The sequence below is a fragment of the Arachis ipaensis genome, chromosome B4 (genome assembly GCF_059453495.1).
Source record: "Arachis ipaensis isolate K30076 ecotype BB chromosome B4, ASM5945349v1, whole genome shotgun sequence".
In the NCBI taxonomy this organism is placed as follows: domain Eukaryota; kingdom Viridiplantae; phylum Streptophyta; class Magnoliopsida; order Fabales; family Fabaceae; genus Arachis; species Arachis ipaensis.
Window position 1 is genome coordinate 138,158,316 of NC_142439.1, and position 71,773 is coordinate 138,230,088.

General features: G+C 32.4%; 6 protein-coding genes across 7 annotated transcripts in view; 3 read left to right on the forward strand and 3 right to left on the reverse strand.

The window, feature by feature from the left end:
* The window catches only part of LOC107635149 (cytidine/deoxycytidylate deaminase family protein), a 4,997-nt gene extending 840 nt beyond the window's left edge, over positions 1 to 4,157 (forward strand). For both annotated transcript variants that reach the window (XM_016338528.3, XM_088485674.1), the window contains 9 exons: positions 1 to 186; positions 539 to 673; positions 881 to 980; positions 1,134 to 1,259; positions 1,336 to 1,649; positions 2,314 to 2,433; positions 2,661 to 2,906; positions 2,982 to 3,107; positions 3,696 to 4,157. The exon at positions 1 to 186 is cut by the window's left edge. In XM_016338528.3, coding sequence (XP_016194014.1) covers positions 1 to 186; positions 539 to 673; positions 881 to 980; positions 1,134 to 1,259; positions 1,336 to 1,649; positions 2,314 to 2,433; positions 2,661 to 2,906; positions 2,982 to 3,107; positions 3,696 to 3,959 — 1,617 coding nt within the window. In that variant the 3' untranslated portion in view covers positions 3,960 to 4,157. The remainder of the gene's footprint in view (positions 187 to 538; positions 674 to 880; positions 981 to 1,133; positions 1,260 to 1,335; positions 1,650 to 2,313; positions 2,434 to 2,660; positions 2,907 to 2,981; positions 3,108 to 3,695) is intronic.
* Positions 4,158 to 24,089: 19,932 nt separating this feature from the next.
* On the forward strand, positions 24,090 to 25,598 carry LOC148569415 (uncharacterized). The gene is made up of 2 exons (XM_088485032.1): positions 24,090 to 24,922; positions 25,202 to 25,598. The coding sequence occupies exons 1-2, from the start codon at positions 24,090 to 24,092 to the stop codon at positions 25,596 to 25,598; spliced, it is 1,230 nt and encodes a 409-aa protein (XP_088341158.1).
* A 6,495-nt stretch (positions 25,599 to 32,093) lies between these two features.
* On the reverse strand, positions 32,094 to 32,780 carry LOC148569416 (uncharacterized). Its single transcript, XM_088485033.1, has one exon. It carries the CDS (start codon positions 32,778 to 32,780, stop codon positions 32,094 to 32,096), a length of 687 nt encoding a protein of 228 aa, XP_088341159.1.
* Positions 32,781 to 32,810: 30 nt separating this feature from the next.
* On the reverse strand, positions 32,811 to 33,805 carry LOC107637179 (uncharacterized). Its single transcript, XM_016340618.1, has 3 exons — positions 33,373 to 33,805; positions 33,026 to 33,293; positions 32,811 to 32,961 (listed from the first exon to the last, which is right to left on the reverse strand). Exons 1-3 carry the CDS (start codon positions 33,803 to 33,805, stop codon positions 32,811 to 32,813), a joined length of 852 nt encoding a protein of 283 aa, XP_016196104.1.
* Positions 33,806 to 46,885: 13,080 nt separating this feature from the next.
* On the forward strand, positions 46,886 to 50,780 carry LOC107635151 (Protein phosphatase 2C family protein). The gene is made up of 5 exons (XM_016338530.3): positions 46,886 to 48,034; positions 48,829 to 49,218; positions 49,325 to 49,442; positions 49,636 to 49,859; positions 49,934 to 50,780. The coding sequence occupies exons 1-5, from the start codon at positions 47,795 to 47,797 to the stop codon at positions 50,420 to 50,422; spliced, it is 1,461 nt and encodes a 486-aa protein (XP_016194016.1). The 5' UTR covers positions 46,886 to 47,794; the 3' UTR covers positions 50,423 to 50,780.
* A 683-nt stretch (positions 50,781 to 51,463) lies between these two features.
* Positions 51,464 to 60,334, reverse strand: LOC107635150 (serine carboxypeptidase-like 20). The gene is made up of 14 exons (XM_088485769.1): positions 59,952 to 60,334; positions 59,554 to 59,705; positions 57,993 to 58,069; positions 56,862 to 56,984; positions 56,407 to 56,509; positions 56,230 to 56,267; positions 55,336 to 55,437; positions 54,340 to 54,447; positions 53,954 to 54,223; positions 53,370 to 53,435; positions 52,899 to 53,020; positions 52,703 to 52,816; positions 52,554 to 52,599; positions 51,464 to 51,777 (listed from the first exon to the last, which is right to left on the reverse strand). Exons 1-14 carry the CDS (start codon positions 60,110 to 60,112, stop codon positions 51,694 to 51,696), a joined length of 1,566 nt encoding a protein of 521 aa, XP_088341895.1. The 5' UTR covers positions 60,113 to 60,334; the 3' UTR covers positions 51,464 to 51,693.
* Positions 60,335 to 71,773: the final 11,439 nt, after the last annotated feature.

The window sequence follows — 71,773 nt, forward strand, 5'->3', positions numbered from 1 at the left end:
TGTGTCATCACCACCCCGACTGGCGCAGTTGCTAGTGAGGCCTACCTATATGCTCAGGGCACCACTCCTGCCGAGGCACAAGCTGTGGCGGCTGCAGGGGAGCTTTGCCGCGGGGCCACTGCATACCTCAACATGGAACCTGGTGATTGCCATGGCGATCATGCAGCTGTTTCTGCTCTTGTTCAGGTTTGACTTTGTTTTCTTTTTGTTTCTCTAAATTTCTAGTCCACGAAGAAATAAATCTTTGGGTACATTGATCCTTGGAAAAACTTCAGCATAGTTTCTGAAAATTTAGAAAGGTCCTGTTAGTCTGTAAATATGACATTTTAAATCTTCAAATACTGTTAAATTTTTTCTCTGTATCAGGACGCACATGCCCAATATTGTATTTTTTTTTTCACGGATAAATTTGGTGACTTAGTCCTTACCAAAATTTATATCTCGTTTGTCACTGGTGTACAATGCTATTTGTTGTCTCTAGTTTGTGCTTGTTGATATTTGATATTTTATAAACGACCATGCCTGTGAAACCAACCAGGGAGGGGTCAAAAGGGTTGTCATTGGAATGAGGAATCCATTGCAGCATCTCAGGGGCAATGCTGTGCGTGCACTGAGGAGCCAAGGTTTGCAGGTTGATCTCCTTGGAGAGGACCTCACAAGCAAAGTTATGGAGGTGTGTGCAATTCACCTGTCACCATCATCATTACCTTCTTTGTATGTTAAATCTTTTTAGTTTCTGTTTGAATTTGAGGAAGAGAGAAAATCTGCATTATTGTTTTATTGAAATGAAATATTGGTTTTCTAGTGGAGATTTACAGGGTTGATTGATTTACTTTTTCTTCACATATTCGCATTGGCATGCTCTTTGTTTTATTTGCAGGATGCCCAAAAAGCTTGTATTCTTGTCAATGCTCCTTTAATTTGTAGAGCTGCTTCACGCGTTCCCTTTTCTGTTCTAAAGTATGCTATGACCCTTGACGGTGAGCTTTTATTCATTTTTCCTAATTAGTTTTTTTAATTTTGTTCTCAGTTTATACAACTTAACTAAGGGCCACCAATTCTGGCAGAATATAAAACTTCATGGTTACACACTACACTGTTTTGAACTGCTTATGTTTCTTTTGCTGCAATAGGGAAAATTGCCGCCAGCAGTGGCCATGCCTCATGGATAAGCAGTAAGCAATCTAGAAATCTGGTTTTTGAGCTACGGGGTAGAAGTGATGCTGTTATTGTGGGTGGAAACACAGTACGGAAGGACAGTGAGTATTACCTTTTCCACCCTACGAAACTAGGGATGTGAATTTTTGTGCCTTATATCTTTCAAAATGTAATCAGATCCAAGACTGACTGCCAGACATGGAGGTGGGCATATGCCTATTCGTATAGTAATGTCCCAGACCCTCAATCTTCCAGAGGAAGCAAACCTATGGGACATGTCTGAGGTTTCTACTATAGTGGTAACACAGAGAGGTGCAAGGAGGAGTTTACAAAAGCTGCTTGCATCTAAAGGAGTTGAAGTTGTTGAATTCGACATATTAAATCCACGAGATGTTATGGAGTATTTTCATGATCGAGGATATCTTTCAATATTTTGGGAATGTGGAGGAACATTAGCTGCAGCTGCTATTTCATCTGGTGTAATTCACAAGGTACTTGTTCTTCTCAGTTTTCATTTTTTTTCCCCCCTTTGTGTGGGTGAAAATGGAAGTACCGTTTATTATTAATATAGCCGTAAGCAAGATATTCTTGTAACCATCTTAATGCTTAGTAGTAGATTATAGACTGATTAAAAGCAACAGTCCTGTTATGGATAAACTTATGGATAATCACGACGCCCCTAGCCTTGTTAACTAAATCCTTTTCGATGTTTTGAACATCCACCAAAATATGCATCAATGATGCTCTATCTTTAGGCCACTTGAAACGGGTAGGTGGAAAAACCAAATGGAAGTTTTGCATGAGCCTAACATGATAATGAATTTTCTTGTCTTTATTTTAATTAACACAAGTAATTAAGTTCTATGGGAAATAAAATTTAACACAAGAATGAAAAGAATCTTCCTTTCATCTGTGACAATCCCTCTATAATCCTGGCCTAGTTGTTTTCATTTGTATTCTACATGTGGATGTTTTATTTAGGGGATGGGGTTCCATTTTCATTGGTGAAGTCACTAACACTACAAAACGCTTCATTTGTATGGGCAACTGTACTTCTTGGTGTCAAATTCAACTTGAGTTATTTTGGCTTAGTTGAATTTATCATTTTTTGAAGTTTTAACATTGTTGGGATTATGATCACATTATTTCCTGCAGGTCTATGCATTTGTTGCTCCTAAAATCATTGGTGGAAAGAATGCACCAACTCCTGTGGGTGAACTTGGGATGGTTGAGATGTCTCAAGCTTTGAATCTAATTGACGTTTGCTATGAGCAGGTTAGTAGGATCGGTTCACTTTTCCCTTAGAAGTATTTTGCTTCTTTTCTTCTTTTAAAAAGTAATAAAGTATCATCTGATCTAAGTGTTTAACATTGAATCCATCAAATGTTTCTACCATTGGATAATTAAAGTGAAGCAATTTCACAAAAAAAATGGCCTTGCTCTTGATATATAATGCCTTGCCATTCTTTAATGAGGTCATGTTATTTGAAACTGTAATCCAGGTTGGGCCTGACATGCTTATCAGTGGATTTCTTCAGCCCTTACCAGACATATTGCCTACTATTCCGTCACTCGATGAAACTTATGCTGTTGATCCTACTGTCTCACCATACGAGTCAAGCATCATATTTTTCTATAAAACATGGGATCCTTATGGTGCATTGTCAAATTTCTCTCCCCATCCCATTCAAATGCCTGATGAAAATGGTGATAATGTGACTTGGTTGAGTGTGGAGCATTACTACCAGGTACTTGCTTTTTTGTGTAGCCTCTATTCTATCTTTGCGGTCTTGAGTCACTTACAGATATAATTTGATGATTAGGCTCACAAGTTTATTGGTATGGATGATACTCTTGCAAGAGATAGCATTGAAAAGATTAAATCTGCAAAAAGTCCAGAAGAAGCTGCAAAAATAGGAAGGTCAATGCAAAGGAAGCGACCTGATCTGGTATCATCCTAAGCGATTCTCAGACTCTTCTGAAACACTCTGTTAATACATAGTTTTTTCATTTGCTGGCTCAGAGACAATTTGGCAACTGTTATTTTCCCTTGTGGCTTATATTCTTTACTAGCCATATATGATTCTATGAATGTAGTAACATACTGAAGATTGGATTTACAATGATAAATCAGTTTTTGTACAGTATGTAGCCATTACAATTTTTCCAACTCTAATATAGTAATTTTCTAGGTTTGTTGCTTTGATTATTCCCGGAAAGATGTTTTTTTACTAGGTTTATACATTTGTTTCTGCCATGACTTTGGTTGTATTTCAATTCATAATCCTTCTTTTGCAGTGGTCTTTTTTTAGTTATCAAAAGCATATAAGAAAGAAGCAAAAACTATTGGAGGTTTCTTATTATATGCAAATTGTAGTTGTTGTTGTTACTATAGTATATGCTGGTTTATGAATTCAAAAATGTGGCAAGTTATTTTATAACATACATCAGATTCAGCGACCCCTGTTATTATGTCTAAGCATGTGTTCCTTCTCCTATTTTTGTAAGAGGATTGAAAATTACGTTTGGGTATGCAGGTAAGGCCTGATTGGGACAACATAAAGATTGATGTCATGTACAGGGCACTGAAATGCAAATTCTCGACATACCCACACTTGAATACCATGCTTCTTTCAACCACCGGTTCTGTTCTTGTCGAGGCTTCGCCACATGATTTGTTTTGGGGTGGAGGTCGAGATGGAGAAGGCTTAAACTATCTTGGTCGCTTATTGATGAAGTTAAGATCAGAGTTTCTTGGCGAGTCGTCATCATCATGCGAGTCCCCTAGTATAGCCGTATAGCTATGTACAGAGCCGCGGGAAATATTATACCGGTAAGAAATTTGGATATTATGTATGAGATTTTAGGTTCATACCTTATTATTTCTGTTGTACAAAAAGAAAAGAGGGAGAGAGAATAATTATGTTGTTGTAAAAAAAAGAAAAAGAAACACTACATCTCCATCTTATTAATCTATTAATCAAACCTTTTTGGTTTGATTTCTTTCTCTGATATTTACCATTTTCATAATATTATCACTTTCTTTTTGGAGTTATGCATAACTTTATTTGATGGTTTGTGATGTTAACAACTTAAATATGGTTATGAGAATAATCTGCTTTGAGAAGAAATAATGGATTCATGTTTAATCAAAGAAAAATGCTACTTCAGGATATAGCTGATGATGTCAAAAGAGTTACGGTTAGAACATGATGTCTATGAGTGTTATTGAAACCTCTCAAACTTAACTTATGAACATAAATTGGAAGTTCGTACTAAACAAGTAAGAGGCTAATCATAAAGTTTTCTCTCAACAGAAATGAGACAGAATGATTACCTCATATGACCATTATTTAGAATTTGTTGAACATGAATAATATCACTTTAATCAGCTTCGTTTATTTATGAATGAAGTTCTTTTAATATTAGGTTTTTATTCAATTCTGAAACCTTAAACCTAAAAAAAAATAAACATCACTAAAAGTCTCAAAATAATATTAGGAGTAGGATATTTTTTTATTCAATTATTAAGATAAAATTAGAAGGATTGAACATGAATTGAAAAAAAATATATAATTCTTTATGTCTGATCTATCAGATTTGCTTCTTATATTGTTGTTAAAAGATTTCTATATAAATTAAAAATCAGTCAGTAAATAAGTTATTATATATTTGTGTATATTTATATATGTTGATTTACATATTTTTTTAATTAAATATGCCAAAGTAAAATAATCAAATTTGTTTACAAAAATATATTGAAAAAATTATAAAATATGAAATATATATTTCTATAAGTGGTGCTGATTGGTGACTTTTTTCCTTCGAACGTGACATGATTGTTTTTTCTTTTATAATAATATGTTAATGTTGCTACATGGTAGGAAAATAATGAGACGATCTGATCCAAAATAAGATAGAGTCCTAACATCCAAGGCAATGGAATGTGTCTGTGATTGATGTTGACTTTAAACACAGTTAGGGTTCTTTGCATTAAGTATCTGGCTCCTCAATAATAACAAACACTTCCCCAATTGTATGGAATCAAAGAAATATCAAGCAAGTGGCAACTTCCGAGTTTGATAACAAAGCCTGAAAAAGAAGCAAGCTATGTTAAGTAATAAAGTTAGAAAATGGCAAAATGCTATTAAAATGTTTTTTTCCCCCTTCAATTATTAATCTTTCAATGAGAACACGGGACTACTGTGAGACAAGAACCCTTTTACCTGATTCCTTTCTTCATTGAAACAAAAATTGCTTTTGGTTTTTATGCTTAGCTTCACATTTTACATGCATACATAGATCTTTCTTTAGGTTACCTACAACAAGTTGATCAAATAATAGATGCTTCTTTTAAATTTTGATTTTTGAGTCGAACCACAGATATTAAATAAAGGAAAAGAATTTAAAAAATGGTAATTACAGTTCTTCTATTTATTTAATCAGAATTTTTATCTTTAATTAGGTTTAAATAGGTATGACAAATAGTTTTACCGAAAATTTAGTTAAGTTCTTACGATTAAAAAATTTATACTTAATTTTTATATTTGATAAAAATTTATAATTAAATTCTTACAAATTTTTATTTTTTAAAATAATATAATAAGAGTTAATAGTCAAATTAGTCTCTAAAAAAAAGGCCTTTTTCAAATTCGTCCCTTAAAATTTTTTTCAATCAAATTGGTCTTTTAAATATTACAAATCATATATGTCCTTCAATTACTCTACTCATAAATTTCGTCAACGATTCATAATGTGAAATAGTAATTGATAGCATATATGACACATAACATGTTCAATTAGATATTTGATTAAATATGTTTACGAAAACCTATCAATTTAGTCACTAGGTCATATTAGGAATAGGATTTTTATAATCGAAAAAAATGACTAAATTAATAAATTTTCATAAACATATTTGGTCAATATCCAATTAAACATATCAGATACTATATATGTTATCAATTAACATTTTACGACATCAATTTTTGAAGAAAATTGTTAATGGAGCGACTCGAGGACAAATATGATTAATTCACAATCTTTGAATGACCAATTTGATTGAAAAAATCTTTCAGGGATGAATTTAAAGAATGTCTTATCTTTCAGGGACTAATTTAACTATTAACTCAATATAATAATTGATGAGTTTGGAAAACTCTAAATTAATATTTGTGATGACTAAACATTATCAAAATTAATTAATTGCAAAATTAATTGATCTGAATTTTTATTCAATATATTGATGTTATAATTTTGCTGCAGGTTTTAATAATGGGCCGAAAACAAATTTATTGTGCTAGCCCAAATTACTCTCAGCCATTGGTTTTGATAATATATGATGAATATGGCTAAGTTGATGTTACTTGGGCCCAAGTGATTCTTGATTGTTCCAAGCCCAAGTGTGTTACATGATTTTCATTTGCTTTGTGCATATTCCAAATTTCATCAGGAAAGCAAATGTTAATCATTTGGGCCAGCTTTAATTTCAATACTACAAGCCCAAGTCTTACAAAGTGATGAATGTTTTCAAGCTTGGTCCGAAAACAAAGAAAAATGAAAGCCAAGTGCTTCCAACGGAACCAAGTTTCAACCATGTGATGGATTTCAAAATCTATTACATTGTTAATTAATGCATGGGGAACATGAGAGAGAAAGTTCAGCTGAAATTGATTGATGGTTATTATGACTTACACGCCACTCTATACTAGGGAAGTAAAAGCAAGCTATTCTTATTCAATTTGATTAACCACTTTGCTTTGCTTTTCTTTCAGATTTCTTTTACTCTCTCTCATCATTCTCTTCTTCTTTCTTCGGTCCTTAACCAGAGAACCATGGAAGCTACACCAAGCTACTATCACCGAAAAGAAGGAGTTGCATGCATCAAGACCATCAAGCTAATGATGGCAAGAAAACATACTAAAATAAAAATGAGCTGTGGCTAAGATACTTACCAAATATGGTCAGATTTGGTAAGGTTATCTTGAGCTTTGCATGCTCAAAAAGGAAGAAGAAGATCTCGGCCAGCAAGGGAGATTCTTGAAGCATGGCTTGTCTTTGATTCTGCTCAACCACCACAGGGAGTAGCTAGAGTGGCGAAGTGATGGTTGAAGGCAGAGATTAAAGCAGATGAAGTCATTATCATCATGAAGCATCAAGGGCCAGAAATCCATCTTGGAGAGCAAGCCAAGGATGGAGAGCTCGGATTGATGAAGGGTGATGATCAAGAAAGGACTAGAGGTAATTGCATGTTGGTTAATGCATGGTTATCTCTTCTCTCTCTTTGTGGCCGAACCGGTTTTGTTGAAGGAGGAAGAAGTTGGTTCGGTTTTGGCTTCAATAAGTGGAGGCTCCCCTCTTCTATATTAAGGGTGGACAGCCACTGTTTGAAGCAAGGAGAAAATTTGAGAGTGCAAGGCACAGTGTTCTCAGAGCTACCTGAGCTAACAGTTTTCTCTTCTCCTTCAATGTATTCTGTTTTGTAATTTTCTGTTTAATTTTGTCATGTCTTGAGTCTCATGGTAAAAGGCAAACAGTGAGGTTTGTAATGAAAAAGCCATAGAGCGGAAAAAGGCAGAGAGTGCAAAATTAAAAGAAAAAGCCATAGATGTCTTAGAGTTCCTTTGTTCATCTATGTTGTGTTTTCATGATTCTGTGGGAATCCCCTTGTAAGTTGGGTTAGCACTTTACAAGTTGTAATCAGATTGATTATAGTGAAATTCCATCATGTTTGTGATGGAGACTGGATGTAGGCTGCACTGCACTTAGCAGCTGAACCAGGATATATCTGGGTGTAATCTTCAACTCTTCTCTCCTACATTTCTATTTCTACTGCACAGGAGCAAAAACTAATATTATCTCGTGCCAAGTGACGAGACAAAAAGAAAAGTCTCGTGGCTAGGGACGAGACAAAACAAAGTTGCTCGTGTCCAGTGACGAGCAAAAACAGAAAAGTCTCCTCTGAGTTCAGCAAGTGTTAGCAACGTAAAAAGGGGGCTAAGATTCAACCCCCCCTTCTCTTAGCCACTAAAACCATCAATTGGTATCAGAGCTTGGTCTCAAAGAGATCAAGCTTTGCAGCTTGGAGTAAAGATCCTCATGGCAGAAAACAGTGGCGCAAATGTGGTGTCTTATAATCTAACTGAAGGACAATCAAGCAACAGACCCCCTCTTTTCAATGGGAAAAATTATACCTATTGGAAGGAGAGGATGAAGATATTCGTACAAGCAGTGGATTACAGACTTTGGAAGATTATTCTTGAAGGGCCTCAATTTCCAACTACCACAAGTGCAGAAGGAGTTGTTTCTCTCAAACCAGAAGCAAGATGGACCGAGGAAGATAGGAAGAAGGTGGAGTTAAATTCCAAGGCAATAAATCTGCTCAATTGTGCTATCAGCTTCGAGGAGTACCGACGGGTATCAAGATGCACAACGGCAAAGGAAATCTGGGACAAATTGCAAATCACCCATGAAGGAACCACCATTGTCAAGAAGACTCGGACAGATATGCTAAATAGAGAATATGAAATGTTTGCAATGAAGGAAGGAGAGTCCATTGATGAACTGTTCGAACGGTTCAATGCTATCATTGTTGGCTTAGATGCTCTGGGAATTACACATTCTGATTCTGTGCTAGTAAGAAGAGTGTTGAGATGTCTCACAAAAGAGTGGGAGACTAAAGCTTTAATTATTTCTGAGAGCAGTAGCCTAGACTCCATGACACTTGATGATTTGAGAGGAAATCTTCTTGCTTTTGAAAATACCTATCTGAAAAAGGATACAAAAAAAGAAAGGAATTGCATTTTTTTCTGTGACTAACCCTCTGGATGATGAATCCAGTGATAACTCTTCTAAAAATGAGTTTGTTTTATTTGCAAAAAAATTCAGGAAAATGGCTAAGCTCAGAGGCAAAGGCAGCAGCACAAGGAGAATAAAGAAAGACCTTAGCAAGGTAACTTGCTATAATTGCAAGGAAATGGGGCATTTCAAATCTGATTGTCCCAAGCTGAAAAAGGAGGAAAAGCCGAAAAGAGGAAAGAAGAAAGGACTGATGGCCACATGGGAAGACTTGGAGAATGACTCTGATGATGATGATGAAGAAACCGAGACCAAGTCACAAACATGTCTCATGGCAGACCACATAGATCAGGTGTGCCTAGCATCCAAAAGGAAGGAAAATGTGTGGTATATGGACAGCGGATGCTCTAGGCATATGACCGGAAAGGCAACCTTCTTCATAAAGCTTGATGACTATGATGGAGGACTTGTCACTTTCGGTGATGATGCAAAAGGAAAAATTGTGGCTGTTGGGAAAGTTGGTAAAAACTTTTCTACTTGTATAAATGATGTTCTCCTTGTACATGGCTTGAAACATAATTTGCTTAGTGTTAGTCAACTTTGTGATTTGGGTTTTGAAGTTATCTTTAAGAAATCTGTTTGTTTAGTTGTGTGTGAAAAAACTGGGAATGTTCTTCTTGAAGCTAAAAGATGTAACAATGTGTATGGATTAACTCTTGAGGATTTAAAGGAACAAAATGTAACATGCTTCACATCTTTTGAATCTGAAAAATGGCTTTGGCATAGAAAGTTGGGACATGCTAGCATGTATCAAATTTCTAAGCTAGTCAAAAGAAATTTGGTTAGAGGAATCCCAAACATCAAGTTTGATAAGGATCTTACTTGTGACGCTTGTCAATTAGGCAAACAAGTAAAATCCTCCTTTAAATCAAAAGATGGAATCTCAACCAAAAGGCCATTGGAAATGTTACATATTGATCTTTTTGGTCCTACTAGAACTCAAAGTTTAGGAGGTAAACATTATGGTCTTGTGGTGGTAGATGATTACTCTAGATTTGGTTGGGTACTTTTCCTTGCTCATAAGAATGATGCTTTTCATGCTTTTTCCACCCTTTGTAAGAAAATTCAAAATGAAAAGGATTTGAAAATTGCCCATTTAAGAAGTGATCATGGAAGAGAATTTGAAAATCAAGATTTTGAAAAATTCTGTGATGACTTAGGGATTTTTCATAACTTTTCATGTCCTAGAACCCCCCCCCCCCAACAAAATGGGGTGGTTGAAAGAAGGAATAGAAGCCTTCAAGAAATGACTAGGGCTATGTTATGTGAGAGTGAAATTCCTAAATTCTTATGGGCTGAGGCTGTGAACACAGCATGTTATATTTTGAATAGAACAATCATTAGAAAAGGGTTAAAGAAAACACCTTATGAGTTATGGAAAGGAACTCCTCCAAATCTTAAGTACTTTCATATTTTTGGATGCAAATGTTTTGAGCTTAATAATAAAGAAAACCTTGGAAAATTTGATCCAAAATCATATGAAGGAATGTTTGTTGGATATTCCACCACAAGCAAGGCCTATAGAGTTTATCTCAAGGAGCATAGGACAATAGAGGAATCCATACATGTTACTTTTTGTGATTCTAACTTAATTCCCAGTATTGTGAAGGATATTGATTCAGATTGTGAAGAGGCTGCAACAAGTAAAGAAAATCCTAAATCTGTGCAAAATGAAGAATCTGTCAGCCCGGTTTTATCTCGTCAGATTGTAGGAGAAACTTCCATTTTATCTCCTGAGCAGACACGAGAAACTGAAACAGTGAGACCACCAGAAGTTCATCAAAGTTCAACACCTGGCCGAAAACCTAGAGAATGGAAGTCTATGAGGGGTTATCCTCATGACTTCATCATTGGTGATCCCTCTCATGGTGTAACAACAAGATCCTCCACCAAAAGGCAAACCGAACCTAGCAACTTTGCTCTCTTGTCACAAATGGAGCCCAACAATGTCAAACAAGCTCTTGAAGATCCATCATGGGTCAAGGCTATGCAAGAGGAGCTGGCTCAATTCGACAAGAATGAGGTTTGGACATTAGTACCTTATTCGGATGGTATGAAGGTAACGGGTACTAAGTGGGTCTTTAAAAATAAACTTGGTGAGGATGGACAAGTTGTTCGTAACAAGGCTAGATTAGTGGCCCAAGGTTACGATCAAGAAGAGGGTATAGATTTTGATGAGTCTTTTGCTCCGGTAGCTAGAATGGAAGCAATTCGGTTGCTTCTTGCCTATGCCGCCCATAAAGGTTTCAAAATGTTTCAAATGGATGTTAAGTGTGCTTTCCTTAATGGCTTTATTGATAGAGAAGTGTATGTGGCACAACCCCCCGGCTTTGAACATAAAGAGTTTCCAAATCATGTTTTTAAATTATCTAAGGCTCTTTATGGACTTAGACAAGCTCCAAGAGCTTGGTATGAAAGGCTTAGTGCCTTCTTGTTGGAAAATGAATTTCAAAGGGGTACCACCGACACTACTTTATTCATTAAAGCATCTAATGATGATATACTTCTTGTTCAAGTTTATGTTGATGACATTGTATTTGGTTCGGCCAACATTTCCTTGTGTGAAGAGTTTGGAAAACTCATGACTAGTGAGTTTGAAATGAGTTTAATGGGAGAGCTTACTTTCTTTCTTGGCCTCCAAATTAAACAAACTCCTAGTGGTACTTTTATTTACCAAGGAAAATATGCAAAGGAACTTATTAAAAAATTTGGCCTAGAAAATTCCAAAGCAATGGGCACTCCAATGCATCCTAATACAAAACTTGAAAAAGATGACGATGGCCAAGATGTGGATGAAACAAGGTATAAAGGAATGATAGGTTCACTTATGTACCTTACCTCCTCTAGACCGGATATTGTTCAAAGTGTGGGTGTATGTTCAAGATTTCAATCTCACCCAAAAGAATCCCATCTTACGGCTGTTAAACGCATCATTAGATACATTAAGGAAACTTGTGATTATGGCTTGTGGTATCCTAAATCTGATGAATTTGGTGCAGTAGGGTTTTGTGATGCAGATTATGCGGGAGATAGAGTGGATAGAAGAAGCACGTCCGGCATGTGTTGCTTCCTTGGAAGCTCACTCAACATGTGGTCAAGCAAGAAACAAGCTACAGTGGCTTTATCCACGGCTGAAGCAGAATATATTTCCGCATCTGCATGTTGCACTCAATTAATTTGGTTAAAAACACAATTGGAAGATTACAAATTAAAAATCAACAGTATACCCCTATTTTGTGATAATATGAGTGCAATAAATATTTCAAAAAATCCTGTTTTGCACTCAAGAACCAAGCACATTGAGATAAAGTATCATTTTATTAGGAAACATGTGCAAAAGGGTACTATTGATATTCAATTTGTAAAATCAGAAGACCAAATTGCTGATATTTTTACAAAACCCCTCTCTGAAGATAGATTCTGTACCTTGAGAAAAAGTTTGGGAATGTTTGATTTAAGTTTCATTGAAAATTTGTGAATATGTGATTCTGATCAGCTTTTTGCTCGTAGGTTTGGACGAGAAACAATAAATGGCAGAATGGAAGAGCTGTAGTCAAGGGGGAGGCAACGCAGAATTCAAATTTTATGGGCCCCACCAAAAATTCTTTGACCCCACCATGACAGTTTTGTTAGTTTCATTTCTTTTGAAAAATTAAATCAACAAAATCCCTTGGTTGTCTCATCAAATCTTGTTGGAAGAAGCATGTCGTCAAATCAAATCTTTCCCTCCAACTAATCCCTTGATTTAGGGAAACCTCTTTTCAGTTTTTGAAACCCTCTCATGGATAATAACCGCTCTCTTAATGGGTAATAACTTCTCTCATTCTCTCTCCAATTAAGCATTTAATGCTTCTCTAACCTCCCATCACTCACCTCACTATTCGGCCACCCCTTCATCTCCAACTTCCATCTCCATTATGAAAAAGAAAACAGCCCCAAGGAAGAGTGAGATAATTCGCCAATCTCAAAAACCCTCTACACCTCAAACACATACTCACATTCACATCCATTCCACCTCTTCTTCTTCCCTTTCACCACCCTCCAAACGAACCGAGACTATGAGGCGCAAGGTCATTGCTCAAAAATCCTCTGGAAGAAGAAAGAGCGAGAAGGCGAGGGAGCCAAGCGTTGAGGAAGAAGTAGAGGAGTCTCAGACCTCACCTCCTCCATCATCGCCGAAGAGAACCACTCCTCATGCATCAGGGAAGAGCTCCAAGAAGGCAAAGGACTTCGAGTTCCATGAGACCAAAGAACCCACGAACCTTGGGTCAATGGAGTTCAAAAACAAGTTTCACAAGCCACACTCACATTTCGATCCTGCCAGGTTCTCTACATGTGCTGCGTTTGAATTCCACAAGGAAGTCATTGAGAAAAGGCATTTGTGTCTCTCTTACTTAGTGAATCTCGAGTCTCTAGCATCCAAAGGAATCGACTTACAACCCATGTTTGAAGGTCTCAAATGGACACCTCTGCTCCATATTCATAAACTGGTATACCCTGGGCTGGTCAGGCAGTTTTATGCAAATCTAAGGTTTATTGATGGTGGCCTTCATTCTTATGTGAAACGGGTTCAGATCACTCTGAACTCTGAAACCATCTCTGCTGCCCTTGGATACATTGATGAAGGGCCAAAGGTCTACATGAGTGATAAATGGGACTCGCATGTTGGAGTTACATACAAGCAGGTCATTCATCAAATCTGTGAAAATTTGTCTGGTCTGGATGGAACTATTCCAACTCATAAAGCCCTGGGACAAACTAACTCTCTGCTGCACCGCATCATCACACACATTCTCACTCCTCAAAGTGGATCTCACAATAAGGTAACCGTATCTGACTGTCTTATTATATTTACTCTTGTTACTTCAACTCCCATCTCTTTTAGCTATATTATGATTCGTCACATATGGGAATCCGTGAAAAGTACAAAAAAGGCCAATTTACCCTATGGAATGTTTCTTACATGCATTTTTGAGTACTTTAAGGTAGACTTAACAAATGAGGCTGTTGAGAATAAGGTCTCCAAGATCAGGGCAGGCGGGACTGCGAAAAAGGGAAAGAAATCCGTGGCCTCTGATGATGATTTTGAAAGCCATCCCGAATCCTCAAGGATGACCGGGTCTCGCAGAGAAATTCTCACAGAATTCATCAATATGTCCGATCTCATGGTTCAATTTCACAAATCTGCTCGCAAACTTGCTTATGAGCATGAGTCGGCATGGAAGAAATGCCAAGAGAGGGTCAGTCTGATGTTGGAGAAATTTGAAGGAGAAGCTGGCAGTGATGAAGATGAGGAGGAATATGACTTTAATCTGTTTGATGATTAAGTTTCTGGTTACTATTTGATATTGGCACTTATTGGCTCAATTAGTTTTTTTTTTGTTTTTTTGTTAAGGTTGCAATTGACAATAGCTACCTAGGAAATACTTTGTTGGTACTGTTTAATTATGTTTTGAACTGTTTTTTGTATATTCTGTTTTCTTAAACATGTTTTGTGCAGGTTCCCCCATGATGACAAAAGGGGGAGGAAATTTTGTGTTCCAAAATTGAAACTGGAACGAAACAGGGGCTGGAACAGGGGATGAGAACAAAGGATAAAATTTTCAAATTGAAAATTCATGATCACCTTTGTTCAAAGAATGCATGTTGATATTGCATTTACTATGGTTGCTGCTTAAACTGCATTTGGTTTATCATGATTAGTTTATTTGGCATTTGGTTTATAATGATGTTTGATTTATTTTGATGCCTGGCTGTTGATTCATCATTGATAAACTTGTTGGATTGAAAATTTATTTTTGGCAGTTCCTTTAAATTGTGTAAAATATAAAAACTGCCTTGTTTTGTTCTTCAAATATTTTTCATCATGTTGTTTTGCTCTAATATCCTAAACAAGAAAATGTTTGAAAAATATGTGGATACTTTTTGTTGTATGAAAATGTTTGAGCAGTAAATCAGTTTGTGATATCAAAAGAGATTTGATTATCAATTAAAACTGCTCATAAATCAAGCATTTAGCATCATAAAATATGCTAAATAACATTGTCATTAGAAGCTTGATTCAAATGTTACAGGTTTATGCTTCCCTTGGAAAAATAAGCATACATCAAGGGGGAGCTATGTGACATTTAGAAAGGGGGAGAAATTCAAATTCAAAGGGAGTATCCTTTACTCAATCTCTAAATTTCTTTCCATTTCAATTTTAATAATGTTTGTCATCAAGGGGGAGATTGATGAGTTTGGAAAACTCTAAATTAATATTTGTGATGACTAAACATTATCAAAATTAATTAATTGCAAAATTAATTGATCTGAATTTTTATTCAATATATTGATGTTATAATTTTGCTGCAGGTTTTAATAATGGGCCGAAAACAAATTTATTGTGCTAGCCCAAATTACTCTCAGCCATTGGTTTTGATAATATATGATGAATATGGCTAAGTTGATGTTACTTGGGCCCAAGTGATTCTTGATTGTTCCAAGCCCAAGTGTGTTACATGATTTTCATTTGCTTTGTGCATATTCCAAATTTCATCAGGAAAGCAAATGTTAATCATTTGGGCCAGCTTTAATTTCAATACTACAAGCCCAAGTCTTACAAAGTGATGAATGTTTTCAAGCTTGGTCCGAAAACAAAGAAAAATGAAAGCCAAGTGCTTCCAACGGAACCAAGTTTCAACCATGTGATGGATTTCAAAATCTATTACATTGTTAATTAATGCATGGGGAACATGAGAGAGAAAGTTCAGCTGAAATTGATTGATGGTTATTATGACTTACACGCCACTCTATACTAGGGAAGTAAAAGCAAGCTATTCTTATTCAATTTGATTAACCACTTTGCTTTGCTTTTCTTTCAGATTTCTTTTACTCTCTCTCATCATTCTCTTCTTCTTTCTTCGGTCCTTAACCAGAGAACCATGGAAGCTACACCAAGCTACTATCACCGAAAAGAAGGAGTTGCATGCATCAAGTCCATCAAGCTAATGATGGCAAGAAAACATACTAAAATAAAAATGAGCTGTGGCTAAGATACTTACCAAATATGGTCAGATTTGGTAAGGTTATCTTGAGCTTTGCATGCTCAAAAAGGAAGAAGAAGATCTCGGCCAGCAAGGGAGATTCTTGAAGCATGGCTTGTCTTTGATTCTGCTCAACCACCACAGGGAGTAGCTAGAGTGGCGAAGTGATGGTTGAAGGCAGAGATTAAAGCAGATGAAGTCATTATCATCATGAAGCATCAAGGGCCAGAAATCCATCTTGGAGAGCAAGCCAAGGATGGAGAGCTCGGATTGATGAAGGGTGATGATCAAGAAAGGACTAGAGGTAATTGCATGTTGGTTAATGCATGGTTATCTCTTCTCTCTCTTTGTGGCCGAACCGGTTTTGTTGAAGGAGGAAGAAGTTGGTTCGGTTTTGGCTTCAATAAGTGGAGGCTCCCCTCTTCTATATTAAGGGTGGACAGCCACTGTTTGAAGCAAGGAGAAAATTTGAGAGTGCAAGGCACAGTGTTCTCAGAGCTACCTGAGCTAACAGTTTTCTCTTCTCCTTCAATGTATTCTGTTTTGTAATTTTCTGTTTAATTTTGTCATGTCTTGAGTCTCATGGTAAAAGGCAAACAGTGAGGTTTGTAATGAAAAAGCCATAGAGCGGAAAAAGGCAGAGAGTGCAAAATTAAAAGAAAAAGCCATAGATGTCTTAGAGTTCCTTTGTTCATCTATGTTGTGTTTTCATGATTCTGTGGGAATCCCCTTGTAAGTTGGGTTAGCACTTTACAAGTTGTAATCAGATTGATTATAGTGAAATTCTATCATGTTTGTGATGGAGACTAGATGTAGGCTGCACTGCACTTAGCAGCTGAACCAGGATATATCTGGGTGTAATCTTCAACTCTTCTCTCCTACATTTCTATTTCTACTGCACAGGAGCAAAAACTAATATTATCTCGTGCCAAGTGACGAGACAAAAAGAAAAGTCTCGTGGCTAGGGACGAGACAAAACAAAGTTGCTCGTGTCCAGTGACGAGCAAAAACAGAAAAGTCTCCTCTGAGTTCAGCAAGTGTTAGCAACGTAAAAAGGGGGCTAAGATTCAACCCCCCTTCTCTTAGCCACTAAAACCATCAATAATCTTAAAATATTTGCTTTTAGAATATTTCATAATTGATCATACATCAAACAGGAAAAAATAAATATTCCAAAAAGAAATTATATTTTTAACAGAAAATAATTAAAAAGAATATCGTTAAAACTTTAGTAAAACTATAAAAAATATATATAGTATAATTAAGTCTAATAATAATAATAATAAATTATTATTATTATTATTATTATTATTATTATAACCCTTCCTTTAGAGGTCTAAGTTCAACATCAACTTTCAACTATAATAAAATAGAAAAAAGAAAAACAACTAAGAGGAGAAATTAAATTGCGCAATCATGGTTATCATCAGACCGTCATTTAAAACGTTCACAATTTACTACACTAAAATAAGATTTTGTTTTGAGTGGAAGCTTTTGAAATTGGTTGTTTTACTTTATTGAATCATGATTGCTGTGTGTATGGTTAACTTGGAAATTAGTTGTGTATTATAATCCTAGGCAAAATTGATTGAATCATATAAAACTAGGTCTTTCACTATTATTAGTCGTTTTTTTATTTAAATAAAATAAATTAATTTAACATTGCTCAGATGTAATTATAGGCACATATAAAGAGGCACCACTAGATTTCGAATTAGAACAAGTTACTGCTGCTGGAGCTAAAAAATTTTGGTTGGAATCACCTGAATTGGAGACCATATCTACAAACTTGACCAATAGTTCAGGGATCTTGACCTCGGAAAACTGCCGACGACAATAGAGAACTTCCAAATCTTCGTCACTCCTAATGACAAACGAATCGTACTTCACGCCATCCTGCAAAACTGAAATCGGAATTTTATAGAATAACTTCTCAACTCGTTTCACGCCTTACAACCCCAGTTTTTAGATTATAGAGTTTAAGAACTCAGTGAAACTCGTTGAAGGTTTCAAAAAAACACTAAGGGGATCCTTATCAGTAAACTTAATTCCAGAACGTGTTTTTTTCTTAATCGACACTCCATAGTGCACCAATACTAGAAAACTATTCTCACTAACCATTGTGTTTCACTCTCATACAGAATTCACGTTCATATCATATTTATATAGGTTGGCCTCACAGTAAATCTAATCAGCACCATTCGAATTATATAAGGACAATATTAATGTGTAAATAGAATCGGTTTGTGTCGAATTACTATGGGCTCACGTACTTGCATAAATCGAAATAAGGTGATTAGATTTACTAGGACATCTTGTATACATGTATAAATTGAAAAAAGGTGACTAGATTTACTAGGACTTTATGCATGCATGCACAAATCGAAACAGGCTGATTAGATTTATATAGAGAGATAAATCTAGTCTGACTTATTCGATTTACATAGAGACATGATCGGGAAGATTCATATAACGCTTTTTTATTTGGGTGAATGGTGTAATATTGCGTAATTATTGCAATATGTGATTTCACTATTTGTGCCAAGTAAAATCGTGCATAAATATTTAAAATGGTAAAATTTCGAAAATCTATTTAATTGAGTAAATAATTAATTTATTTTATTTAAATAATAAAAAATATTATTAGTCATATATAATATTTTATTAATTTAATTATTCTGTTGGTTCATATAGTTTTATTAAATTTACAATTAGATCTTTATATTTTTTTCTTTCAATTGAGTTTCTACACTACTTTTAATTTTGTAATTAAATTTTTTCTAATGTAAAAAATATTAGAACTAACTAAATATTTCTCTACAAATTGAAAATATTCATAATTAAAAACATAATTAAATGTTTGACTGCATATTTTTGAAAATAATATTCTATTAATTTTAATATTTTTTTATATAAATGACTTAGTTACAAATTAAAAATAGTGTATAAATTTAATTAAAAAATATAAAAACTTAATTATAAATTTAATAAAATTATAAAAATTAAAAAAATAATTAAACCTATTTTATTTTATAAGATAGATATATGCTTTGGCTATTAGCTACATTCATCTGGTTGGGCATTGTACTCGGAGACAAAAGGACACAATTAATATGCTCCATACTGTCCTTTCACTTATGTGTGTGAAAATTTAATTATAACACACAGCAGAAAGATTTTTTTGTCCAACTAAGGAATTATTATTTTTTTAAGTTAATAATTACTTAAAAAATATTAAATATAATTTTTTTTAGGATAACAAGAGAATGAGAGAAGAAAAGAGAAGAGGAGAGGAGAGAAGGAATTTTTATTTTTTCATTGAATAAATAACTAATAAATTATCATTAATTTTACAATAAAATTCTGTGAATTAAATTTAAAACTATAACAATAATACAAAATAAATCCATGGACGTAATTTTCTTCTGATGATCTTTTATGATGGGAGAAGAGATTACATAAAAGAATAGAAACAAGGATAGGCTATTTTTTTAGTAATAGAAAATGAATATGTGTTATGCTCAGATATAGATTAATGATGATGTATTTTTTAATTTTAATTAATATAGAGAGTTTCTTATTTTAAATTGCAAATTGGAAGTTTATATTTGACTGGAATGACCGAACATCCGATTTATGCAAGGTAAGTTTTTTTTTATATTTTAGAGGAAACAATCGGTGGATAGATTTTGGAGAAAAAAAAATTTTAGAAAACCTAAATCTAAGGGTAGGTCTTGTAAAAAAAAAAATTTAAAAATCCAATCTAAAGGTTTAATTTGTGGTTTTCTAAATCTGACCATCTTATTTGTTTATAGCTATTTTCTACCTTTAAGAATAACACATTCAATTCTAATATCGATGGAAAATACTATTTCATCTCCAATATAAAAATTAAAAAACGACAAAAATATCGAAGACTATAATATTGAATATTACTATTTGTATATATATATATATATATACATATATATATATATATATGTATATATATATATATATATCTTAACGTAATTTTCTTTTAATATGTCCTTTGTAATAAAAATATCTTTTTATAAGAATAATTGTGTTAAAAGTGTGACTTCTTTATTTAATTATATTTTAAATAAAAATTGCATTTTTTATAATATATCAAAACTAAATCTTATAGTTTATCATCTAATAATAAAAAATATCTTCATACAAAGACAAATATAGAATTTTTGTTTAAGTATCTACTATATTTTAAATATAAATGTTTTATTTAACCAATTAATTAAATGTAACAGGACTACAAGAGCTAACTACTACCCAAAAAAAAAAAAAAAAAAAACTGCTTGATTGAAGATCTTTGAATTGCTTACTAGTGAGATGAAAAGCCGTTGAACTATAATTGTTGTGAAATGACTTTTATGGCAAGGAAAAGGACACCTACATGCATTAATATATAATTTGATTTATAACCATCAATCAAACAAACAAACCAATTAAACAAACAAATAAATAAAACAGAAAATTGTTCATATCTGTCAAATTAGTGTGTGGTGTGGAATCAAGATTATTGTTTTCAACTTGTAGAAGAATGGCCAAAAATAAAGTTGTCAAAACTAGTGAATCATTTCACATTTGATTGTTTTTTCTAATGTCTGGCCAATTTTATGCTAACCACATGCATTATTATTATGTCTGATAACATTTTACTTTTACTTATAATCACAAGCATGAATAATATCTGCTTCATCAGCCCCACAATAGATATATATGTTCCATTGAATATTTAAATATATTTTTGCATAATGATCGATTAATAAGCATGAATTTCACAAATATTATTCTAACCTTCACTGTTTTTAACTTTTTATTTGGTTTCTTTATGCATAAATTTTGGAGTAAATTGCATATTTAAACAAAATAGTATTTAAAATTACTCATTTGTAACATTTGTAAAATTATTACGTTTCAGTCCGTAATTTATATAAACTGCTATAAACGGTAAAAATTTTAAAAGTTAAACATAAATTGTTATAAGATACAATAGAGCAGTTTACATACGTTTAAAAGGGTAATGTTAGGGAGACAAAAAAAAATAGTCAGAACTTGTCTTATTTAGCATTCATTAATTGTCGCAATAATTAATGAATGCTAAAGGCAAGTTATGACTGTCTTTGGCTGATTTTCTTTTGTTACTAAACATTTTTGCGTTTAAAATAATATAAAGCATAGGAAACATTTCAATTGCATCGGAAGTATCGGTACACCAGTTGTTTTAACCGTTGATCTGAATTATAAAAAATATATATAATATATATTATTGAATCAACGGTTAAAACAATTGGTGCACCGATACTCTCCGGCAGACGCAGATCTAGGGGGACCAGTATGAGCCATGGCCCCCTAAATTTTCAAAACTTAAAATACATTAGATATAATGTTTAAAGATTTTGACAAATATACTTTCTAGTTCAGTGGTTAAAGAAAGATATTATATACTTCAAAGCATGGATTCAAGTCCCATGTCATGCATTTAAAATTTATTTTTTTTTGTTCTTTCAATTATTTTTTTAATAATTTTTCTATCTATTATTATATAAAAATACTTTGATTTTTATAATAATTTTTAATTGAATGTAATAAGAAAATATATACATAAAAATAAATTAGATTAAATTTTATTTTGTATAATATTAAAATCAAAATATATTAAGTGAATTATTTATTAATATAAATATATCTTATATATTATATTCATTAATTTATTTTAAATACATATATTAAAAGTATTATAAAAATAAATTTATATTATTTATGTTATATCTTTTATAATAAGAATAAAAATTCAATTTTCTTTTGTAATTCTTCTATCTATTATTATATAAAAATATTTTAGTTTTTACAATAATTTTTTAATTGAATGTAATAAAAAAATATATACATAAAAATAAATTAGATTAAATTTTATCTTTTATAATATTAAAATCAAAATATATTAAGTGAATTATTTATTAATATGAATATATCTTATATATTATATTCATTAAATTATTTTAAATACATATATTAAAAGTATTAGAGAAACAAATTTATATTATTTATGTTATATCTTTTATAATAAAGATAAAAATTAAAATTTTATGAAAAAAACTTTGGTATAAATAATTTTTTTAAAATTAATTTTAGTTTAAAATAATATTAAAATATATAATTATTTTTTTATTAAAATTTTCAGTTTTAATATAGTACTTTTAATTTTTTTTATTTCTGACCCCTTTTTATAAAATTTTTGGATCCGTCACTACTCTCCGGTGCATTTGAAATGTTTCTTAAAGCATAAACTGTGAATCATTGTTTATGAATTGGTTTCATCTATTGCATTGGTTGTTTCAAGATGTTTTTTCTATCATTTAAAATTTATGTTAAAATAAAAATTAATATTAACTATAATGATAGAATATAATTCATTTAATAATTATTAGACATATTATAAAAACAAATTAATTTTTTATTTAAGAGAATTAGATAAAAGGGCAAAAAATCCAAATAAGCCAACGTTGGAAATGTGTAACGTAAATACGCCAAACTGAAAATCGTTTCAGCAATAAGCCAGAACCTAATTTTATGTAATTCGAACCAGGTCGGTTCGAACTACAAACCTTAGTAATTCGAACCAGGGTGGTTCGAATTAGGAGGAGAGTAGCTTTGAATGTAATTCGAACCAACGTGGTTCGAACTCCCACCAAAATATTCTTCATAAATCGAACCAGGTTGGTTTGAACCTTGACTGGACAAAGTTCGAACCAGGTAGGTTCGAATTATAGAGAGAGATCCGGCCTGAGTAATTCGAACCGGGCTGGTTCGAATTACACAAACCATAATTCGAACCGGGCCGGTTCGAATTAGTGGGAGATAGGCCTCTATATAACCGTTCTAAGCGTGAGTTGGTCTCATTAGACCAGTAAGATGGCTAGTGAGGAGAGTTTTGTTGTTCTGGTTCACCACAGAGGATCCATTAAGAGGAAAACTCGTTCCGAAGTGAAGTTCACAGATAAGGATCCTCTCTGTATTGTCGTGAATTCGACGACAAGCTATGATGACCTTGTTAGATCTGTGCTGATGAAACTTGGCCTGGAAGGTGCGAAGCGGGTTAAGAAGTTTTTCTATCGCATTCCAGTCACGATCCTGCACGATACGGTGAAGTATGATTGTCTCACGATTGGCAGTGATGAGGACCTGCAAGTCATGTTTCTTTGTCGGAGGCAGTTTCCGGAGGTGAGGACACCAGAGTTGCTCGCAAAGCTGATTGATGTGGTATCCAGCTCAGGGGGTTCCAACCGGAATACCACCAATGTAGCCACGGCAGCTGGCTCCAGTTCCAGGGCTGCCGTGGCTTCTTCCTCCGTCCCAGTGTACGAGCCAGCGGTCCAACTTGTCGCCTCCCCGTCTTTTGCTGTTGATCTGAATGACGGCGTAGGCGACGAGGCAGGATCCTTTGATATTATGCCGAACGCTTTAGAGGGCGTTCCACCGGTTGGCGTCGGAGACGGAGTCTTGGGTGATGCAGATGAGGACGACGTCGAGCCGGATACGATTGAGGATGACAGCGGCGACGAGGTTGGAGCGACTGGTCCTGCATTGGCGGGCGGTGGTTCTAGCTCTGGCACACAGCAATATCCACCACATTTTTCCTCATTGGACTTGGACGCCATGAGGCATGAGGGGGTTTTAGGGCACGCTGTTGGATTCGGAGCTAGAGATGCGGAAGGGACTGCTGGTCTGACAGAGTTCCAGGTTGGTCAGCAATTCCAGGATAAAGACGAGGCCCTGCTAAGTGTGAAGAGTTATAGCATCCGGCGAGGGGTACAGTACAAGGTGCTGGAGTCCGATCACCGGAGGTACGTGGGCAAGTGTTCCGAGTTTGGGAATGGGTGCACATGGTTGATTCGACTGAGTCTCCGGAAGCGCAAGGGTCTTTGGGAGGTCAAACGGTACAACGGACCTCACACTTGCCTGGCCACATCCATCTCTAGCGACCACAGGAGTTTGGATTATCATGTGATTTCGGCGTTCATTATGCCAATGGTTAGGGCTGACGCATCCGTGAGCATAAAGGTGCTCCTAAACGCCACGGCAGCGCACTTTGGTTTTAGGCCGACTTACAGGAGGGTATGGATGGCAAAGCAGAAGGCTATTGCCCTCATCTACGGTGACTGGGATGAGTCATACAACGACATCCCTAGGTGGGTGTTGGGTGTCCAGCTGACGATGCCTGGAAGTGTTGCGGTCCTCAGAACGAGCCCGGTTCGAGTTGGAGGACAGGTGGACGAGTCTCAAGCGTATTTCCACAGACTTTTCTGGACTTTCCCTCCGTGCATCGAGGCATTCCGTCATTGCAAGCCGCTAGTCAGCATTGACGGCACACATCTGTATGGGAAGTATGGGGGAACGTTGCTCATCGCGATTGCACAGGACGGGAACTCCAACATTCTACCAGTCGCATTCGCCCTGGTGGAGGGTGAGAATGCAGAGTCCTGGACATTCTTTCTCTCGCACCTTCGAGAGCACGTGACCCCGCAGCCCGGTCTGCTGGTTATATCGGACAGGCATAACAGCATCAAGGCTGCGCTTGAGGCCCCTGACAGAGGTTGGCTACCGCCATCTGCGTACCGTGCATTCTGCATACGACACGTAGCGGCTAATTTTGCCCTTACCTTCAAGGGCAAAGATGCTAGGAGGCTACTAGTCAACGCGGCGTATGCGAAGACCGAGGTTGAATTTGATTACTGGTTTGATATTCTTCGGTCTGAAGACCCGGCGATGTGTGACTGGGCGAACCGGATTGACTACTCCTTGTGGACTCAGCATCGTGATGAGGGTCGGAGATTTGGTCACATGACGACGAACATCTCCGAGTGTGTGAATTCAATCCTCAAGGGGGTCAGAAATCTCCCTGTAGCATCCCTGGTCAAGGCAACATATTGTAGGCTTGCGGAACTCTTTGTTCGCAAGGGGAGAGAGGCTGAGGCGCAGATGGGAACCGGACAACAATTCAGTCAGCATTTGGTGAAGTGTATTGAGGCCAACTTGAAGACGGCCAGGTGCTTCACGGTGACGTTGTATGACCGGGATAACTCCGAGTTCACCGTAGCAGAGACCACTCCGACTGGTTCTTTCTCCTTGGGTACCTACAGAGTATCGCTTGCATCGCGGACATGTGACTGCGGGTGCTTCCAGGCGCTTCATTTCCCGTGTCAGCACGCACTTGCATGCTGTGCCTACTCACGGCTCACCTGGACCTCTTACGTTCACAGCGTCTATCAGATTAGCTCGGTGTTCAGTGTGTATCGGATGGGATTCACACCTCCGATCCCGGAGGGCTTCTGGCCACCTTACGACGGGCCCACGGTGATTCCGGACCCTGACAGGAGGCGTGCGAGAGAGGGTCGTCCTAGATCCACAAGGATACGGACGAATATGGACGAGGCAGATCCGAATCGGCCAAAGAGGTGCGGCCTATGTCGCCAACCCGGACACACACGACGTTGTTGCCCACAGGTTGGAGGATCGTCTCAGGCAGGACGCCATTAGTGGGCATGTAGTTAGTGTTAGTATTATTTACATTTTAGTTTTCCTGTTAGATGCAATGTCTTAGCACGTATGTAATTGTGTGATCTTTATACATTGTACTTTGATTGTTGTGAGTAGTAATGAATATGTTGTCTTTCATTATGAATACTGCTACAAGTTCCTTCGATGCAAATTTTAATATGCAAAGGTAAACACTAAACTGTTTCATGATTCGATGATTATAAATAGTCAATGTCCCACAACACAAATAACAAATAACATAGGTAAATAGACTACAAAATAACAAGGAAAGTACATATCGTTATCATACACGATTGAACCATAGAAAAAAAAATACATGAAACATGCATCATCTAAACAGATGCGATCCAGTACCACAGCGACGGGCTACCCGTGCCCTCTGACCTCGGCGGATAAACGGCTCCTCATCCTCGATGTCATCCCCGTCCTCCTGCGGGGCAGGCTGTGCAGGTGGCGCAACATGCAGGGGTGCCGCAGCCACCCCTGCGCCAGACTGTGATGCAGCGGTGAAGACGGATGGAGGGGTACCTCCGAGACAGAACTGCTGACCACCGGATGACAATGGAGGCTCGTTCAGATCAACATCTAACGGGGCCTGTGTGCCTGAGCTCTGACCACCACTGCGGGGAGTGACGTCCCCCTGCATGATGGCGCTGATCTCCTCTAGGAAGCGCGGACTACCGAAGTCCCCAACAAGCGTCTCGGACCCAATGAAGTCTGACCACTGTGATCCCGGGATAACCCAAGGTGTACCCCCCTGCTCAGGCTGCTCATCGGCTGGCACCCCAACGAAGTAATGTCCAAGAGGGCCCGATCCAAGCCCAGCGTCACCCGTGTCAGCCCCGTCACCCATCCCTGTACCATACCACTCACCCCCATGACCGCCATCGTGTGTACTAGTACCCGCAGCTGCAACAGCCCCTGAACCACCCCCGCCAACGGGCCCATGCTGATCATCGTCGTCGTCCCCACGGTCAGCATGCCCCCTTGCCCTACCTCCCTGGCGTCGTCGTCCGCCTCTAACTGGACCGGCGTCGTGATCATCGTCCATACCATGATCAGGCCACCTAAACTCACGATGGCTCCGCCGTGTCCCCACACCCATCCTCCTCTCAACCCTACGCCTGTCCGGCACGTCCTCAGGACGATCCATGTCAGGAACTCGCCCCGGACCTCGCTGTGACGCCTCAACTGGAACCGGAACTGCTCTAGGATCCCCCAGCTGTGTGTCCGGAGACAAGAACCTCTTCCCATGCTGACTCCACCAATCAAGGAACTCATGCGACGGTCCGGGGTCGGCAACAACGTCGAACCTCAGCACACTCTCCTGACGAGAGTCCCAGTAGAGATGCCACTTCTCCAAATAAGACGGGAACCACCGATCTCCACCTCTACCGTCCTTGGACATCAGAAAGTCGATGTTCAGGGTGGGAAGCGGAGGGGGCTGAACCCCTCCAAACTGCGGAAGAACACGATCTATCTGATGCCACTCTATGACAGCAAAGTAGATCAGCGCGGTCACAGAGCGCCACAACGCCATATGCCGAGGCTCCAAAACCTCCGGATGCAAAACCTGAAGTACGTCGGGGCTACTGTACGGCATCCATATGAACTGCACAACACAAGGAAGCCATTCTTGTCAGGGCAACTGTTGGAACCAAATAGAAAAGCTTGCTTATAAAAGGACACTTGTTAACTTGCATACTCACCTCCCTGTCCTGTAACCGGTCTATCCTGAGCCTCCACATCGCCACTCTAGGACCCTTGTCGCTCCCGGAAGGGTTGTAACCTGACCATCTGCAACATACACATGTGTTACATCAACTGAAATATGTGTTTAGAGTATGCAATAGACTATTAATGAAATGCAGTGATGTGTGTAAAATTGAAATAGATAAGGCCGTTTCTAGTACCTCGAGGCCAACGGCCAGCTGAACGTCTCATATCCTGCAGGCCTAAACCGAGGAAAGCGCCAAAATATCCAAGACTGAAGTAGCTGAAGCGGGCCGGCTAACTTGACGACATGTCTGTTCGCCACTCGGCACATGCAACGGTACAACCAAGCCAGTGCTGCAGAACCCCAGCTGTAGGTACCCAGCTCCTCCAGCCTCGCTAGGTACGGAAGCCATCTGATGTGAATCCGGTTCCCGGACTTGTCCGCGAACAGCTGCGTGCCCAACAACATCATGATGTACGCACGGGCATATCGGCGCACAGTCTCCTCATCTGCATCCTCCGGGCACTCGCCAAAAGTCTCCTGAAACCAGCTGCAGTTCACGGCGTACTTCTGAACCTGACTAAGAGGAGGTATAACTCCGAGCAACTCCTGGAACCAGACCCAGGCTGGACGGCCACCGTCGATGTATATATGGAACTCTGACAGGCACCCGCTCACGTAACGGCCGTCCACTGGCAAACCCAGCTGGTATGCCACGTCCTGGAGTGTGATAGTGCACTCTCCGAACGGCATATGAAACGTGTGCGTCTCGGGACGCCATCGCTCCACGAATGCACTGACAAGGGCCTCGTCTAGCCGGAACCATCGGTCGTTCAACCTTGCAAGATGGTATAGACCTGCCATCTGCAAGTACGGAACGTATCTATCATCAAGTCGCATGCCCTGCTGCCGCCGCATGCTCCTAATGCATCGCTGGGGCTGCGAGTAGTAATGAACCGCATAGTTAAAACCAGCTTAAAAACCAACCACAACCGTAAGCAACGCGATAAATCATCAACAAACCATTCTGCTAAATAAAACCGCATAACATTACATGAAAAATAAGCAACTGGAAAACAAACCCATATACCGCACAACTAAGCCGTTAACATAAACCGGCTTAACGAGATCCACTAACAAGAAAAACCTTAACTAAACCGGTTTACATAAAACATCTAGCGTAAAACAACTACAATCAAACAAGTCAAACAAATCACCAACATAAAACCACTAACGAAAACCACCTACCCTAAACCACTCAGATAAACCGCTTGCATAAACCACTCACAAAAACCGGTAACATAAACCACCAAAATAAACCACTAACAAAAACCACTAACTTAAACCACTAACTTAAACCACTAACATAAACCACTACCCTAAACCACCAACCTAAACCACTAACATAAACCACTAACTTAAACCGCTAACTTAAACCACTAACATAAACCACCTACATAAACCACTAACATATACCACCATCTAACCCACATGCAAAACTACTAAGTCACAAATACCACTATAATAAAAAATATTTCCGTACTAACCTCGTCGTTGATGACCCCGGCTATATGAGCGACTCCGTCCAAGCGATATAACCGTGCCGGATCATCCCCCATCAGCAGAGTATTCCGTTCAGGTCTTCCTCGGAGAGAATCTGGGTCGTTTTCTCTGAGATTTGGTGGGGTAGGGGGAAGGAATAATAGTTCGAATGAGGGTGATTCGAACTCCTTATATAGCCGAATTACCCCTAATTCGAACCAGCTTGGTTCGATTTATGAAGGACCATGAAAAGGGTAATTCGAACCAGCCTGGTTCGAATTACATAGTTTGCACAAATGGCTATAGTTCGAACTAGAGGAGTTCGAATTACTTGGGTTAGTAGTTCGAACCACATTGGTTCGAATTACACACAAAGCTCCTCTTCACCTAATTCGAACCACCTTGGTTCGAATTATTAAGATTTGTAATTCGAACCACCCTGGTTCGAATTACATAAAATTCACGTTTGGCTTATTGCTGAAACGATTTTCACTTTGGCGTATTTAGGTTACACATTTCTTGCCTTGGCTTATTCTAGTTTTTTGCCCTAGATAAAATTTATCTATTTATTATGAGCAGTGCAATTAGATATCTTTTAAATATTATCCTTTAGTCAGTCTTTAAAAAAAATAAAAAATAAATAATTTTTTTTATGTTTTAAACAACTAATACATAAAAATAAATATTTAAATTAATTAAATAATAAATTTTTTTTTAAAAATTGAATAAAGACTGAAAATTAAAGGACTACTAACATTTTTCTTACTATGAATTAGTTTATAAAAATAAAAGATAAAATATATTTTTTATTCTTAACATTTTTTAAAAAAATTTGATAAAATTTATCTATTTATTATGAGTTAGTTTATAAAAAAAAATAAAGTATGTTTTTTGGTTTTTAATGTTTTTAAAAAATTTTAAAATTATTCCTAACATTTAATTTGATTTAATTTTATTTCTAATGTTTAAAATAAATTTCAATTTTTATCTTTATCATTAATTTTTTTAATAATCAACCATTACTCAAATTTATTTTTCCAATTTTACCCTTATCCTTATCAGCCTCCACTCTATCGGCCAAAACAACACACACCACCATCACCCAAAACAGGGACGTGAAATCAACTCAGTATTTAAAATATCTTTTTATTTTACCATCATGGGTTGGGATACCCTCATGAGAAGCTACATGTTCTTGATCCTGTGGTACCATCAGTTGCACATTACTGATGAAGCGATGGCGCCATGGATAGAGTTGCTAGCAAACCCTGCAGGAACATCGTTGAAGGAGTGGTAGTAGTGGTGGTAGGGTTGTTGTTTTGCATGGTTAGATTCATGTGGTGATGATAGGGTAAAGCAAGATCAGGAAGGGGGTTGTTGGAGGCGGTGGTAGTAGAAGCCATGATTGTGATGATGGAATAATAGCGGGTTTGGGTTTGGGCTTGGGCTTTGTGCATGTTAGAGGGCGGAAGTCCATGTGAGGGATGAGCGGAGGAGAAGGGCGGAGAAGGGATGCCGGTGAATTTCTGAACCATGGATCTGAAGTTGGTTGTGTTGGTGGTGAGAAAAAATGGAAAAGTCTAGAGGGCTGTAATTTTGTTAAATTCTGGTCAGCATATAATTAGCAAAAAAAAGTGAGTTATTGGATGAAATCTCACATCAATCTCACACCATTAAAACCATCATTAATGACTATAAATCACAAAAATTACTGGTTCTTAGCATTCCTCGAAAAAAATAACAGAATTAGAGTCAAGAATAACAATGAAATCAAAATCAGAAATAATATGATTAACAAAATCAACAATATAATTAATAAAATAAATAAAAATAGAAGAATCAACCATGTAATTAATAAAATCAATAAATCAAAAGCAAAGTTAGAATCCTAAGGAGGACCAGCAACAAAAAGCAGTGGTGATGAGAACGCGAAGCAGCAGCCAGCAACATGTGAGCTAGCGAAGAGGTCCACAGAACGGAGACGCGGCAAATATCCTTTCTTGCCGATCTGCTAGCTCGACGTCCGCTCTCGCTCACCGGCATCGTCGCCACCTTTCTTTCCCCCTTCTTCTCCTTCCCTTCCCTCTTCTTACTTTTTCTGTGATTCCCTTTCTCTTCTTTCTCTTTTTTTATTTTTTTTTATTTTATAATTTTTTTAGTTAAAATAATTTGATCATAAATTTTAAATTTTAAGTAAAAATAATAATTTTAAAATTAAGTTAAATTTTAAAAATAATTTTATAAAAAAATATTAAAAATAAAAAAAAATTATTTAAAATCCAAAATCATACTTTGACTTTAATTTAATCATTTAAAATATTATAAGAACGGATTCTCTTAACATAAACTTTTATAGCCACAATTTTAAAGGTTCTCTATCAAGAGAGATGCTTCTTGGTAATTAAATAAATTTTAATTATTTATTTATTATATTTTATATTAATAATTCAAATTATTTAAATGGATAACTTACTAATTAAGTTGACTTTTCTTATAAGATTATAAAAAATTTTAAAATATGTTAATTTTTTTGTTATATCTAAAATTTTAAAAATCAAATCAGTAATTAATTAATAAAGTTAAAAATTTAAAATTTTACAAGTTCAACTGAAATTTAAGGGCAATTTACGCAAATAAAATGATTGAAGAAAACGTTTACGCAAATATAACATTGGCAATTTTCAGACGCAAATGCAATAAACGTAACTATATATAATCCGCTACACCCTGTAGCGGAAATCGATTGCACGTAATCCGCTACAGGGTACCGCGGATTACATTGAGGACTGCTTTAGTCATAAACCGCTACACCCTGTAGCGGTTTATGCTCAAATGGTGCAACACTCATAATCCGCTACACTTTGTAGCGGATTATGAACAATGTGGATTGATGGGAAGATGCCTATATATACCAGTCTTACAGTAACAACTCGTGATGCAAAATATACAAAATTATACAAATACAGTGTTCATAAATAATAAGCCATAGAAATATAATAGGCACGAGGCATTAACAGTAACACGGATTAAATTTCTACATTAGGCATAAATCATAAGTCATACAAATAGGTCGGATCCAAGACTAACACAAACACACGAAAGGAACCAACACTAATACACGAAAGGAACTAACACTAACACCCGAAAACGTAAATTGCTACAGGAGAATATAAAATTCAAAAAACTAGAAGCACACAAACTATAAGTCCTACGAACTACCGGCAACGGTGGAGCCTCTCTGGGGGGCAAGACCTACGTGTGTGTCCAGGCTGTCTGCAGAGCCCGCATCGCTTCGGTCGGTTAGGGTCGGCCTCATCCATGTTGTTCCGGATTCTGGTAGACCTCGGTCGGCCATCACGGCAACGCCTCAAGCTGGGGTCCGGAATAACGGTCGGACCGTCATAAGGTGGCCAAAGTCCCTCCGGTATTGGCGGCATGAAACCCATCTGGTACACCCTGAACACCTTCTGCATGGTGTAGACCTCGTCGACATAGATAGACCAGTCAAGCCGTGACTGGGCACAACATGCAATCGCATGGCAACATGGGTAATGGAGAGCTTGAAAGTATCCACAGTCGCATGTACGGTGCTGGAGGGAAACTCGGTACGTCCCAAGTGAAAATCTCCCGGTGGGCGTCGTCTCGGCAACGGTGTACTCAGACTGCTGTCTATCGAACAGGGTGACAGTGAAACATCTGGAGTCTTTCAAGTTGCGCTCCATCGCCTTCATAAAAGACTGGCAGAACTTGGCACCACTGGCCAATTGAGCCTCTGCCGTCTGACCACGAATCACGAACAACTCCGCTAGCCGACCATATGTGGACTTGACTAGGGCGGTAACCGGAAGATTCCGTGTACCCTTCAGAACAGAATTAACACACTCAGATATATTGGTCGTCATGTGACCGAACCGTCTGCCACCATCCTGGTGCTAAGTCCACTTATCGTATTCTATTCTGTTCGCCCAATCACACATTGCTGGATTCTCAGTCCGCATTATATCAAACCAATAGTCAAACTCTGCCTCAGTCTTCGCATAAGCAGCGTTCACAAGCAAACGCTTTGCATCTATGCCCTTGAAACTGAGTGCGAAGTTAGTTGCAACATGCCGAATACAAAATGCTCGGTACGCATGCGGGGGGTAACCACCCATTGTTCGGGTTCTCCAGTGCAGCCTTGATGCCATTGTGCCTATCTGAAATGACCAGTATCCCCTGTTGCGGAGTCACATGTTGCCTCAGGTTGGTCAGGAAGAAAGACCAAGACTCGGCATTTTTCCCCTCCACGAGACTGAAAGCAATAGGCAAGATGTTGGAGTTCCCATCTTGAGCGATGGCCAGGAGCAAAGTCCCTCCATACTTGCCATACAGATGAGTATCATCTATGCTTACGAAGGGCTTGCAATGCCGGAAAGCTTCAACACAAGGAGGAAACGTCCAGAAAAGATGATGAAAGTACACGGTTGAGTCATCCACGTCATCACTGACGCGAACCGGAGATGTCTTCAACAACGTAACCGTCCCCTCCATGGTGGACTGCACACCAAGGATCCAACGAGGTAGCTCGGCGTAGGACTCTTCCCAGTCCCCGTATATCTGTGCTATCGCCTTCTGTTTTGCCAACCACGTCTTCTTGTAACTTGGCTTGAACCCGTACGTTCCTTCGGTAGCTTCTTGGCTCTTGCAACACCTTTATCGATACCGCCGCATTGGCGCAAACCAGAGAAAATGTCTTGGCACAGATCACGTGATAATCTAGTTGTCGGTGGTCGCTAGATATCGATGTAGCCAAGCATGTGTGTGGTCCGTTGTACCGCCGAACCTCCCAGGTTCCCTTCCGTGCTCGAAGGCTGATGCGAATCATCCATGTGCAACCCTTCCCAAACTTCTTACATCTCCCATGGTACTTAAGATGATCTGACTCCATCACTCTATACTCAACACCGCGCCGAATGCTGTAATCCTTTATAGTAAGCACAGCTTCCTCCTTACTATGGAAAGATTGGCCAACTTGAAATTCAGCTACATAATTTTTCTCGTGCAAGCCTCGACCCCAAAGGTTGGTGCTGGATCTGTCGGTTGGCTGATGGCTCCCAGATCTAGGGTAGAATAATGTGCAGGTTGCTCATGTGTGCCGGCACTTGACGGTGGTTGACATGTTCCTGGGTTTGTCGGAATTTCATCATCGCTGTCCCCTCCAATGTCAACAGGCTCTTCATCAGAGTCATCCTCTTGCATAGCATTTTCTACCCGATCCGGTTCCCCCTCATGTTCTACATCTGCAGATGGATGAGTTGAGGTGAATGCCCCAACTAGACCGGCTGGCCGATACTCCAACAAACACTCAGGTGTAACGACGGGCATCGAGGTGGAGGCATCACCCATCGTGGTGGACTGGGGGTTTGGAGCGGATGCACCAGAACTATCGATCCCATGTTCCAGCTTCGCAAACAACTCATGTATCCTCACTTCCGGAAAACTCCGACGACAATGAAACAACACCCGCATATCTTCATCTGTTCGTAACACGAACGTTTCATATTGCACGCCGGTTGACACAACCGCAATAGGGATCTTGTAGAACAGCTTCTTCACCCACTTTGTGCCACCCACGACCAACTTCTGCAGTATACTGCTCTTCAGATCCAACAGTGTATCAGACGACCTGACAAAAATACTCAGCGGTTCTCTATCTGTAAACTTCACACCGTGCCTCTTACTCTTTTTTATTTTTCCAGAATGATGCACTAACACCAAAAAGCTCTCTTCACTCTCCATTCCTCAAGTGATGAATGAATGAGAATGACACTCTACACAACTTGTTGGGTATATATAGGCATCTTCCCATCAATCCACATTGTTCATAATCTGCTACAGGGTGTAGCGGATTATGAGTGTAGCACCATTTGAGCATAAACCGCTACACCCTAAAGCAGTCCTCAACGTAATCCGCGGTACCCTGTAGCGGATTACGTGCAATTGATTTCCGCTACAGGGTGTAGCGGATTATATATAGTTGCGTTTATTGCATTTGCGTCTGAAAATTGCCAATGTTGTATTTGCGTAAACGTTTTCTTCAATCATTTTATTTGCGTAAATTACCCGAAATTTAATAAAGACTGGATTGAATATAATAAAATAACATATTTATGTATAATTTTTTTATATAAAAAAATCTTTTTATATTTTATTATTTTAAACTAATTAATTTCTAAAGAATAAGATAAATAAATGTATCTATAATCTATGGGGATAAATGGTTATATACCCATAGATTATGGATATATTTATTTATATATATATATATATATTACAAAGGTCTTTGTCGAGACAACGAAATCAAAGAATAATTCAACAACTTAGATTTCGTTCACTTTGCGCAAAAGCAAAACACTTCCCGTAAGCAAAGCAAATCAAAACCACCCAACAAATTGGTCACTTACGTAAATTACTATATATTAATTAAACCTTAGTTTATGATACCAAACCTATATATAGATTTGAAACCCATATTACCTTTATAATCAAAATGGAAAATCAATTAGTATTATTAAGAAGTTTGTACGTAGTAGTATTTAAAATCTGTTGACTTAGTAGTATTTGCTAATTATATAATTATGTTGCTGCTGTCACCATTGAATTCACTCTTTTTTTTCATTATTGACCATTTTGGAAAAGTCCTCCTGCAATTAATTAACCAACAAGAAAAGAAAAATTCACTCTTTTTTTTCACCCTTTTTTTTCTCATAAAATAAAAATTTAAAAACTAATTAAAAATACTAAAAATAATATATCAGACCACTTTCTATTAGTAATATGATTTTGAGTGTTGCTTAGGGTCTATTTGAGTAAACTTTTACGAAATGATTTTTTTTTAAGTTATTTAAAAAAAAGTAATTTTATATTTAGAATCTAAAAATATCTTTTTATTTAATAATTATGTTAGGTATAATAATATAAAAATATTTTTTCTTATTTATTATGTTAAAATAATCTTTTTTATGCAAAAAAATAAAAAAATATAATTACAACTTCTAAAAAAATATATTTTTTTATTTTTCTAATATTTTTATTTTTAATATTAAAATCTTATCAAACACAGTAAAATATAAAAAAGATATATTTTATTAAAAAAAAATTAATAACTTAATAATGAGACCTAAATAAGTACTTATTATATATGTATATATAAAATATAATGAAAAAAATTATATCTATATGTTCAAACAAATAATTTTTTCAGTTATCCTAACCCTAGCATGCAACTGTACTCTATATATATAGTTTTATTTTACTTTTTTAAAAAACAATAATATATATGTCAACATCCATTGAGCCTTAATATCTTGCAAACCAATGCAATAATACATTGCGTGACTTAGAGTAGTGTATTACTTATATTAATTACTAAATGCATATTATTGCTCCAAAATTCAAAATGTTATATAAAAGCGATTTGACTGCAAATGTTTAATTTTAATTAAAACAGTGCAATGATTAATGCTTTTCTAGTCTAAAAAAAACATAATTTTGAGTCATATATAAACAAAAATATATATTGACACTTTCATTTAAATGACCAAAATTATTGATAATAGATAAATATCTTTACCTTAATTTTATACAAAGATTTGACAAAAGTGTTGCATTGACTTAGTCAGACAAGGACTAATAAGTAATAACAATCATTAAGTTAACAAATTAGGATGATTAGGCCAACAAAAGCTTGGAGGCATGCATCACGTTTTTAATTATAAGTAGTTCAGTTTGGACATATTTTAATTTGATAGGGAAATTGGGACCCTTGCATTCATACTTCTTCAATTTCAATATCTAATAATCATGCCAGCTGGAAATTACTATATATGGATGTATATATATATATATATTGAATGCCATATATATAGAAAATCAATATTCCATTCTAGTATCATAATAGTAACAATAACAACAATCATAACAATAATAATAATAATAAGAGAAATGATATCCAAAAATTCATATCATTGACCAAAAAAATTTTAAAATATGCTAATTTATTTTCGAAGATTAAACAAACATGACAAAAAAAAATTAAATATCAAATATTAAATATATATTCTAAAAAATAATTTTAGAAATTAAATTTTGATGTAAAATTTTGCAATGATTATTAAAAAATAAGATTTTTTATCCTTAAATTTTGGTAAATTTTTTTCAAGTTATTTTTTTAAAAAAAAATATTGTGAATGACTATATTTTTTTGAAAAATAAAAAAAAAATTAGAGATCAAATTTTGCTCCATTTTTTGTGTGCACGTTCTAAATATTTATTAAAATGTTACCCAAAAAATTTAGATCAAATAGATAAAATCGTTTACTAAATATAAAAATATTTTTGTTATTTACAAAAAATATAATATTTATTGATTATTTTTGTTATATTTTTAAATCATTCAAATCTGTTTTATTGATAATAATAAGGATTTTTTTGGTCAGCGGCTAAATTTTTTTGACACTAAATTAGTAGTTAACCCTAATAATAATAATAATAATAATAATAATAATAATAATAATAATAATAATAATAAAATCTAATTTAGTTTAATTATATTATGATGCCAATAAAAATGGTTAACTTAATAATTTTGTTTATTATAAAATCTTATGATAAAATTAAATGTTTCATTTAGGTAATAAAAATAGGGCTTAAATTATGATGTGTTGATTGCATAAATAAAAATTATAATATTATTTAATCACGTCATTTTTATTTAAGTGATTATTCAAGATGGTAGTTATCAATAATAATGACTGATATTGTTCCATATATTCCACTTAAATTTATAAGTATTTAATTTTAAGTTATCAATATATTCCACGTATTAGTTGAATTATGTAATTTGTGCAAAACAATATTAAACCCTTTTAATGCATCAGTTGAGTCCACAGAAATACCCGCTAAATATGATTCTAATATTTATTAACATTTTTGTTTAATAATTTCTGTATATCTTTAGTCTTCTAAGTTTTTGCTAAAAAACAAATTAAATTAAGAATTTAATTTTTATGTATTGTTAGTACAAAAATAATTTTATATATATATATTTAATAATATAATATAATTATACGATTATATAAAATATTTTATATTAAAATCATCGTATCAAAATCAAACTCTTAAATTAAACCGTAAAAATAATTTCGAGTAAAGACAAGTATAGCATACTTAAGAATTATTGAAGCAAAACACGAATCATGAATATGAATTGAGCAATGTAGACCATGCATATTACTGGTTGTTCAAGTTCCACGTAACAGAGCAGTTGTTTTGATGTTGATTATTACTATTATTATTAGCATTTATTTGTAGACACGAACAGCATAAAATAATTTTATTAATATTTAATAGTAACTTGTGATGTTAATAAAAATAAATAATTTATACATTTATTATTTAAAAAAGTCTAAAAATATACTAAAAGTCTCTGTACAATAAGATAGATGGGAGATTTGCAAATTGAAATGGTTGTCGGATTGTCTTCTTCGAACGACGAAAAGTAGTACCTGCAAAAATACTCCAACGCTCAAATCAGAATAGATTTAAGAGGTATAAGGTATGTATGTGAAATAAGTGAGTATCTAAGGGGCCTCTCGCTCACCTTTATAAAGCTTGTGATAATTATCTTATCGGATTAATAGTCAAATTCTTTCTTGAAAAATCACCATTCTTCAAATTAGTTTTCAAAATATTTTTTTAATCATATTAGTCATTGAAAGATAAAACGTAAGTCAAATTGGTCTTTGCATGAGTTAGATGATGATGTGTCACGTTAAGTGTCACGTGGCATGATGACGTGGTAGGTTAATACCATATATCACAAGAAGATTGGTTGACGTGTTAGGTCAGTGACACCTAGCACGCCACGTGTCACTTGACATCTAAAAAGTTATTTATAATTAAAATAGTCCCTAAAAGTTCAGATCTAAGTTATTTTCATCCCTAAAATTTTAAAAATTAATAAAATTAGTCTTTATATAATTTTTTTTATAATATTAAATTTAAAATATTTTTTGATAGTACTAATTTTAATATTATTTTTTAAACCTTAGTAAAAAAAATCTCTTAACATAAAATAATAAAACTAATTAAATTATTATAAAGTTATTTTATTATTTATATTTTAAAATTTTAAATTTTCAAATTATAATTTTTTTATAGTGAATTTTTTTATTTAAACGAGTTTATCAAATTATTGTTGATTATATATTTTTAAAAAATTAATATTTTAAATTTCACTAAATAATATAATAGTTATTTTAAAATTTAAATTTTTTCAATTTTTAAAATTATAATTTTTATTATTGTTTAATTTATATGGTAGAACTCAATAATTGAAAAATCGATTTGTGGGATCACTTGTTAAATCGTAATATTTTAATATAATTTTTTTAAAATAACTACTATATTTAATTTAATGAAATAAAAAAGATTAAAATATTTAAAATAATTACTATATTTATTTGGTAAAATCCAAAATATTAAAACTTTTAATATATAACTAGTATATAACTAGTTTTAATATTTTAATTTTCACTAAATAAATATAGTAGTTGTTTTAAATGTTTTAATCTTTTAGATCTTATTAAATAAAAATAGTAGTTATTTTAAAAAAATAAAATTAAAATATTAAGATTCAACAAGTAATTCTACAACTCGGTTTTTCAATGATTGAATTCTAACATATAAATTAAACAATAATAAAAATGATCATTTTAAAAAATTTAAAAGATTTAAAATTTAAAATAACTACTATATTATTTAGTGAGATTTAAAATATTAAATTTTTAAATATATAATCAACAATAATTTGATAAATTTGTTTAAATAAAAAATTAAAATTTAAAAATATAAAATTTAAAATACAAATGACAAAATAATTTTATAATAATTTAATTATTTTTATTATTTTATATAAATAAAATTTTGTTTATTAAGTCTAAAAAATAATATTAAAATTAGTACTATCAAAAAATATTTTAAATTTAATATTAAAAATAAAAAAAATTATATAAGGACTAATTTGATTAATTTTTAAAATTTTAAGGATGAAAATGACTTATGTCCAGATTTTTAGGGACTATTTTGATTATAAATTAATTTTTTACATATCAAGTGACACGTCAACCAATCATCTTGTGACATGTGGCACTAACCTATCACGTCACCATGCCATGTGGCACTTAACGTGATATGTCATTATCTAACTAACGGAATGACCAATTTGACTTACGTTTTATCTTTCAAGGACTAATATGACTAAAAAAAATTTTTGATGACTACTTTGAAGAATGAGTAATCTTTCAGGGACAAATTTGACCATTAACCCTTATCTTATCTTACCTTTGTTTAGTTAAGATAAGGGATGGATTTGAATTTGAATGTTGGGTCAGGATATTAGAAGTTATTGATCCGTCTTTGGGCCGTGAGGATTGTCTAATCTTTAGAATTGTCGGGTTCGGTGACCGTTCCGAGGAAGGACCTGGAGATCGGGTCCGGAACAGTTGCTCCTAGAGCATGAGAGCAGCTTGCTTGGTCTCAATGTTGAGTTGTTAGGGAGCTCGGTTCTCCGTAGTTTGGGAGACTGTGAGGGGCTTGGAAAGGACGTGGCGTCATCTTGCGCCAATTGGCGGGATGGTGGTGAGTTTCGCTTTTCGCAAGTTGGAAAGTCATTAGCTTAGGCCTTAACGCCGCTTTTGTTGACAAGTTTGGTTTTCTATTATTGGGATGCCGTGAGGAGCCTGGAAAGGGCGAGATGTTGGTGAGTTCGTTTTTTTGCGAATTAGAAGACCGTCAGCTCATGCTTATTTTGTGTGGTCTTTTTGGGTCGTTATTGTGAACTTATTTTAGGCCTTTTAGTGGGCCAATTTCAATACTTTGCTTATTTGGATATCCATTTTGTTGGCCTCAGAGGTGATCGATTTCTGGAGTTAGCTGTTTAACTTATTTGCATATTCGCTTTGGTGGCTTCACGGGTGATCGATGCATGGGTCACCATTTTTTGTTATTTGGATATCCGTTTTGTTGGTCTCGGGGTGATGGATCCTCGATAGCCGTTTATTTATTTGGATATCCATTTTGTAATTTGGATATCCGTCTTGTTGGTCTCGGGGGTGATTGATCCTCGAATAGCCGTTTACTTATTTGGATATCCGTTTTGTTGGCCTCGAGGTGATCGATCCTTGGATCGCTATTTTTTATTATTTGGACATTCGTTTTGTTATGTGGATATTCGTTTTGTTAGTCTCGGTGTGATCAATTTTTCGAGTAGCAGTTTACTTATTTAGATATCTATTTTGTTATTTGGATATCCGTTTTATTGGCCTCGGGGTGATTGATCCCCGGGTCATCGTTTACTTATTTGGATATCCGTTTTGATATTTAGATATCCGTGTTGTTGGCCTCGGATTGATCGATTCCCGATCGTCTTTTTTGTTATTTAGATATCTGTTTTGTTATTTGGATATCCGTTTTGTTGGCCTCGGAATAATCGATCCTCGGGTAGTCATTTACTTATTTGGATATATGTTTTGTTATTTGGATATCCGTTTTGCATATAACAAGTCCTTTTATTCGTACTGTTTGTTATGTTGGTATGAATATAAAAGAGAAAATGATATTTTTTGAATTGATAACTTGCTTTATTGAAACTTGAATAAGTTGGCGCTTGGTTAAAACCTCCTGTTATTTTTGGGTATGAAAGAGTGCCTTTAAAACAAAGTAAAACTAACATAAAATAAAAAAGAAAAGAAAGTTTACCAACTTGGTTAGGTCCTTTTCAATTGGGGGTTATCTTTTCCTCCCTGAGAGGAGGGTTGATGTCATTACTTTAGCGCTTCAATAGTTGGTGTATTGTTTCGTGCGGCAGTGTTGCCGTGGTACTATTTATTGGATCCTACGACCTGACTTACCTTTTCATCATTTATGTACTCCATTGCCACGATCTGAATTTCGCACATCGTCCAGATCGGTTTGTTTGTGAGGTGCTTCCTGGAGTCCTTATTCATTAGTCCGTTGATTAGGTAGAGGCTGGCCGCGGACTCTGTGAGCCCATCGATTGTCAAGCACTCGTTGTTGAACATGTCAAGGTATTTTCTTGTGGGTTCATCTTGTCTTTGTGTGACTCCGAGCAGGCTGTCAGGTGTTTTGCCTTCGTAATTCGTGTGGTGAATTGTGTCACGAATTTTTTGGAGACATCGTCAAAGCAGGATATTGAGCTGTTTGAGATGGTGTTGAACCACTTAATGGCCGGTCCAGCCAATGTTACCGAGAAGAGTCTAGATCGGACTGCGTCGGCTGCTCCCTCTAGGTTCATCTGGGCTTCGAAGGCCGTTAAATGTTCCTAAGGGTCCATAGTGTCGTTGTATTTTACGTCAGTTGGTTTGTCAAAATCCTTTGGCAGTTTGACCTTTAGGACTTTTTCAGTGAATAGGGTGGCTCCCATTATCACTAGTTCATTCCTTCTTTGTTTGGAATCTCTTTGGCGCTCAGATTCTCGCGATCTACTACTGTTCTGACGCCTAACGTGATGTCAGTTTGGCGATCTCTCGTTCCTTTGCTCTTTTCACGATACGATCCGGGAGATTGCTTCACTCGTGTGCTCTAGTTGCGTATTACTTTTGTTAGAGTTGTGGTCTCCTTCTTGCAGTGGTTGTTTTTTATGATTGCAATTTGATTTGCGTGGGCGACGCTGGCTATCCTCTAGTGAGTTTGGGTGGTCATTATGGTTTGAAAATTGCTCCCCGCGTTCATCCGCTATGCCACCAAATTCTGCAAGTCCTCATAGACGGCACCAATGTACAGGAGGTTATCCGTACGAGTTGAGTAAGAGATCCAAAATTTGCGGGTCTTGATTATGGTGCGATACGAGCTCTGAAGCGGCGGTGCCGGGGGGAGGGGGGTAATCCGGTCCTCCAAGATTTGCATCCGGTCTTGGTGATGGCGCGATCCGAGCTTTGAAGCGACAGCAGTGGTACCTGCAAGGACACTCCGACGCTCAAGTCAGAATGAATCTAAGAGTTGTGTGTGAGGAATAAGTGAGTACTCGAGGGCCCTTGGCTTCCCTTTATGTACTTGTGGTAGTTATCTTATCTTATTTTTGTTTAGCTAAGATAAGGGATGGATTTAAATTTGAATGTTGGGTCAAGATATTGGAAGTTATTGATCCGTCTTTAGGCTGTGAAGATGGCCCAATCTTAAAATTTTTGGATTCGGTAACCGTTTTGAAGAAGGACCCGGAAATCGGGTTCAAAACAATGTATATATATATATATATATATATATATATATATATATATATATATATATATATATATAATTGATGAAAGTATATTAATATTATTATTGTTATTATTATTATTATTATTATTATTATAAAAATGCTATTTGTACACTAAAATTAGTCACCAATGTATTTGTGTATAAATACTTGTGTGGTTTAATTTATCTTCAATGTATATTTGTATACCCGGAGATCAGGTCCAAAACAAAAATACATATATTTAATTGATGAAAGTATATTAATAATAATAATATTATTATTACAAAAATGCTATTTGTACACTAAAATTAGTTACTAATGTATTTGTGTATAAATATTTGTGTAATTTAATTTATTTTTAATGTAAATTTATATTCTAGCATGTATTTTATACCGATGACTAATTTTGGTGGCTGATTTTAATGTACACGTAACATAACTTTTATTATTATTATTATGGGTACAAATAAGGGTTGTAACTATTGGTAATGTTGATTTTTCAAATAATAATAAGGTCACGGACTTAGCTTGCAGTATAATGCTTTAATTATAAGATTTTAATTTTTTTCTCTTTTTAAATGAATATGTTGATATATTTAAAGTTTAAACTATTGGTAATGTTGGAAGAGTTTTAATTTTAATGTAATAATATTGTAAAATATTTTAAATAATTATTTAATTAAATTTATTTTGTATTATATCGATAGCTGTTTATAAATGCATGTTAAATATCTTTAATAAAAAAGAGTTAAGATTCAAATGCCAAAATTATTTTTAATAGGATAATATTATGGTGAAAAATATTTTGAATTAAGAAGTAAGATTTTTTTTTACAATAAAAAAGGACATCATATGAAATATATACTCACCTCAAAAATTTAATTATAATCTTCGCTCTTCACTCAATTTATTTTTATTGAATAAATTTTTCCTTTTTAGTTGGATAGCTAATATAAATTAGAGAAATTTTTCGCATACAAACCTTTTCACATACAAGTCATATAAGTTATTTATTTTTTTTTCTTTTTCTTTTTCCATGCTTTCTCTTTTTCTTTTCCTTCTTCTTCCTTTTCCGTGCATCTTTTTTTTCTTCTTCGTTTTTGAAGTGTTTCATCTTCATCGTCGTGTTTTTTCTCGTTCTTCTTGACTGCACGTTTTTCATCTTCTTCCTCCTCATCGTCTGCACCTCCTTCTTCTTCTTCTTCTTCTTCTTCTTGCTGCATGTTCTTCTTCGTCTTCCTCTCTTCTTCTTCTTCTTCTTCTTCTTCTTTTCTTTCGTTTATTGCCTTCTCTTTCTCCTTCTTCATTTACGTGCTTTTTTCTTTGTTTTCTTTCTTCGTTATTCTCGATTTTCATTATTTCTTGACATCAAACTCTGAAATCGTTTTTGAAGAAGAAGAAACAGTAGAAGATGAGCAGGAGAAAGAGAAAGAGTTCTGAATTATGCATAAGGTGTATTTCAACGAATTTTGGGTGTATTTCTTAAATCCGTTGGGTGTATTTTTATAATCGTTTGGGTGTATTTTTATAATCATTTGGGTGAATTCCTGTAACCGTTTGGGTGTATTTCTGTAATTGTTTAGGTGTATTCTGTAATCGTTTGGGTATATTTCTGAAGTTCCATTATCTTCAAAACGATTTCAAAGCTTGATTTCAGAAACCATGAAAATCGAAAAAAAACGAAGCAAGAATACCAGTGATAAACGCAAATAAAACAATGAATGAAAAGGCAAAGAGAGAACGCACGAAGGAGATCAAATTTGGCAAGAAACTCGTTATCATGGAAGAAGAAGAAGAAGAAGAGTAGGAGAAGAAGAAGGAAGAGGAGGAGAAGAAGACGGAAGAGAAGAAGAAGGAAGAGGAGGAGGAGGAGAAGGAGGAGCACGCCATGGAAATCGTATATGGGTCAACGTATTTTTTGTTAAGTTTCTCCCAACTTGTATAATGACTTGTAAACCAAATGACTTGTATGTATAGCACTCCTCTATAAATTAACACACAAATATATCTTCTCTCGGATAGAAATTAAAACATAAAATTTTATATACATTTTTTTTAAGTTCTAGATACATTTTAATTTACCATCTTTAACATATCATTTTTAAAGAATGTTGTACTTCCTATTTTATATAGAGTGCATTCACATTCACCCAAAAAAAAAAAAAGAAAAATAGAAGCAAATATAATAAAAATAATATTGTCTTTAGCCATAATGAATGAAATATTAACTAAAGGAAAACATTAATGTTCCTGGTAAAATGGGTGGTAGGGTTGTTATTATTATTATTATTATTATTATTATTATTATTGGAAATGGCAGAATCAATTTAGAAAATTCCATGCCTCATTGCAACTACCACCAGATATCATGAAAGATTTTGTTTGGTAAAGTCAAATGAAATTAGGGAATTATATATCTTTATGAAATTTATGTGTGGGCCGCCTCCTATTTAATTAATTATCAATTGGTCTCATAATAATTTTAAAATAATAATAAAATACCTTTTATACTAATTATTTTCTCTAAAAAAGATTTTTATGGTTTTAATAAAAATATTACTCATTTTATTTCATAATAATTCTTATCACATTTAAAAAATAATTGGAAAAATAAATACTTAAAATATGGATTGAAAAAAAATCAAAGTTCATATTTACACTTATAACATATTTCAATTTTTTTTTGTATATTTTTACTCTCAATTACTTATCAAGTTTATACTATACATAAACAAGATAAGTAGCGCAATTTTATAATTTTGAATTGGATAAATTTATAGTCATCATCCTTAAATTTAATATTTTAAAAAAATTTAATAATTATTTTTTCACATCATTTTAAAATTTAAATTATTATTTTTTTAAAACGAATAAATCATAATAAATAAGATAATTTTATCTTTTAAATCGATTAAAATTATATTACAAATATCTTTTTCTTAGATTATTTATTATCCTAGTGTTATTGTCACTCTAAATGAGACGAGTAAATAAGATAAATAACATATATTACGTTTATAAATAAAATATTTAAAAAATTTAAAGTTCTAAAAATTGAATTGATCATTAAACTAATAGAGTTAGAAGTTTAAAAATTTAGATGTTTAATTAAGATTAAACTAATTTTTTTTGTTGGTGACTCTGGGATTAAACTGATTAAAATAAAATAAGGAAAAATCTAGAGAACCAGTAACTGTATTAAATTTTGGTTAGTATATAATCAACAAAAGAAGAGTGAGTAATTCACACTATTGGATTAAATCTCACACTATTAAAATCATCATTAATGGCTACTTGATAGTTACAAATCAAACAAATTGTTGACCCCTTAGCACTCCTCATAAAATAATATATTTATATATAAAATATATTTTTAAGAGAAAATTATTTTTTGTATTTTATTATTTTAAATTAATTAATCGTTAAAAATTATATTGATTTGACTGGTTAATTAATTTTTTGGCTAATTTTTTCGATTTTTTTTAATTTATTATCAACGAATTTTTATCTTGAAGTAGATTAATTTGGTAAATGATTTTTAATTAACCCAGTTCAATTCGATTCTCATATATGTTATCTCATTTATAATTTTATACGTATTTTTTTATCAACATAAATGTAATTAATTTACTAAGAAAATTCGAAAATTTATTATTATTTTAATTAGATGTCAAAAACTCTAAAAGGAACTTTCCCATCTCTCTCCCAAAGAAAAGAATTTCCTTTGTCTTCTTTCTCTCTCTCTCTCTTCTCAAAAGTGACGTTCTCAAAGAGAAAGAGAAAGAGAAAGAGAAAACAGAGAAAAGCACGGGTCTTTGCGATCTCCTTCTTAGACCTTAGTGGCTCCGATTGTTTCTCTACTCTCAACTTGTCCGCTTCTCTCTCTTTTCCCCCATTCCCATGCATTCTCTTCCTTCCTTCTTCTTCTTCTTCCATCCCAATAACTCTCTCAACTTTCTTTCTCGGTATGCCACTTACACCCAATTTCTCTCATCAAAACCATAACTTGTCAACACCACATTCTCTGTTTCCTCCTGCTACTGTAGCTAATCACAGCTTAACTACCTTCTGTTCATGTTAACGATGCTGTTGCTGAATTTGTTTTGATAATATTTAAAAAAAAAGGTTTTTTTTTTTTTTTTTTTAGTTCAGTGGATTATACTTGTAGATCTATACACGTTTATGTCCATGTGTCTATCAGTTATTATTCCGTTAACAAAGAGAACTGAAAAGTGAAAAGGGAGAAGAAAAAAGGTATTATATTTTGTTTTTCCATTTGGGGGGTGATTAAAAAACTATTATCTTTCTTTCCTAGTTAGTTAACCTTATCCTTTGATTGATGCATCAAACTGAATCACTAGCATAATTCAGCAGTCTCACTCTGAAAAGGGTATACCATTGGTTGGTTCTGGTGAATTTGTGTTTGTGTGTGTATTAGAACTTGTTAAAACACAAACACAAGAAGGAGCTTGTTCCTTTGTGTGTTCATCTGTTGTTGTTTGGTGAATCAAAAAGTGAGTTGTGACGGATCCTTCAAGGGAAGAAAGCTTGTGTGTGTGTGGTGGTTGCTACTCAGGTGGTCTGGAGTGCATTCTAGGCATTCTAAGGGCCCTAAGAATGGGGTCCTGCTTCTCTGTGGAAAGCAGGAACCCCAATTCACCATCTTCAGGATTGAGGAAGAGGAAGAATTCCAAGAAGAGGTTTGGATCAAGAAACTCTTCATTTGAGTATTGGAGGAATGAGCCTCTCCATAGGGTCCCTGGTAGGATCTTCCTCAATGGCTCTACCCAAGTTGCTTCCTTGTTCACCCAGCAAGGAAAGAAAGGCACCAATCAAGATGCCATGATTGTTTGGGAGGTGAGATCTTCTCCCTCACTTTTTCCATTTTTTGCACTCTTTAATTATAATATTGATCCTTTTTGTTTTACAATATAACTTAAAGTTATGCAATAACCCTTTAATACTGTAGGCAAATTCGACTGCATTTCTCTGGTATTGAGTTGGAGTCCTTGTATGGTATATATTGGATTCTTTGTAATATGGTTTGGAATCTTGGTATTGGTGGCAAAGACCAACAGAAAAAGAAAATACTAAATTCCCCTTTATAGTGCCTTGTTTAATTTGTAGCTTTTGCAACATTTTGTTTTACTTTGTTCACAACATGGATCATATTCAAATATTAAGGAGACATAACTGTATATATATACTTATCTGTCTTATATTGAGACTTGTTTTGTGATTCCCATTTTCTGCTGATCTGGTTGTGATCAAGCATCATATTTCTCATGCTTTCTTTGTCAGAGTATGGTTTTGTCTAAATTCACTTTATGCCTATGGATCATGAGCATTAAGGATCTAACATTTTTGTTCGGCTGGGATAATTACAGTACTGTGAGCTGTAGCTAGTTATGCTACATGAAAATTGATATATAGCCGATCCACACTTAATAAACTTCATGTCTTGCCCTTTACTTCCACCTTGTAATTATCTACTTTTCCTGTTTTGGATATTCTTTTTTCTGGTTGGAAGTGGGGGATCTCTTGATTGCTGTTTCTTGGCAATACTAGCAATTGTTTATAGTTTGTTGGTTTTTCTGTTGATTACTTCTGAACAGTGCTTCTTACATTTGATTTGTTAATGTGTATTGCAGAACTTTTGTTCCAGGCAAGATACTGTTTTCTGTGGTGTTTTCGATGGCCACGGTCCATTTGGTCACATGGTTGCGAAAAAAGTGAGGGATGTTCTTCCTCTAAAACTGAATGCTCATTGGGAACCTAATGCATCTGGTGATGATGTCCTCAAGGAGATTAGCGTGAATACGGCAGTAAGCATGAACACAGAAGAGGCTGCATTTGTATCCGCTGACGAGGAATCCAGAGCATCCATTGATGTCGAAGAATTGGAAAAATACCCTGAAATCTTTCAAACAGTTAGAGAGTCTTTTCTGAAGGCCTTCAAAGTTATGGATAGAGAATTGAAGACACACCCTAGCGTCGATTGCTTCTGCAGTGGAACAACAGCAGTAACATTGGTGAAACAGGTGTCAACTTTGTAACCTGCAAAATATAGTGATTCTCTTAAAGATTTATTCGACTTGTCTACATGTGAATTAGTTCTGGCCTTAAAAGATTTTGCTTCCTTTATAGGGTCGTGATCTTATTGTCGGAAATGTTGGTGATTCCAGAGCTGTGCTTGGTACAAGAGAGAAAGATAATTCTCTTGTTGCAGTTCAGTTAACTGTGGATCTAAAACCCAATCTTCCAGGTATATATTATCTTTCCATTTGAATTCTCACAAACTTTGTTTGAAAACAGCATAAGGTTGTTGAGACTTGAGCATCTTAATCTGGCCATTGAAAGTAGTAATTTTATTTCATTTGTCATAGCTTTCTATTCTTCTGCTGCTATTATTCGCTAAGTCTTCGCTCATTTGTTTGTTTGTTTTCTTAATTTTGCAGCCGAAGCAGAGAGAATTCGTAGATGCAAAGGGCGTGTTTTTGCCCTTCATGATGAACCTGAAGTTGCTCGAGTCTGGTTGCCAAATAACGATTCCCCCGGCCTAGCCATGGCTCGTGCATTCGGAGATTTTTGTCTTAAAGATTTTGGTTTGATATCTGTTCCAGAGGTTTCATACCGAAGACTCACCGAGAAGGATGAGTTTATCGTCTTAGCAACCGATGGGGTAAGATTACCTGACTACTAATCGCGCTAGCCTGTTTATTTTTTCTTGTACTTGATCTAATTGTTCATTATCAGATTTGGGATGTTCTCTCAAACAAAGAAGTGGTAGACATCGTAGCAGCAGCACCTGCACGGTCCATGGCAGCTCGAGCGCTGGTCGAGTCAGCTGTTAGAGCTTGGAGGTACAAATATCCGACTTCCAAGGTTGATGACTGTGCAGTGGTTTGCCTCTTTCTGGACCCGGACTTGCATAAAGTATCTAATGCTTCCTATGCTAAGTCCAAAGAGCAGCAGAGTTCAGGGATCAATGCAAACGGCGGCAGCGAAGAAGTGGAAAGCCTTCTGGAACCTGCCGGTCTGGTAAGGTCCGGAACTTGCAGGGAAGTCAATAATGACACATCCAATGGCGAAAGCAACGAAGAAACGTTGAAAGATGATGTGATGGATGCTGGAGAGTGGTCTGCACTCCAAGGAGTGACTCGAGTGAACACACTGTTGAATCTACCGAGATACGACCCTCGCAAAGATAAGGGTGTGTCCGCCAGCCCGAAAAAACGCAAATGATTGCAACCAACAAACAATGCCCTGTCTTTCTTGGTGAAGAAGTCGACTACATGAATCAAACGAAGTCGCCCGTCCTTAAAGCAAGGGAATGTTGAGTTGGTGTTTTGTTCTTTTTTGTTCTCCATTATGATTATAGATACATACTTTTCTTTTTCAATATTCTTTTGGTTTTATAATTTGTTAATTTTGACACTTTTTTCCTAGTTTATATAATTATATACATGTTCACAACAATTTGTTTTGGTCCTAGATTTGGATTTGGATAGGAAGGCCGGGCTGTTTTAGTGTGTCTGGAAATATGCTCTTCCTATGTTGTGTGCTTCAAAAATTTTGTAAAAATAAAAAAGATCTTCATACATTATTCTTTTCTTCTTGTTTTTCCTTTTTTATAAAAAATTATACATAGATATATAAAGGGGTTATTTTATTCATGCGATGAAATTGTTTTTACGTAAAGATGATGAAATTGTTTTTACGTAAAGATAATAATTAAGAACTGTTAAATAATAATTTAGTAAAATATGTTGAATTATCTTCACATGGAGACAATTTCATGTGAATAGTCCGAATGTGTTTGTTTGTAATAATGACATGAAATATTGGTTAGGTTCCAAAAAATCAAATGGAGTGGCCTATATTTTAGTGATGTTATACTTGATTTCATTTTCATATGAGAAATTATTATTGGGATGTGGTGTGGCTGGTGCCAGTATATAAATTTATGGGGGCCAGAAATATGCCTCACATTAATATCTACCAAAACTGAAGCAATAATTACTAAATCTGTCACAAGAAAATGCCTATCTGTCCCAATAGTTTTATTTCATGTGTGCATGTATAAATCTTGAGTTTTACTTTATTTTTTATTTTTTTTTAAAAAAAAATATTAATACAAAGTGGTCATGAAGTCCTTAGGTGAATCATAATTTATCCAAAAATAAAATGATATATTTCACATAAAAATGTCCTATTAGGACTAGTGCTGAGATATCTTCACTTAATTTCTCTAATAAAGTAAGATAAACCCATTCAATAGCTAAATTGATTTGTCAATATGTAAGAAATTCCATAAAAATTAGAGCATATATGACAATTGCAAAGAAATATTGGGAGGCACAAGTTGAAAGGTTACATTGCTATGACAATAAGAGTACTTTGGTGGCCTATGTATTATTCTATAAAGTATAAGCTACTACGCCATATGTATACTATATTTGATAATTGATTAATTGATTGATATAAATGCATTTACTACTACTACTAATAATAAATTATATTGGTCTTCCTTCCAACCAACGAGTGTAAAAATCAAGTGCCTCACGTGGTTTATACTCTGGCACTGTGTGCCCAGCTCCCTACAACCAACCATACCCATATAAGTGATATAAAATTAACGGAAATATTTGATAACCAAAGAAAATCAGCAAAAAACAGTCATAATTTGTCTTATTTAGTATTTATTAATTGTTGCGACAATTAATTAATACCAAATAAGACAAGTTCTGACTTCTGGTTATTTTTTTTTTGTCTACCTAGCATTACCTAAAATAATAAATTTTTATTTTATTAATTTAAATTAGTTAATTACTAAAAATTTAATTGATTCGATCGGTTAATAAATTTTTTTACTTATTCACTCACGATTGATTTTTATAATGAATGAGATCAATTTAAAATTAATTCTCAGTTAATATAGTCGAATCAAACAGTTTGGTCTGGTTATTACTTATAATAAAATATAGAATTTAGCGAACATGTGTATTTAAAAAAGGATTTATAAAAAATGATATAAAATTTAAATTCTTAATGTATTTATTGTGTATTTATTAAAATAAAGTATTTAAAATTTTCTATACTAACAACCTTAACTTATGTCTAAGAGTATAGAGATTAGCTAAATCCTAAAATATATTTTTAAAAATAATTTTTTTTTATTTTATTAATCTAAATTAATTAACTACTAAAAATTAGATTAATTCGATCGATTAATAAATATTTAATCAGTTCGCTTGTAATCGATTTTTGTAATGAATTAGACTAATTTAAAAATTGATTCTTAGTTAATATGGTTGAATCAAATAATTCGGTCCGGTTATAACGATAATAATTAATAATTACTTATTATTATTACCTTAACTGTAAGAAAGATAAGGTTGTTGTCATATCCTTGTAAATATCTGCAGTCAAAGAAAGTGCAGGTAGAAATCCATTTAAAAAATTATATGAATGAAACAAAATTAGATTAATTAATTTAATTAGTTAATTAATAATACAATGTACCCAGCAATTTGGCCATTGGAGTTCCACGGTCTCCATTCATCAATAATGTTATATGCAAGTGAGCGAGTCCATGCTTCACTTCCGGTAAATGGAACACACATATCATGGTCTCCACTGCCATAAATCAATTATATATACATGGTTATGGAAAATTAAATAATTTAGATTATTAATTAATAGGTAGATAGGTAGGTACCTGAAAATAAGTGCCCTATAACCAAGGGCAGTTAGGTTCTTGTGGTAAGGAATCATGCTTCCAGCATCATGACTGTATTCTATCTTTCCGGTGCATAATTCCCATGCCCCTGTCACACTTTCCTGTAATTAATCATTTTTTATTATTAATTAATTAATTATATTATAATTATGATTTAATTATTCTGTTATAATTTTATTAAATTTTTAATTAAATTTTTATATTTTTTATTTTTAACGAGATTTTCAAACTATTTTTAATTTTGTAATTAAATTTTTTTAATATAAAAAATATTAGAATTTATTAAATATTTTTTTATAAATTAAAAATATTTATAATTAAGAATATAATTAGATCTTTCATCATATATATAATTAAGAATATAATTAGATCTTTAGTAAAATTATAAAGACTAACAAAATAATTAAATTTATAATTATTCACTAATTCTCAATATTACTCAGTAATTACCTCCTCAGCATGAATGGCTTTCCTTACTGCATTGTTGTTTAGCCATGAACTTGCAACTACATCACTCTGCATTGCATTCACATCCCCCGAAATAAAAGACCATTTAATAATAATATTAACTTAATCTCCAATAAAATTTATAGATAATAGAATAAACTATTATTTCTGATCATAACATATTTTATCAGTATAATAATTCTAATATCTATAAAAGATATAAATTAATTAAATATCTATTAGAAATTAGACTAGTTCGACAAAACTAGCTAAAATAGGTAGTTTATTTTGTAAATTTAATTCTGATGTATTATTAATGTAAAACAATTTTACACATATATTTAATCGTTACATCAGTAAAAATAATTATTTATACGGTGTAAACGATCATTCAAAAAAACAAATATAATTAAACAACTGCATACAATATTTTATCTTATCAATGTATCAAAATTAGACTCTTATTTTGTTAAATTTATCAAACATTTTAAATAATTTTGTGAAATTAGTCTAATTTTTATCTTTTATGATTAGAACTAGCAACAATCAAATATTTGGTGATGGGAAATAGATAGTAGTTAACTTACAACACAAGCAACATGTCTGGTTTGAGCCAATAATTGGGGCCATAAAGGAACAAGGCCTTGTTTGAGAGGTGCCCTAAAAGGCCAAGCTCTACCAAACATCCTCTTCCTCACTTTGAGATGCCTCTCATCATTATTATTAGTGAACCCTAATTCTTGAAAACTCTTTGGCAATGTTCCATTAGCAATGGCTGCTTTTATCCATGCTGAATTTGAATCTCCTTCATGGTAACATGGTTCCAATATATCATACACGTTAAGGCCGTCGATAGCCTGATCGATGATAAATTTAAATTGAGTACATAAAAAATTAGTCATCAAATCAGAAATAGAGCTATAATAATATTATGTTGTTTATTTTTTTTTTATGATGAGTATTAGTGTCTTACCCTATCAACTTTTTCAAAGCTCTTACTGCATGAATCATCATTATTATTATCTTCAGCATCCTCAGAGTAATATTTGTAGAAGTTTCCCTTGCAGGAAGTTTCTACATCCTTCAAAATTATACATTTACAATAACTAATCATTAATTAAGTAGTGCATCATGCACTAATATGAACAACAGATCAAGACACATTAAAAATAAATAAATAAATAAAATACAATGGATATTCATTTCCAATACTAAATTTAATTTTGATTTTATTTTAGATTCTACAATATAACACACAAATATTTGTGGATAATCATATATGATAACTAATTATTTGAATTTAAAAATGAAATTTGTCCTTCTAATGTTTAATTTTAGTTTAATTAAAATTTTATATTATTATTTTTAATTATTTTATTAATATAATTGTATAAATAATAAAATTTTATTGATTTTTCATAAAAAAATATTTTATTTTTAAAATAATATTAGTTTTATTTTATCAATCAATTTTAATATAAATTTTAATTTTAAATTAATATATTCAAAAATAATATTCTAAAAATACTCCATTAGAAATGCTCTTAAAAAACATCTAACACAAAACATAAGGGGTTTAATGTCTTCTTTTATTTAGTAATAATAATAGCAATTAGATTTTTTTTTTCTCTTTATCAGAATTGAGGTGAATGTGGTCAAAGTCAAACTGAAAAAGTTAAATGTCTTCTTTTCTTTTCTTTTTTTCCCAAAAGAGTAAAGATTATTATTCACATGCATGTTACTCGTGCATTTAATTAGTTCAAAAGAGCTTTGAACTTTCAAATAATTAATAGTAGAAGGCACTCATCACCACTTTCTATAGTAGTTGAATATATACCCTACCATGCATATAACATATATGGAGAAACATATATAATTAATCACAAGCACATAGTAGTTAAAGTTGTACTTTTAACAAATTAAATAACATATATAAATATATAAATTTGATTGAAAGCAAATTAAGCACCTCATAGATACTGTCGGATATGAGGCCCATTCCATGCACAAATGGGAGAAGAGCATTTCCATCAAAAATCTCGTCCGTGACACCATTACCCACCATGTAACCCTACACACAACTCCAAAGTCAAACCTATACTACTAGACTACTAGTACTTTATTTACAATAATTAATTATCTTATATATATATATATATATATATATATATATATCACATTATTATATATCAACTCTCATACATTTCATTCACTATTGGATTGGATAGTTAGATGAATTTAACAATGGATGAAATTGTATGAGTAGTGTGATAAATTTAAAAAAAAAAATTTAAGTATTGATAGGTATATGACATATATAGTTATAATTTTTTTTTCACGTTAATATATATCTAGACATTTACTTAATTAAAATTTATTATATTTTTAGTGTAAAGTCATATATAATAAACAAGAAAAATAATATATATATATATATATATACTTGTAAAATGATATGTAAAATTCTAGTGGAGGCACATGTATATATATGTCTTGCATAGTGCATCTATTCATAAAGAAAAATTATTTTTAGGGATTATTTATTTTATTTTTATCGAAAATAAAAATAATCATTAATATATTTATCAACAATTAGATATTAGTTGTTTTATGTTTTGTGCTAAAAAATTTTAATGACAATTATACAATTATCGATAAAGATTTTTTTAATAGTCATAAAAATTATATAATTATTATTATAATATATAGTAACAACAATAAATATATAATTACTGTAAAAATATAAATTAAATAAAACATATAATGACCATTATATTATTATCATTAAAAGTTTTTGTTTTTTGGCAATAAAACATAACATTTCTCTAAAGTAAATGCCAATTATTTAATTATAGTATAATACCTTAAAGTTGATCATGGGCTTTCTACCACTCCGGATTCCTGCCATGATTTTATACCATATAATATTTTAATGATGCTATGATTTATATAAACATAACAAGCAATAATTGGAATAAAATTATATTAAATTATATAATTATATATATATGAATGAGAATATTAATAATATTGTTGGTACCTTTTGCTACTTCAAAAGCTAGAGTGGGCACATAAACTCCAGCATACGATTCGCCAGCAATATAGAATGGATTAGCCAGGAATTCCGGATATTGCTCTAACCACTACTCCAAGAAAATATCAAAAAAAAAAAAAAAACAGAAGTTAGTTATTCATCATTCCTTTTATTATTATTACTCTTTTATTAACGAAAAAAGCACTCAAATAAAATCGTTTAAAATATTTTTTTAAAATATTTTTAAATAATTAAAATTTAATATATATAATTAATTAAATTATATTATTTTTATTAAAATTAGATCAAAAAAATTAATTTGACAAAAAATCAATAAATTATATTTTGAATCGATTTAAATTAATATTTTTTATAAAAAAAAATTACAATATTTTTATTATAAAAAATTACTAAAATATTATTATTATTATTATTATTATTATTATTATTGAGATAGATACCTTTAAGAGGAAAGCATGGGTATCAGACGCGGTTTGTAGGTCCCCAGTAACATATTTGGTTGAGTTCTTGGAGTATGAGAGCCCAACCCCCGCTGGAGAATCCAAATATATTATATTTGAAACCTGAAATTTAATTTTTAACATTTATCAAAACCTAGCTAGTAAAATAAAGTTGAGGAACTGTTAAACTGTGCTTTCCAATAATGATACACATGTGATAATATTAAATAATGTAATCATTAGATGCATATTTTTCTCTCTTTTAATTTCCCCCCTGAAAGGTTGATTAGATGCAAATAACAAAAAATAAAACAAAAATTAGCCGTGCACGTAAGTAAGTAATTAACTCAACACTTTTAACTTTTGAAATTGTAATTATGAGAACTTTTTTTAATTTATAACTACATCAATATTAAAAAGAGATAATTTTTTCTGCATTTTATGGTTCAGAAAATTATTAGACATACAACGATTTATATGTATCTAACACGACTAAATTATCAGAAAATTATCAGAATTTTTTATTTGATTCTAAATTTTAAAATCATATAAAATTCTAAAATTTTGTCATAAAATATTTATTTTAAAAGTTTAAATGGATAAGAAAAAGAAAGTATAAATAATTATATCTTAGACAATATAAAAGTTAGAACAAATATTATATAATCAATACAATTTATTATTGTTGGTCAATATTTGACCGATAAAAATATTTTTATATTAAATTATAAATTATAAATTATTTTAATATATAAAAATAAAATATTAACAAAAAATATTGACTAATATTAATAAAAAATATTGACTTTTAATATTTTTTTTAAAAGTTATATTGATATATAAGTTGGTAAACTAACAAAAATTAAGTCAAGAAATAAATTAAATGGGTGAGAAATTAAAGGAAAGATATTTCTAATAACTTTTGTTTCAGTCAAAACAAATCATCATCTGATGTTGACACAATGATAAGAAGAAATGATGTAATAATATAATAAAATATTTTCTGGTGTCAATCATCACTAGCTAGTTGGGCATTATTGAAAACAAACAAGGAAATGGAAAAGCTTATGTAAATATATAATAAGATGATTGATTTGGGTTTGTCACGTTGTTTAATTTGTTGCTACTAACCTTAGACCAGCTGTAAGGATTAGTATGCAAAGTGGGGAGACTCCCTTTTGATTTTGCTGCCTCAAAGTTGAACGGTCCTGCATCCATTATTCCCATTCACATAAACACATTAATTATTATATTCGGAGAAAGGATAGAGAATATATTAATTATTTTTTATATTTTAAATGATTTAGAATTTAGAATTTAAATTTAGAGTTTAAGATTTTAAGATTTAAAATAAATAAAATAATTTTAAAAAATAACTAAATATTAATTAAAAAATTAAATCTAATTTTAGAGAATTAATTTTTTAAATTTAATTCAAAATTTATTGAGTATACTTAGTTATTTTTTATTATTGAATTTTTTTTACAAGTGAAGTGTTTTTTGAAATATAAGAATGAAGAAGTCATTAGTATAAAATTTGAAGGATCAATGTATGTAAGATCAGTTTGGATAAACAATTGAATTAAATTCTTTTAAAACAACTTTTGAAATATAATGATTTATATTAAAAATAGTTTATAAATAAATTATTTTGTATTTTAATTTTTTAATTATAAAAATATTTATTTTAAAAAACTAAGAAATTGATAAAATATTTTTTATTATAGAAAATATCACCGTTTTTAATTTTTTTTATAAACACTTTAAAAAATATTTTAAAAAGTCACAAATTAATTTTAAAAAATTATATTAAATACTAATATTGTAATTTTTCATAAGTTAAAAATAAAAGAAAGTCACTTTTTTATTATTAGATTATTGAATATTCAAATATGTGAGATTTTTTAAATTTCATATTCTATTTAATAGTAATAAATAAAAGTAAATCAAATTGACATATTAATGCACTAGAGAAAATGATAATAAATACATGCATATAACACAAGTCTACCTTATGGCACATCCTTTTTTTTTATGGGAAAGTATAGGGAGCTGTACAATGTATACAATGGAGGTTTAGGGAGTTTTAGAGATATAATCATTAGTGTTACTTTTTTTTCATCAGCGTAAGCTTTTGGGATAAGTGGTATCATGACATGGTATTAGAGCTCTAGATCTGAAAGGTCAAGAGTTTGATCCTTGATGAACCCCAAAATTAGCTTTAGCTTTTGGGATGAGTGGTTTTTGATATAAAATTTTTATTATTCCTAATATCCGGATAGTTATTCTGAATATTATGGGTGATATTTATTTTGTAACTATATAGTCCATTGTACACATTGTACAAATAAACCATTGGCTCCCCAGCGTACTCTTCCTTTATACATACATGCATATGCATTGAACAAAGAAGAGGGAAGATAACCAATTAAAGCAACTTTAAATTAAAATTGGCCCCTTCTATATTTATTAGCCCACAAATATAGATGAAACAACCTTTAGTTTAATTTTTCCAACAAAAAAGATTAATTAGTAGCATGCATGAATGTATGTTGCCTTGATTGTAATCTATATATCCAACAACAAAAATTTAATAATATATACACACATGCGTGCCCATACCCTAATAATTAAAAAGTTGGAAGAATAGATTAGATTAGATTAGATTAGACAATGACATAGATAAAGGTACCATGCTCATAAACAAATCCATCAAAACTAGAGCAGCCAGGACCACCATTGAGCCACAGAACAAGTGGATCCTTCTTTGGATTTCTTTCTGAACTAACCAAGTAGTAGAACAGGTTCTTCCCATTCTCACCATTTCCATCAATATTTATGTATCTGAAATCATTGTTAGACAAATTATAGTTAAGGGTTTATTATTTAGAATTTGAAATTTAATATAAATAAAATACATTTAAAAAAATTAGTTTTTAGCTGTTAGAGATATAGTTATTTATGTTGTCTCTTTTTATCAGCTTAAACTTTAGGATGAATAGTTTAATGACATGGTATCAGAATTCTATATCTAAAAGATCTAAAATTTGATACTTAGTGAACCCAAAAGTATATGATTGATGTACATACCCGGAGTAATGGTTGGATGGGAAATTGGAATCAAAGCCAGGGAGCTGTGTAACAAGAGAACCTGAAGGAGCAGCTTCAACAAAGATCCAATAATGGTGATTCAACAAAAGAAATAATAAGCAACAGATTAGTGATGATGATAGAATAGAATTATTGGCCATAATAATTTCTTCCAACCTATTGTATTGTATATATATCCAACAAGTCAGTGGAGTAGTAGTGTAAGAATAAGAGTAGTGATGGTGTATGGGTGTATAGAGAGAGGAACATACATTTATATTGATGAAAAAGGTATGTGTAACAACCCACTTTTGTATATACTAAATATTTATATGGACGGTGTTACGTTGTTTACTCATTTAGTAACTTTATTTTTATATTATGTTCACTTACTCTTTATTATTGGACGAGGTGTGGGACAGAAATTAGTCACATTCCGTTATTTTATTGAATAATATAATAGAGTATATATGAAGTATTAGATATATTTTTGTCCGATATGCATGTCCAATTATTTTTAAAACAAATTTAAAAATAATATATATTGTTATTTATTAACAAAGATTATCTTAAATCTTTTATATAATTTATATTATATATAATTATATATTGTGTCCTTGTATTTTACAAAAAAAATTGGAGTTTGTCTGCGTGCGTGTCCGGTGTTGATATTTTATAGCGAGTATAGTAGAGACTAGCAAGTTTCGTTAATCTAAGCCGTGAAGTTTAAGTATATATCTAGCTAGTTCATACTTAAAACGGCGTTTTTTTTAGTCACCCAAAAAAAAAAAAACTTAAAAAACGTTTTTTATATCGAAAATGTTTGGTAACCAAAGAAAATCAGCCAAAAACAGCCATAACTTACCTTATTTAGTATTCATTAATTGTTGCGATAATTAATTAATGCTAAATTAGACAAGTTATGACTGTTTTTTTTTTGTCTACCTAGCATTACCCTTTTTATATAATATATCCCATTTTTCAAAAGAGTACTTTGTGCTGTTAATTAATTCTATGCTACTTTCTATGTTTGTGCATGATTTTTAAATGAAATTATTATGGGAGTTGGTTAAGCATCTATAAATGATACGATTATATATATGGAAAATATAGAGTTATATTGTTGATAATGTATATATTCAGAGTAATTAAGACATGGTTTTTTTAATTTTAAATATATATATATATATATATATATATATATATATATATTTCCGAATATAATAAATATGCTTTATATTATTACGATTTAATTACACTATTAATCTCTATAATTTTACTAAATTTATAATTATATCTTTATATTTTTTTTTTCAATTAGATTCTTACACTACTTTTAATTTTGTAATTAGATCTTTATTATTAATATAAAATGTATTAGAGTTAATGGAATTTTTTTTTGTAAATTTTGAAGATACATATATACCTACCTATTTTAATATTTTTTTGACCACATACATATTTTTTTAAAAAAATATTCTATTAATTTTAATATTTGTTATAAAAAAAATATTTTTAAAAATAAAAATCTAACTAAAAAAATATATTTATATAATTTAATTATAAATTTAATAAAATTAGAGAGACTAGCAACATAATTAAATTTATTTTTAATTTAAAATGGAGTAGTATATATATAAACATATATCATATTTTGAAAACTAAATTTGCAAGTATAAATGTTTTAAATTCTAAAGTAGTTATGACCAGAAAAAGGTGAGGAATAATATAATGGAGCATATTGGAAGAAATTAAAGCTAGTATGAAAAGAAAGGGGCAAAACCAAAACCAAATTTTGGGTCAAAAAGTTACATCGTATTACTTGGAAAATAATTAATTACAAAGACTATGCCCACATACATAAAACCAAGACACAGAAATTTCGTTGCTATTGCACTCATTTGACGTCCTATCATGGCCAAGAATAATATATGATTGAGATTTTAATATTTTTTTTATCTCTTATATTTATTAAATCATATTAGTACTTTGTTGTTATTCTATTTCTAGCAGAACCGATACGATACAATAATAGTGAGGTCACGCCGTGACTCTTGCCCACTTAGTTGAGAAAATTGGCCTCTGGAGATACATGCATATATGGAAATTTGAATATAATTTTAAAAAATGTAAAAACAGTTTTAGTGACTAAATCAGTAAATCCTAGTGTTTTCTGATGTTTATCATTTTTGTTATTTTAGTTCTTTAAATTTAAAATTTATTATATTAATTTTCAAGATCCAGTTTTAAGTATTATATTGGTCTTTGGACCTTTTTTTATATTAAATTAATGAATGAAATATCGAATTAGTTCTAATTTGTCATGCTAGACACAAAGTTAAATGATACTTGTTCATTTTGAAAAATAAAAGAAGATAAAATAATTTGCACATCATATAATTTTTTCTACATCTTCTCGTCTTGTCTTGTTTGCGAAAATGATACAATGTTGTTTAGTCCTATATTTAGGATAAGTAACAAATCAAAGCTAGTTCTAATAAAGTTGTAAAAAAATAAGAAAAAAAGAGATGAAGAATTTTTTATTATTTTGTTGTTGTTGTTTTTGATAAAGAGAACAATGCTATATATTTATACTAAACTGATTTTGAATTTTAAAATAAGCTAAAATAAATAGAATCTTTAGATGATTTTATTAGAGAAAAATAAACATAACAAATTTAGAAAAAGATAAATATAATAAAAAAATTTTAAAAAAAAAAAGGATATAACAAATAAAAATAAAATAAAAATTTAATAAATTCATCATTTTATTTGCTAATTTAATGCTAAAAAAAGTTCATAACTAATATAGTACTTAAAGCTGAATTTCGATTATCAGTATAATAAATTTTGGGTTTAAAAATTAAAATAGTAAAAATGGTCAGGATTTAGTTGGTTTTAGTACTTAAATTCATATATTGTTCCAAAACTTTAAATTAATATTTAATATAATTCAACGGTATTATATGTATTCGTGACTTAATCTATTATATTCTAATTAACTTAAATTTTATACACTTGAAGCAAGCCCAACAGAAACGAGCAAAAAAACTTCCACTATGGAGGGCAAAATAGGAATTCAAAGACAATACCCCGAAATGAAAGGAGCTACTGAACTAATTGGAAGTTTGGAAGCCTCTGGTCTTGCCACTAGACCAAGCATGTGCATCTCCAGATATCTAAATTATATAACTAATAAAATATGTTAGATTATCAATTCTTAATAATATTTAACGTAATTGTATATAATTATTATAACCTTTTTTTTAATAAGTTAGCCCTGGTGGTTCGAAATAAGGGAGACTCATGCAAGACAACTAGATAAGATGCCAAGGCACATATACGATAAATTAAGGAGATACAAAAACCGAAAACCTAAAATCAAACAAAAAAGTTAAAACAACCAACAACAATAGTCAAGAATACACCAAAAACTTAACGTGTTGTAATAAAGACACAACACAACAAACATATGGGCTGAGCCGGACTAGATAACAGTCGGGTTGCGTTTATTTGTGAGAACAAGATAAAGACAATATATTAAAAATAAGATATAAAAAATAGAGATATAAAATTTTGTATATTTGTATTTTGTTTAGTGATAAATTAGAATAAATTATGAACATCTAATTTATTCTCATTTTTTTATTCAAAAAATTTTTGACGAAAATATAATAATAAAAAATATAATTATAAAAAATTAATAAGAATAATGACAGAAAAAATAAAAAATAAATTGCGTTCCTTATTAGTATTTCTGTATTTTTTCTGTCAGGATAAACACAAAATACACTAATTCGATATTTTTAGATACATTGTCTCTGTTCATGTCTCCCTGACAAACACAATTTTGTGTCTCTGTGTCCCTGTCTCAATGTCCTGTCTCTATAAACAAACGCAGCCTTAGATATGAATTTTATCTTAATATTTTATCTAATAGTATATATTTAAATAGGTTCTTAAAAAATTTTGTATTGGATATTTTCGTTCCTAAAAATATTTTATTACATTAAAATCCTTAAACTTTACAAAAATAAGATATATAAGTCCTTATTTTAGTTAAATTTATTGTTTTTTATTTGGACAAATAAATAGGTTCTCAAAAGTGTGACACATGCAAAGATCTATATGTCTTATTTTTATAAAGTTCAAGAATTTTAACATAATAACAAAAATATTTAATACGAAAATTTTCAGAAATGTATTTGAGTATATACTCTTTATTAAATCTATTTTAAATATTTGAATTTAATAAATTAATTTAAAATAAATCTGATTAAACAAATTGACCAAATATATAGTTATTGTATATCATTTATTAAATTTTAGGTTTAATTATTTCGTTGGCTTTATAGTTTTGCGAAATTTTTAATTAGGTTTCTATATATATATATTTTTTAATTGGATCGCTGCACTAATTTTTTTTCAATTAGGTCTCTTTTGACAGTAATTGACTTAATTTTATAAGGACCCAACTAAAAAATAATAATTTGGTACAGGGACCCAAATAAAAAGAAAAAAAAAGTGTAAGGACCCAATTAAAAAAAATTTTGGTACAAAGACTCAATTGAAAAAAAAAATACAGGAACCTAATTAAAAATTTTGCGAAACTATAGGACTAACTGAGTAATTAAACCTAAATTTTATATTATACATATAATTAAACTAACATATATATATGAAATTTTTGGCACAATGATCCCACTTAGTGGAAGATATAATTCACATTGTCACTTTAAAATCTCTCATGGAAAAATCTTTATCCTCATTTCATCTCCATAGAGTGATTTTCATGTTTACCGATCTCCATCGTAATTCCTACTCCTCCTCACTCCAACCTAATTATGATGAAAATGATAATTTTGAATTTGTTTATGGTTAATTATATAGTGGTTTATGCTTATGACTTTATGAGACAAAGTCGCACTTTGACTGCAAAAGTAGTGGCATGCAGACAGCTAGCGCAAATGCAAATTAGTGGAAAATTATTATGGCGTTGATTTCGATCAATTAATTGCGCTTTGAATTGGTGGACCTATATGTATATATATAACATGACACCTTCACTTATTATCATTTTGCTTCATAATTATTCAAGCTATAAGACAATAATAATAATATCTATAATTTAATTTTGAAAAGAGACATGCATGTATGGGGCTTTCCTTGTTTGTTCAAATCACTTTTGTACTTTTGTTAGATATCTAGTGGATGATGAACACTGCGATTGGGAGCTCATTGCTTCAACTAATCTCGTCTTCTTCAAATGGATCTCTTAGTTGTTGAGATTCAGGCCATTGCCGATGATATAACTAGTAAATATGTCCCTCCTCATGTCAACATATTCTATTGTTTAGGAAGAATTACACTTACTTACTTTTTAGTCCAAGTAGCAACGGGATTTGCTATGACTTTCAATTTTTACAAATAGAATATTAAAATAAAATTAGAAAAAAAAATATATACTTCATTTCTTTTATTTATTATCATTTCGAATTTGTAATAATTCTATTACAGTAATTATATTAATACATTAATATAGTAATATATATTATATACTATTTTCCATGGAAGAACAACTTTCAGTTGGGGTGGTTGCTATATTCATACATAGAAATAAGTACTTTATTGATTCCTAACAAGATTTAGAGTTAAAATCGAATTCGTTTCTAACTTTTTTTCAATTCGAAATCAATCTCAACATTTCATTTGATATTAAAATTGACATTTTAACTTTTTATAGACTCCAATCTCATCATCTATCACCATCACTCTTACCATTATTACCATCTCGTTACTCTCACCTATCAACAATTAAATTCAAGAACATAATATTATTTAAATTTAAATAATTATCAATTTCATCAATCACCAACAATAACAATCATTCAAATTCAACATCAAACTCAACAAAAAATAACTAATACACAACATTTATTTCTTTTTTTGGAAAAAGAAAGAACGAAAAAATTAGGACTGAGAGAATAAAGATGGAGTGACGGGAGAGAAGAAGAAGAAAAAAGAAAGAGAAAAAGGATATCACGATACCGGCTTACAGAGGAGTCATTACCGTTACTGGAGAGAGAACGAGAGGCAGAGAAAGACCACGCGAGGCAAAAAAAGACAGAGAAATGGTTTGCTTCATCTTCCCTTTTTCTAGTGGCATTAGCGATGACACTGATCGTGAAGGAGGTGTTACCTTCAAGCTATACTACAACACGGCAACAGAACCAATTCATAGCCTCTGTTGCCGACTATTGTAGAGACGAACGTGTTTGGGCAGTTGGAACGTCAATGACGCCAATGAAAATTGCCGAGTAAAAGAAGATCTTAAATCACTGTCGTTGTTACTCCTACTTCCTTTCTCTATCAGCTGCGACGATGGAGCCCTCAACCCGCCGGCGCCGTTTCTTCTTCTCCTCTCTTTCTGTTTTTTTTTTTTTACCAAATTTTCATTTACCCTTTTTTTTTCCTAAATGTGTGTGATAATTAGTTTAATTAAGTTGATAGAAATGAAAATAGGATTATGATTAGAGAGATGAGAGGGTAGGGTTAGTGAGATAAAAATAAAATTGTCAAAAGACAATTTTAAAAACAATTTTAACATTGAAGATAATTTTAAATTAAAAATAAGATTAGGGATAGATTCAATTTTGATCCTAGACTTTAAAGAGTAATATAGTACTTATCCTTATATCTATTGCCCCATATATATATATAATTTTAAAAATCTTAAAAATAATATTTAATTTATTTCAACTTTATTTCTAATATCTAAAATACATTTTTATGTATTAGTCTTACTTGTTAATGATAGTTCAATTAAGAATAATTTTAAAATATAAATCAAATTCTAGAGGCAAAAAATAACTATAAGTTTTTGAGCCGAGACATAATTTTAATGGATGAAATTAACACACAAGGAACTAAATTAAAATTTATTTTAAATTTTAAGAGTAAAATTAATATAAATAAAATATTATGTTTGTTTTGTAAACTTTTTACTAGCTAATATTAAAAATAAAAATCATAGTTTACTCTACATAGTACATAATATAATGGTTCATTTTAATATGTATATATTATAGTAGCTATAATGATCATAATATTTTAAAACACATTTTTAAAATAAAAGTATTTTTTTATTATTTAACAATATTTTTTAAAAAATATTACTAAAAAATATATTACTAAAATATAAAAAAGAATATAATTTTAATTTTAACAATATTTACATATAAAAACGGAGTCTCATGTAAAAAAAAAAAAGACAATACCTTTCATAAATCTTAGTTTTTCTTTATAAATCATATAAAATTTTTAATTTAACCTCCAAAAATATTTAGTTTAATCTCTTCTATATTACAAAATTAATTTTGTCCTTTTCTAAAATTTAGTCTAATTCCACCCCCTATTTACATAACTCTAGTAACCACCATAATCATACACATACTAAAATTCACATAATATAATATAATATAGAATTAGTGATGGTGGTAGATATAGGTTAGTGGTTAGTGTCACGAATCCACTAATATTACCACTTGTATTCAATATTATTCAACTTTGAAAAGCTAAGGTAATGTTTCCAAGATACGTACTTCAATTCATTCTCTGAGCTCTATCCACAAACCCTCATCATCCACTTCTATTCTATTTTTTATATGTATCGCACATATATATAATTTTCATCTATTTATAACAAAAATTGAATATAATTAAATTCTAGATAAATTCTACATGTTCTAGAAGACGGTGATTAGAATGTAAACTAATAATTAATTTAAATTGGTCTAGTATGTTCACTTAAATAAATATTAAGAAATTTAAATTTTATCTTATACATATAATAATTTATTGGCCAACAATAAATCTTTAAACAATTATAATTTATACGTAATTTTATTATGAGTAAACTACCAATTCCGTCCTCAAATTATCAAAACGCTGACAAAAATAACCTCCACTTTTGTTAAAGACAAAAATACACCTAAAATATTGAAAAATGCTACAAAAATACCCGACTGTGAATAAAAATCTATTCCGTTAATAGAGTTAGCTGAGCTGTCAAACGGATTCCGTTACACCATTTTCTCTGCTTCTCCTTTATTCTTCCTCACTCCCTCTCTCCCCAAACCTCCCAGAAAGACCTTACACCTTACCCTCTTCACTCTCACTCTGAATCTATGGCTGCTGCCTTCCGATATTCTCTGTCTCACGCACTTACACCCCCACTCCCCGCTCGTTTTTTTCTTCTCCCTTCTTCTCACTTTCACTTCTCCAACACACAAAACAATTGCTCATCAACTCACGCCGTTGTCTCTTTGTCTTCAACGGCAGAACTTCGTTGTTGCCACTGTTGCATACTCGCTACCCTTTCGTTGTCATCAGAAGAGGATCTCACAGTTCCTTGCCCTCTTCACTCTCTCAGCAGATCTTTCGATCTTTCTTCTCAGATTCGCCATCACCATCACTGCTTGCTCGCTGCCCCTCCATTGCTGTCAGAAACATGTCTTGCAGCGCCTTACTCTCCTCTCTCGCAGTAAGCAGTGGATAGTCCCTCTCTCTCTAGGGCAGTGAGGAGCTCTCTCTTCAGCTTCTCTCTTTGTCATTCTTTCTCTTTGGATTCTAATTTTATTAGATTATTAAAAAAAATATAATGAAAAATTGTAGAATTGCTGATTATGGATGCTTATTACTAATTATGGCTGATTATTACTGTGGCTGGGATGAAGAGGGTGAGGCGTAAAGTCTATTCTGAGAGGTTTGGAAGAGGGAGGGAGTTAGTGAGATGTTGCTTATTGTTGTTGTAATTGCTTTAGGGAGTGAGGAAGGACGGGAGGAGAGGACAGTATCACCACAGGTGCCGTCGTTGAGGAGAGAGAGAAGCATAACAACAAGGAGAAAGAAAGAGAGAGGCAGCGAGAGAGAAGAATCGAAGAAGGAAAAGTGGATGAGCAAGATGACAGAGCAAGACCATTGTCGTACTTGAGGGAGAGAAACCGTGGAAGAAGAGGCGATATCGTATTTTAGGAGAGAAATAATGAGGAAGATGTTGTTGTTGCAGGAGCTTCAGCTAGGAAGATGATGTTGTTGTTGGTGTTGTTGTTATTGTTGTTGTTGTTGTTGCAACTTGCAGCAGCTTCTGGGAGGTTTGAGGGAGGAAAAGAGTGATAACAGATGATGTTTATTTTTGTTGTAGTTGCATTGGGGAGGGAGGGAGTAAGAGAGAATGAAGAAAAAGCAGAGGAAAAGGTGTAACGGAATCCATTTGACAGCTCAGCCAATTCTGTTAATGGAATATATTTTTATTTACGATCGGATATTTTTGTAGCATTTTTCAATATTTTAAGTGTATTTTTGTCGTTAATAAAAGTGGAGGTTATTTTTGTCAGCGTTCTGGTAATTCAAGGGCGGAATTGGTAATTTACTCTTTTATCATCTATGCTCTGTCTCTATATTATTGTTGAGCAAAAAAATTTATAAACCATAGGATAAATTTCGATTAATACTCAAAATGGTCCTGAAATTTGACCTCCGACGCAATTTAGCCCTTAAATTTTCAATTGGCTCAAATTGTATCCTGAAATTTTGACCCGTGCCTCAATTTGGTCCTTCCGACATTTTTCATCACCGGAAAGCTGACTTGGCAATTTTAAATGACACGTGGCACTATAATCGTTAGATGAAATGACCAAAATTTTCAAAGCATCAATTTAACCCCTCACAATTTGAACATAAAACTTAACGGTTTGATAAAAAAAATTATAAAATAAAATAATAAATTACATAAATATCCCCATCTTCTTCCTCTCACATTTTCTTCCTCTTCTTACATCTTCCAACATCCACCATGCAACAATCACCATTATTATCATCACACTAACCACTGCACCACCAAAATATATTATAACCGATTATTAGATCTTAATGGTCTTTATAGAAAAAATATGAAATAATTTTGTAAAATGTCGTTAATATCCTTTTTCTTTATCATCTTTTCTAAAAAAAAAAAAACTTCGAGTTCTTCCACCAACCTTTTCAAATGTGGCCATTGGCATTCATGAAGGTTGAGGTGTTATGAATCTTTTCGATAGGGAATTGTTCTTCATATGACCCTTCCTTCATGGCACTTTATCACCTATATATGTAACTAAGCATTGCAATTTGAGATTGCAAATTTTGGAATTTTTTTTTGAGATTTCAACTTTTAAGTTTGTTAAACAAGTATCGACCAAAAATTTTACTTTCATATTTGTTAGAACTTCCAAGACTTATTATCCTAGGTGTTAATAGAGACTTGATAGTTTGAGATTAAAAAGTTAAACATGTGAAAAAAAATGAGTCAAATAAAAGAAAGAAAATAGAAAAAATAACAGTTGTAATAGAAAAAATAAAATATAAGAACTAACATTCTTGACCTTTTGTTGTATATTCTGTGAGATTATGTTATTTGCAATAGGAGTCAGGAAAGGAACAAATGAAATTGAATCAGGCATAGTGATGTACAGAAACGGGAGTAAAAGAGAGAAAAAAAAGGGGTAAAATTAAAATTTTAAAATAAAACTATTATTTAAAATATTTAAATATAAATATAATTATTATATAATTAATAAAATGTTTGAATCTTAACCATTAGTTCAAATTTTCAATGGTTATGATTCAAAAGGAATTTTGGACCACCAAGAACCAAAATATGCTTTACCCATCTAAAAAAGCTCTTAGTATGTTAAATACAAAAATTATGTCACTGATAAAAATAAAAGTTTATCTATTTTGTGTCTTATGGAGACATATTAAGTTTATACATTAATAAATTTTTTATTAAAAATATGAAAAAATTTAAATTTTTAATGTATTTATTTTATATTTATTAAATAAAAATATTTAAAAATTTTTAATAATAATAAACTTATCATGTGTATTTAGTACACACATTAACTACTACGATTTGGGAGAATTGGGGCTGCGCTAGGTTTTATGTTCAAATTGTGAGGGTTAAATTGATGCTTTGAAAATTTTGGCCATGTCATCTAATCGTTACAGTGCCACGTGTCATTTAAAATTGTCAAGTTAGCTTTCCGGTGACGAAAAACGTCAAAAAGGCCAAATTGAGACATGGGTCAAAATTTTAGAGTACAATTTGAATCAATTAAAAATTTAAAGGTTAAATTGCATCAAAAATCAAATTTCAGGACCATTTTAAGTATTAACTCGATAAATTCCACTAGTACATAATTTTATAAAAAAATTATCCTATGATCTATATTATGTTTTCACGTTATTAGTGAGTAATTTTTTTTAATGTTTCCACCATTTTCCTAGAAGGTTCATAACTACATAAATTAAACTCCACCCTTCCCCACTAATTGCTTTACTTTTTCCTCGTTCAGATAATGAAACGAGAAAGTAAGGAAGTGATGACCTAATAACCCAATTTTCCACAAGCATGGTTATATAATATATGCATAAGTCCATCTAGGTTTTTAGTGAGCCTTTTTATGGCAAGGAAAGGATACAAAATTAAACTAATGATGACCTAATCTTCATCTGTGTGCTTAATTTTCCAAGAAGCATGCATAAGAATTAATAAGAAATATACATATAGAACTTTAGAAGTTTGTCCTTCTTTAGTTTTCAACAAGTAATTACATAAGATTTATTTTTTAGATGGTAGAGATATAATCATTAATGTTACTTTCTTTTATTAACTTAAGGTTTTTGGAATGAGTAATTTTATGACATTGTATCAAAATACTACGTCCGAAAGACCTAAAGTTTAATTCTTGGTGAACTCCAAAAGTAAAAAATAACATAAGATA

Coding starts and splice junctions, on each gene's coding strand:
- LOC107635150 (XM_088485769.1), bottom strand. CDS start 60,112: ATGGCCAATAATTCTATTCTATCATCATCACTAATCTGTTGCTTATTA. Junction 54,224..54,339: donor GCTTTGAAAAAGTTGATAGG/GTAAGACACTAA, acceptor ATCATCGATCAG/GCTATCGACGGCCTTAACGT. Junction 52,600..52,702: donor TCCAATGGCCAAATTGCTGG/GTACATTGTATT, acceptor CTTTGACTGCAG/ATATTTACAAGGATATGACA.
- LOC148569415 (XM_088485032.1), top strand. CDS start 24,090: ATGGTTAGGGCTGACGCATCCGTGAGCATAAAGGTGCTCCTAAACGCC. Junction 24,923..25,201: donor ATGACGACGAACATCTCCGA/GTGTGTGAATTC, acceptor GGGTACCTACAG/AGTATCGCTTGCATCGCGGA.
- LOC107637179 (XM_016340618.1), bottom strand. CDS start 33,805: ATGGAGTCAGATCATCTTAAGTACCATGGGAGATGTAAGAAGTTTGGG. Junction 33,294..33,372: donor CGTTGTTGAAGACATCTCCG/GTTCGCGTCAGT, acceptor CTTGTGTTGAAG/CTTTCCGGCATTGCAAGCCC. Junction 32,962..33,025: donor GAGAACCCGAACAATGGGTG/GTTACCCCCCGC, acceptor CTTCGCACTCAG/TTTCAAGGGCATAGATGCAA.
- LOC148569416 (XM_088485033.1), bottom strand. CDS start 32,780: ATGACGACCAATATATCTGAGTGTGTTAATTCTGTTCTGAAGGGTACA.
- LOC107635151 (XM_016338530.3), top strand. CDS start 47,795: ATGGGGTCCTGCTTCTCTGTGGAAAGCAGGAACCCCAATTCACCATCT. Junction 48,035..48,828: donor ATGCCATGATTGTTTGGGAG/GTGAGATCTTCT, acceptor TGTGTATTGCAG/AACTTTTGTTCCAGGCAAGA. Junction 49,860..49,933: donor TCGTCTTAGCAACCGATGGG/GTAAGATTACCT, acceptor GTTCATTATCAG/ATTTGGGATGTTCTCTCAAA.